At 47.1% G+C, this 72,089-nt stretch overlaps 2 protein-coding genes across 3 annotated transcripts; both read left to right on the plus strand.

Moving 5' to 3' along the window:
- Window positions 1–18,013: 18,013 nt before the first annotated feature.
- On the plus strand, window positions 18,014–23,001 carry LOC125510204 (uncharacterized). The gene is made up of 5 exons (XM_087521423.1): window positions 18,014–18,291; window positions 18,472–18,641; window positions 21,747–21,828; window positions 22,427–22,497; window positions 22,591–23,001. Exons 1-5 carry the CDS (start codon window positions 18,123–18,125, stop codon window positions 22,717–22,719), a joined length of 621 nt encoding a protein of 206 aa, XP_087377549.1. The 5' UTR covers window positions 18,014–18,122; the 3' UTR covers window positions 22,720–23,001.
- Window positions 23,002–29,618: 6,617 nt separating this feature from the next.
- Window positions 29,619–35,439, plus strand: LOC147972365 (uncharacterized). 2 transcript variants are annotated; one of them, XM_087523044.1, is made up of 6 exons: window positions 29,619–30,363; window positions 32,860–33,218; window positions 33,303–33,376; window positions 33,469–33,851; window positions 34,296–34,419; window positions 34,491–35,439. In XM_087523044.1, exons 3-6 carry the CDS (start codon window positions 33,349–33,351, stop codon window positions 34,697–34,699), a joined length of 744 nt encoding a protein of 247 aa, XP_087379170.1. In that variant the 5' UTR covers window positions 29,619–30,363; window positions 32,860–33,218; window positions 33,303–33,348; the 3' UTR covers window positions 34,700–35,439. The 2 variants fall into 2 exon arrangements, with proteins under 2 accessions (XP_087379170.1, XP_087379169.1); XM_087523043.1 differs by lacking the exons at window positions 32,860–33,218; window positions 33,303–33,376; window positions 33,469–33,851 and having other exon boundaries at window positions 29,625–30,363; window positions 34,491–35,435.
- Window positions 35,440–72,089: the final 36,650 nt, after the last annotated feature.

A 72,089-nucleotide genomic window follows, 5' to 3' on the forward strand; every position in this document is an offset into this window, starting at 1 on the left:
CATAGACGAGTCAGTGGAAGCAACAATATTTGAGTACAGACATAAGTTAAACAAGTTTGCCTTAAGAAGGCTAGCACAAACTGGGATACAGATTGAAAGAGGCGCAGGCCTCCTGCCTGGGATCCTCCTAAACTACTCCTGGTCGTTGTCGGCGGCCTGCACGTAGTAGTAGGCACCTCCAGTGTAGTAGGAGTCATCGTCGACGGTGGCATCTGGCTCCTGGACTCCATCGTTTGGTCGTAACAATCGGGTATAGAAAGGGGGAAAAGGGGGAGCAAAGCAACCGTGAGTACTCATCCAAAGTACTCTCAAGCAAGGAGCTACACTACATATGTATGCATTGGTATCAAATGGAAAAGGGGGTAGCATATGTGGACTGAACTGCAGAATGCCGGAATAAGAGGGGGATAGCTAGTCCTATCGAAGACTACGCTTCTGGCCATCTCCATCTTGTAGCATGTAGAAGAGAGTAGATGGTAAGTTCACCAATGTATCATCGCATAGCATAATCCTACCCGGTGATCCTCCCCTCGTCACCCTGTGAGAGAGCGATCACCGGTTGTATCTGGCACTTGGAAGGGTGTGTTTTATTAAGTATCCGGTTCTAGTTGTCATAAGGTCAAGGTAAAACTCCAAGTCGTCCTGTTACCGAAGATCACGGCTATTCGAATAGATTAACTTCCCTTCAGGGGTGCACCACATTTCCCAACACGCTCAATCCCCTTCGGCCGGACACACTTTCCTGGGTCATGCCCGGCCTCGGAAGATCAACACATCGCAACCCTACCTAGGCACAACAGAGAGGTCAGCACGCTGGTCTAAATCCTATGGCGCAGGGGTCTGGGCCCATCGCCCATTGCACACCTGCATGTTGCGTACGCGGCCGGCGAGCAGACCTGGCCTCCCTTATACAAGAGCAGGCGTTCCAGTCCAACCCGGCGCGCGCCGCTCAGTCGCTGACGTCAGGAAGGCTTCGGCTGATACCACGACGTCGAGTGCCCATAACTGTTCCTACGTAGTTGGTTAGTGCGTATAGGCCAGTGGCCAGACTCAGATCAAATACCCAGATCTCGTTAAAGCTTGTTATTTTGAAATAACCGCGGACGCCGACCAGGGCCAGGCCCACCTCTCTCCTAGGTGGTCTCAACCTGCCCTGTCGCTCCGCCACAAAGGTTCACTCAGAGGGTCGTCCGGACAAACGTCCTTTCGGACCCAATCCGTGAATCACTCACGGGTACTCTATGAGCCGACCCGTCTTTAGTCATCACAAGTATAATATATGTATAAGTATATACCCGTGATCACCTCCCGAGTGATCATGGCCCGATAGTATAGCATGGCAGACAGACAAGAATGTAGGGTCACTGACAAGTAGGGGGTGTGGGCTGGTTTTAGCCAGATGGTCCAAGTGGCCCGGTGGGATAGGTTTTATTTTTCTATTTTTAATCTAACTTTCATACTTTGTATTTTATTTGAGCTACTAAAAGAGTTTTATTTAATACAAAACTTGGCACAAAAGTAAAGCGCAATATTCTGGGTTGCTACAAAAAGTTTCAAAGCATTTGGGAGTGTTCAACTATTTTTAAAAATTAAAAAGGTCAAATAATTAGCTATTGGACCAGTGTTTAATTTTCATGGGTATTTCAAACATTCCATAATGTTTGTTTAATGCATGAAAATTATATAGCGAAAGTTTTCAACCTAAGGAACATTTTTAAATTACTATTTTATAAAAATTATTATTTGACTTGGCATCTGAATCTGGATTTGAGTTTGGTTTGAACCAAATTGAGGATTAGCAAATGATTATGATTTCATGGCGTCATTAGGCATGGGATTACTGTAGCAAGATTCTCGGGGTATTACAAGGGGGCATCGATCACGGAGGGCTTCTACATCAGCACCATAGCCCTTCCGATGAAGTGTGAGTAATTTACCTCAGACCTACGGGTCCATAGTTATTAGCTAGATGGCTTCTTCTCTCTTTTCGGATCTTAATACAAAGTTCTCCCCCTCTCTTGTGGAGATCTATTCGATGTAATCTTCTTTTACGGTGTGTTTGTTGAGACCGATGAATTGTGGGTTTATGATCAAGTTTATCTATGAACAATATTTGAATCTTCTCTGAATTATTTTATGTATTATTGGTTATCTTTGCAAGTCTCTTCGAATTATCAGTTTGGTTTGGCCTACTAGATTGATCTTTCTTGCAATGGGAGAAGTGCTTAGCTTTGGGTTCAATCTTGCGGTGTCCTTTCCCGGTGACAGTAGGGGCAGCAAGGCACGTATTGTATTGTTGCCATCGAGGATAACAAGATGGGGTTTATTTCACATTGCTTGAGTTTATCCCTCTACATCATGTCATCTTGCTTAAAGCGTTACTCTGTTCTCTTGAACTTAATACTCTAGATGCATGCTGGATAGCGGTCGATGTGTAGAGTAATAGTAGTAGATGCAGGCAGGAGTCGGTCTACTTGTCTCGGACGTGATGCCTATATACATGATCATACCTAGATATTCTCATAATTATGCTCAATTCTGTCAATTGCTCAACAGTAATTTGTTTACCTGCCGTGAATACTTATGCTCTCGAGAGAAGCCACTAGTGAAACCTATGGTCCCCGGGTCTATCTTCCATCATATTAATCTTCCAATACTTAGTTATTTTTATTGCCTTTTATTTTACTTTGCATCTTTATCATAAAAATAGCAAAAATATTATCTTATCATATCTATCAGATCTCACTCTCGTAAGTGACCGTGTATGGATTGACAACCCCTTATCGCGTTGGTTGCGAGGATTTATTTGTTTGTGTAGGTACGAGGGACTCGTGCGTGGCCTCCTACTGGATTGATACCTTGGTTCTCAAAAACCGAGGGAAATACTTACGCTACTCTGTTGCATCACCCTTTCCTCTTCAAGGGAAAATCAACGCAAGTGCTCAAGAGGTAGCAAAGTGCCACTTTATGGTTAATGAAGGTATTGTCTTGGGGCATAAAATTTCTGAAAGAGGTATTGAAGTTGACAAAGCTAAAGTTGATGCTATTGAAAAGATGTCGTGCCCCAAGGACATCAAAGGTATAAGAAGTTTCCTTGGTCATGCCGGTTTTTATAGGAGGTTCATTAAGGACTTCTCAAAAATTTCCCGGCCTCTGACTAACCTATTAAAAAAAGATATTCCTTGTGTCTTTGATGATGATTGTGTAGAAGCATTTGAAATACTTGAGAAAGCCTTGATTTATGCACCTATTGTTCAGCCACCTGATTGGAATTTACCCTTTGAAATCATGTGTGATGCTAGTGACTATGCTGTAGGTGTTGTTCTAGGACAAAGAGTTGATAAAAAATTAAATGTTATTCAATATGCTAGTAAAACTCTAGACAATGCCCAGAGAAATTATGCTACTACTGAAAAGTAATTCTTAGCAGTTGTATTTTCTTGTGATAAGTTTAGACCTTATATTGTTGATTCTAAAGTAACTATTCACACCGATCATGCTGCTATTAAATATTTTATGGAAAAGAAAGATGCTAAACCTAGACTTATTAGATGGGTTCTCTTGCTTCAAGAATTTGATTTGCATATTATTTGATTTGCATATTATCCTTTTAACATGATAAAAGATGCTCAATTATGATTTCAAACTTGCCAGTGAGAAGAGTCTTTTTGACATTATATCACTTGATGAATGGAGAACCCAGGCCTATGAGAATGCCAAGTTGTTTAAGGAAAAAGTTAAAAGATGGCAAGACAAAAGGATACAAAAACATGAGTTTAATGTAGGTGCTTATGTATTGTTATACAACTCTCATTTAAGATTTTTTGCAGGCAAACTCCTCTCTAAATGGGAAGGTCCTTACATTATCGAGGAGGTCTATTGTTCCGGTGCCATAAAAATCAACAACTTTGAAGGCACAAATCTGAAGGTGGTGAACAGTCAAAGAATCAAACATTATATCTCAGGTAATCCCATAAATGTTGAAACTAATATTGTTGAAACCGTAACCCCGGAGGAATACATAAGAGAAACTTTCCAGGACGTTTCAGACTCCGAAAAGGAATAGGTATGTGGTACGGTAAGTAAACCGACTCCAAAACAGTTCTAATGGCAATTTTTCTCTGTTTTGGAATATTTAAGAAAATAGGAAAATAAGCAGTCCGAAAAGGACACGAGGCTTCCACGAGAGTGGAGGGCGCGCCCTACCCCCCTGGGCGCGCCCCTTTGCCTCGTGGGCACCTCGTGTGCTCCCCGAACTCCGTTTTCTTGCATGATACTTCTTATGGTCGGTAAAAATTCATTATATAATCTCCCGAAGGTTTTGACCACTGTATCACGCAAAAATCCTCTGTCTTTGTTTCGAGTTGTTTCTGCTGCAGATTAGAGCAATATGTCATCCCAAGATTCGGAGGGAGAAAGCTATGTGGTTGATTACCTTGTAGATCATAAAGTCTACGGGGACTTGGAGCATTGTGGTTGGACCACGGAGGAAGAAGAAGACTATGAGCCTAGGGGAAAGGAGGAGACGAGCTCAGGTGAAGATGAAGTCCCATTACCTCAACCTGGGGACATGCATGTGGAGTTCAAAAAGTCATGCCTCCCCGATAGAGCAAAGAAACCTAAGATCGAGTTTATCCCTTTTCGTCTCTTGCAGGAGAACAAACAAGAACTATGCAAAAAGGTATTAATCCCTGAGCGGGAGATCGAGGACCTAAGGGAGCAAAATTTTATCCTCAAGCGCAAATTAAGGAAGAAGCATACATCATCAACAACTCCATCTCCTTCACCGGCAAAAAGAGATATAATCACATGGGTATGGGCACTCCCCTTGGCAACTGCCAAGCTTGGGGGAGTGCCCCGGTATCGTATCACCATCACTTTTATCTTTACCGTTTTTCTTAGTTTGATCCTTTTGATAATATCTTGATCTAGTAGAATAAAGTTTTAGTATGATCTAGTTGTGAGTTTTGCTTTATGATCTTCCTATGTAATCGAGTCCATGAGCTATATATAAAAAAAAAAGATTAGTGTTGAGTCAAGGGCTTGATTATTTTCCTATGATCTTGAGAGAATAGAATAAAAGAGAAGAAATAAAAAGAAATAAAGAGATCATATGGATCTTATGGAGAGTAATGAGTTCACATATAAAATAGTATTATGAATAAAAGTTGTTGAGAGTTGAAAAACATAGTTTTGGTCATCGTTGCAATTAATAGGAAGTAATAAAGAAAGATAGGTTTTCACATATAAATATACTATCTTGGACATCTTTTATAATTGTGAGCACTCATTAAAGTATGATATGCTAAAGAGTTGACGTTGGACAAGGAAGACAACGTAATGGGTTATGCTTTCTTACATCTGAGATAAATTATATTGGCATGGATCATCCAACATGTTGAGCTTGCCTTTCCCTCTCTTGCTAGCCAATTTCTTTGCACCAAGTAGAGATACTACTTGTGCTTCCAAATATCCCTAAACCCAGTTTTGCCATGAGAGTCCACCATATCTACCTATGGATTGAGTAAGATCCATCAAGTAAGTTGTCATTGTTGCAAGCAATAAGAATTGCTCTCTAAATATGTATGACTTATTAGTCTGGAGAAAATAAGCTTTATACGATCTTGTGATGTGGAAGAAATAAAAGCGACGGACTGCATAATAAAGGTCCATATCACAAGTGGCAATATAAAGTGACATTCCTTCGCATTAAGATTTCGTGCATCCAACCATAAAGCACATGACAACCTCTGCTTCCCTCTGCGAAGAGCCTATCTTTTATTCTTGTCTTATACTTAATGCAAAGAGTCATGGTGATATTCACCTTTCCTTTTTACATTTTATCCTTTGGCAAGCACAACGTGTTGGAAAGATCCTGATATATATGGCTAATTGGATGTGGGTTTTCATGAACTATTATTGTTGACATTACCCTTGAGGTAAAACGTTGGGAGGCAAAACTATAAGCCCCTATCTTTCTCTGTGTCCGATTAAAACTTCATAACCATAAATATCGCGTGAGTGTTAGAAATTGTGAAAGACTAAAAGATGGGTGAGTATATGGACTTGCTGAGAAGCTCTTATATTGACTCGTTCCTATGTTATGATAAATTGCAATTGCTTCAGCGACTGAGATTATAGTTTGTTAGTTTTCAGTGAAGTTTTTGATTCATACTTGAGTATGTAATTGAATTGTTACTTTAGCATAAGAGATCATATGTCAATATATATTTATGTTGTTGTTCTAAGAATGATCATGATGCCCTCATGTCCGTATTTTATTTTTATCGACACCTCTATCTCTAAACATGTGGACATATTTTTCGATATCGGCTTTCGCTTGAGGACAAGCGAGGTCTAAGCTTGGGCGAGTTGATACGTCCATTTTGCATCATGCTTTTATATCGATATTTATTGCATTATGGGCTATTACTACACATTATGTCACAATACTTATACCTATTCTCTCTTATTTTACAAGGTTTACATGAAGAGGGGGAATGTCGGTAGCTAGAATTCTGGGCTGGAAAAGGAGCAAATATTAGAGGCATATTCTTCACAGCTCCAAAAGTCATGAAACTTCACGGAAGTTATTTTTGGAATAAATAAAAATATTGGCAAAAGAATCCACCAGAGGGGGCCCACACCCTGTCCATGAGGGTGGGGGCACGCCCTACCCCCCTGGGTGCGCCCCCTGCCTTGTGGGCCCCCTGGCAGGCCTCCGGTGCCCATCTTCTGCTATATGAAGTCTTTCGTCGAGGAAAAAATCATAAGCAAGCTTTCGGAAAGAAACTCCACCACCACGAGGCGGAACCAATCTAGGGCTCCGGCGGAGCTGTTCTGCCGGGGAAACTTCCCTCCGGGAGGGGGAAATCATCACCGTCATCACCAACGATCCTCTCATCGGGAGGGGGTCAATCTCCATCAACATCTTCACCAGCATCATCTCATCTCAAACCCTAGTTCATCTCTTGTATCCAATCTTTGTATCCAAACCTCAGATTGGTACCTGTGGGTTGCTAGTAGTGTTGATTACTCCTTGTAGTTGATGCTAGTTAGTTTACTTGGTGGAAGATCATATGTTCAGATCCATTATGCATATTAATGCCCCTCTGATTATGAACATGAATATGCTTTGTGAGTAGTTACATTTGTTCCCGAGGACATGAGAGAAGTCTTGCTATAAGTAGTCATGTGAATTTGGTATTCATTCATATTTTGATAAGATGTATGTTGTCATCCCTCTAGTGGTGTCATGTGAACGTCAACTACATGACACTTCACCATTGTTTGGGCCTAGAGGGAGGCATTGGGAAGTAATAAGTAGATGATGGGTTGCTATAGTGACAGAAGTTTAACCCTAGTTTATGTGTTGCTTCGTAAGGGGCTGATTTGGATCCATATGTTTCATGCTATGGTTAGGTTTACCTTAATACTTCTGTTGTAGTTGTGGATGCTTGCAATGGGGGTTAATCATAAGTGGGATGCTTGTCCAAGTAAGGACATTACCCAAGCACCGGTCCACCCACATATCAAATTATCAAAGTACCGAACGCGAATCATATGAACGTGATGAAAACTAGCTTGACGATAATTCCCATGTGTCCTCGGGAGTGCTTTCCTTCATATAAGAGTTTGTCCAGGCTTGTCCTTTGCTACAAAAAGGACTGGGCCATTTGGCTGCACCTTATTTAGTTTTATTACTTGCTACTCGTTACAAATTACCTTATCACAAAACTATCTGTTACCGATAATTTCAGTGCTTGCAGAGAATACCTTACTGAAAACTGCTTATCATTTCCTTCTGCACCTCGTTGGGTTCGCACTCTTACTTATAGAAAAGGCTACGATAGATCCCCTACACTTGTGGGTCATCACTCCTCTCCTCCACCACTTGGCCCATGAGGCCCAATACTTCTGCCCCGTATTTCCGTAACTCCCGGTAGTCCAAAAAATACCTGAATCACTCGGAACCTTTCCGATGTCCGAATATAGTCGTCCAATATAGCGATCTTTACATCTCGAACATTTTGAGACTCCTCGTCATGTCCCTGATCTCATCCGGGACTCCGAACTACCTTCGGTACATCAAATCACATAAACTCATAATATCGATCGTCACTGAACGTTAAGCGTGCGGACCCTACGGGTTTGAGAACTATGTAGACATGACCGAGACACGTCTCCGGTCAATAACCAATAGCGGAACCTGGATGCTCATATTGGCTCCTACATATTCTACGAAGATCTTTATCGGTCAAACCGCATAACAACATACGTTGTTCCCTTTGTCATCGGTATGTTACTTTCCCGAGATTCGATCGTCGGTATCTCAATACCTAGTTCAATCTTGTTACCGGCAAGTCTCTTTACTCGTTCCGTAATGCATCATCCCGCAACTAACTCAGTAGTCACATTGCTTGCAAGGCTTATAGTGATGTGCATTACCGAGAGGGCCCAGAGATACCTCTCCGACAATCGGACTGACAAATCCTAATCTTGATCTATGCCAACTCAACAAACACCATCGGAGACACCTGTAGAGCATCTTTATAATCACCCAGTTATGTTGTGACGTTTGATAGCACACTAAGTGTTCCTCCAGTATTCGGGAGTTGCATAATCTCATAGTCATAGGAACATGTATAAGTCATGAAGAAAGCAATAGCAATAAACTAAACGATCATAGTGCTAAGCTAACGGATGGGTCTAGTCCATCACATCATTCTCTAATGATGTGATCCCGTTAATCAAATGACAACTCATGTCTATGGTTAGGAAACATGACCATCATTGATTCAACGAGCTAGTCAAGTAGAGGCAAACTAGTGACACTTTGTTTGTCTATGTATTCACACATGTACTAAGTTTCCGGTTAATACAATTCTAGCATGAATAATAAACATTTATCATGATATAAGGAAATATAAATAACAACTTTATTATTGCCTCTAGGGCATATTTCCTTCACATACCACGCCCGAGGGTCCTGCTTGAGGCCATAGAGGGCCTTATTGAGTCTGAAGACTTTGTCGGGATGCTTTGGATCCTCAAAACCTGGGGGTGAGCAATATATACTTCTTCCTCAAGCTTACCATTGAGGAATGCACTTTTCACATCCATTTGATATAAGATGATATTATGATGGTTAGCATAAGCAAGTAATATGTGAATAGCTTCAAGTCTAGCAACAGGTGCAAAAGTTTCATCAAAATCAATTCCTTCAACCTGTGTGTAGCCTTGAGCTACAAGTCATGCCTTATTCCTCACCACAAGGCGATTTTCATCTTGCTTGTTGCGGTAGATCCATTTTGTGCCGATGATATTGTGCTTGCAAGGGTCTGGTCGCTTGACAAGTTCCCAGACGTTGTTGAGCTCGAACTGATGTAATTCCTCTTGCATAGCTTGAATCCACTCGGGCTCCAAAAATGCTTCATCTACCTTAGTGGTCTCTGTGATAGAGACGAAAGCAAAGTGCCCACAAAAGTTAGATAAATGTGAAGCTTTTGAGCGTGTGAGAGGACCTGGTGCGTTGATGTCGCTGATGATTTTCTCAATCTATACTTCATTAGCGACGCGAGGATGAGCTGGTTGACGATGAGGAATTTGCTCAGCATTTTCTTCAGAGCCATTCTCTTCAGGTGCACCAACATGATGTTCTTCATGTTCTGGAATGATTTCTTCAGGAGATTCTTCGGTAGGAATGACATCCTCAGTAGCCTTGAACTTAATAGATTCCTCAGGAGGTATTTCATGTGTCACAGGAGGTAGGTGCTCTCTTTGCGAGCCATTAGTCTCATCGAACCGCACATCTACAGTTTTAACAACCTTGTGGTGATAGGTGTTGAAGACTATGTAGGTGTGCGAGTCCTTACCATAACCAAGCATAAAACCTTCATGTGCTTTTGGTGCAAATTTAGAACTGCGATGAGGATCTCTAATCCAGCATTTAGCACCGAAGACTTTGAAATAACTCACATTGGGTTTCTTGTCAGTGAGGAGTTCATATGAGGTCTTCCTGAAAAATTTGTGAAGATATACCCTGTTGATGATGTGGCACGCAGTATCAATTGCCTCGGGCCAGAAGCGAGGAGGCGTCTTGTATTCATCAAGCATAGTGCGGGCCATCTCAACAAGAGTCATGTTCTTGCGCTCCACGACGCCATTCCGCTGAGGAGTATAAGGAGCAAATAACTCATGAGTAATACCAAGTTCATCAAGATAGTCATCAAGACCAGTGTTCTTGAACTCAGATCCATTGTCACATCTGATGTGCTTGATCTTCACACCAAAGTTGGTTGAAGCCCTCGAGGAAAATCGTTTGAAGACTTCCTGCACTTCAGTTTTGTAAGTGATGATATGCACCCATGTATAACGAGAATAGTCATCAACAATGACAAAGCCATAGAGAGATGCAGCATTGGTAAATGTGGCATAATGAGTAGGGCCAAAGAGATCCATGTGAAGCAATTCAAATGGATGAGTGGTAGTCATGATGGTCTTTGAGGGATGCTTGGCCTTGGTCATCTTTCCAGCTTCACAAGCTCCACACAAATGGTCCTTGAGGAATTTGACACCCTCGATGCCAATGACATGCTTTTTATTCGCGAGCGTGTGCAAGTTCCTCATCCCAACATGACCAAGTCATTGATGCCATAGCCAGCCTTCTGAAGCTTTTGCAAGTAGACATGTAGCAGGTTGCGGTCCTGTAGAGAAATCAACAATATACAAATCTCCTCTCCTAAAGCCTTCGAAGACTTTGGAATTGTCAGCTTCCATGATCACAACACAACGATACTTGCCAAAGACGGCAACCATATCAAGATCACAAAGCATTGAGACAGACATGAGGTTGAACCCTAAGGAATCGACAAGCATGACTTTGTTCATGTGTCGATCCTTTGAGATTGCAACCTTACCTAGACCCAATACCTTGCTTTTGCCTTTGTCAGCGTAGGTGATATGCTTCAGATGCGATGGAGATAAGGGAGCGTCCATCAATAGATTCTTGACACCAGTCATGTGATTTGTACATCCACTATTGAGGGCCCACTCAGTGGCTTTGGGCTGATCATCCTGCAGATGAATTAGTGCAACTTACGAACTCATATACTTCATTAGTGAAGAATATGACATCAACTCATCAGATCAATTTCATCAAGCCATAGAATAGATATAGGAATGTGAGGACGTGAGAAATGAAAATTCATTTCTTCATGATTAGCTTGTGTCCTTCCAAGCATTTTCAGGTCTCCAGCAAATTCTTCAAACGTTTAGGTTCGTCTGGAGACCTGACCCTGCATAAAAGATTAGTTCTTCTTCTTCACCACCCACATCTGAAGGGGTGGCAAAGAGTTCATCATTCTGCGAGCTGCATAAGAGAACGATGGCAAAGATGCCAATCCACTTCGTTTCTCATAAGAGGGGTTAGGGTAAGCATATGAGTAAGCAGAGAAATTCTTCGAGGATTTATGAACATAATGATTTGAAGAATGGTGCACATATCCATAATCCTTAGCCTTTCCCTGTGAAACGGAGGTGTTAGCACGATGATGTTCATGTGAGGACTTTGATCCTTTTGAGGAATTTGATCCGTATGAGGACTTGGATCCATATGAAGACTTTGGTCCATATGAAGAATTTGATCTGGGGTTCCTATTCTTCACAGGTGGTGTCATGATGACATTCACCTGAAGACTTTCAAGGCACCTTTTGGGAACCCAGATTTTCTTCATAGGGGACCGCTTCTACAGTTAGTGCCAACATATCTAGCAAATACTTCACCATTCTGATTTTTGAACAGTTTGTAATTGGAGTCAAATGACTCATCAGAAGAATATGAAGATTGACATGTAAAGCCAGATAAGGTAGATGGATCCACTGAAGGTACCTTTGCAGCACCCCATGAGTTTTTGGGATACTGCTCAGGTTTCCAGTAGGTCCCATCAGCATTAAGTTTCCTCTCAAAGGTAATACCCTCTTTCCTAGGGTTCCTGTTGAGGATATGCTTTTTAAGCATATCACAAAGAGCCTGATGCCCTTTGAGGCTTTTGTACATGCCTGTCATATACAATTCCTTCAGCCCTACATGGTCAGTGATACTAGTAGCATCCTTAGATGAGGAATTAGTGATAGCAGAGACATGTGAAGAATTTGCAGCAATAGAAGCATTTGAACATTCAGGTGAAGAATTAGCAGATTCACGTTCAATGCATTTCAAACATGGAGGAATAAGTTCTTCCCGAGTAGCGCTGATTTGTTGAGCAAGTAATGAATCACGCTCCTTTTGAAGATCTTCATAGCTCACTCTTAACTGCTCAAGATCTTGCTTTCTTTGAAGAAATTCATAAGAAAGCTTCTCATGGTCAGATAAGAGAGTGTTATGATGACTTTGAAGATTGTCAAACTTGGACTGAAGTCTCTGAAGATTTTCAGTCAAAATTTTCGGGCGATCCATTTCTTCACCCAACATATCATCGCTTTTGTCTAGCATGTTTTGAACTTTTTCAAGAGCCTTTTGAAGTTTCACAGCAATCTTAGCAAGTTTAGAATAGCTAGGTTTGAGATCTTCATCAGATTCATCCTCACTTGATTCAGAGGAGGGATATTTGAGTACCTTTGCACCTTTTGCCATGAAGCAATAGGTGGGAGCGTAGTCATCATCGCCGTCGTCAGTAGTGTTGGGGAGGTCCTTTTCCTCAGAGTTGAAGATGGACTTGCTGACGAACGTGGTAGCGAGGGCTAGACTCGCCACACTAGAGTCTGACTCCTCAGTTTCCTCCTCTTCCTCATTTTCCTTAGATTCAGCCTCAGAGTCCATTTCCTTGCCAATGAATGCCCGAGCCTTCTTGGAGCTGCTCTTCTTGTGAGTTGAAGACCTTGAAGGTTTTGATGAAGAGGACTTTGAAGATTTTTTCTTCTTCTTTGAATCATTAGAAATGTAGTCCTTGTACTTCTTCTTCTTTGATTCATTTTCCCACTGAGGACAATCTTGAATGTAGTGACCGGGTTTCTTGCATTTGTAGCAAAGTCTCTTCTTGTAATCACGGGATGAGGAATCTGATCTTAAGTCATCACTTCTTAAGGATTTTCCAAAATGACCACGTCTTGAGAACTTCTGGAATTTCCTCACGAGCATTGCTAGCTCCTGGCTCAGTTCTTCAGGATCACCAAGGCTGCTACCAGAATCTTCACCTTCAGATTCAGACACTGCCTTGGCCTTCAGAGCTCTTGATCTGCCATAGCTTGGTCCATAGAGATCTCTCTTCTCAGCAAGCTGGAACTCATGAGTGTTTAGCCTTTCGAGGATATCAGCGGGATCAAGTGACTTGTAGTCTCCTCGTTCTTGTATCATCAGTGCAAGGGTGTCAAATGAGGAATCGAGCGATCGAAGAAATTTCTTCACCACCTCGTGGTCGGTGATGTCAGAGTCACCAAGTGCTTGAAGCTCATTTGAAATGTCAATGAGGCGATTGAAGGTTTGCTGAACATTTTCATTGTCAAGTCTTTTGAAGCGGTTGAAGAGATTGCGAAGAATGTCAACTCGAGAGTCACGCTGTGTTGAGACTCCTTCATTGACCTTGGATAGCATGTCCCAGATAAGCTTTACTGTCTCCAAAGCACTCACTCTGCCATACTGCCCTTTGCTCAGATGGCCATGTATGATGTTCTTCGGTTGAGAGTCGAGTTGCTTGAATCTCTTCACATCAATAGTGTTGATGGTAGGAGTAACAGAGGGAACGCCATTTTACACAACGTACCAGAGATCGTTGTCAATTGCCTCAAGATGCATGCGCATCTTATTCTTCCAGTAGGGGTAGTCCCTCCCATCGAAGGTAGGACACCCAGCAGAAACCTTGATCATACGTGCGGTCGACATAACTAAAACTCTAGGCGGTTAAACCAAAATCACACAAAACAAGGGAGTACCTTGCTCTGATACCAATTGAAAGTGCGTTAAGTCGACTAGAGGGGGGGTGAATAGGCGATTTTTATAAATTCTTCACTGAGGAATTTCAGGGTGAGGAAATTCCTGAGCGAAGAACTACTTGTAGCGGAATAAGTACTCAGATGCATACATGGCATAACATAAGCATGGACATCATGATGAATTGAAAACAAAACACGGAGTACAGAAAGCGTAAGCACATGATAAAACAGGATGAAGACAAACAGATTGAAGAAATTGAGAAAGTCTTCAGTCAAAGCCTTCAAACAGATATGAACAAGCACACAACACAGTAATGAGGAAATGAAGGGGTTGAGGAAATAGAACCGGTAAGCTTGGTGAAGACAATGATTTGGTAGACCAGTTCCAACTGTTGTGACAATTGTACGTCTGGTTAGGGCGGCTAGGTATTCAAACCTGAGGACACACAGTCCCGGACACCCAGTCCTGAACACCCAGTTCAGGCACTTAGTCCTCACCGTATTCCCCTTGAGCTAAGGTCACACACACCTCGCCCAATCACTCGTGGTAAGTCTTCAGGTGACTTCCAAACCTTCACAAACTTGGTCACCCGATGATCCACAATTTCCTCTTGGATGCTCTAGACCATGACGCCTAACCGTCTGGAGGATGCACAGTCCTCAAAGGTAACAAGCGTTGGTTCCGCGCAGGAACAATCTCTTCAGTGATGCTCAATCACTTTGGTTTGTAGGTATTTGGTTTGGGGTTTTGGGTTTTTCCTCACTTGATGATTTCCGCTCAAAGTCCTTGGAGGATGGGATGCTCTCAATGACAAGTGTCAGTTTCTCGCGGAGCAGCCAACCAGCTAGTGGCTATAGGGGGCGGCTATTTATAGCCTAGGGAGCAGCCCGACATGATAAGACATAAATGCCCTTCAATGATATGACCGTTAGGTGGGTAGATATTTTGGGACAGCTGGCGCGTAGCACAACAACGGTCAGAAATTTGACTATCAAATTCCTCAGGGCTATCATGTTCCTCACCTGTAGGTCCTAACTCCTCAGTCAGAACAAATTCCTCAGAGACCAGAAGAACTTCGTCTTTGTCACTGAAGAAATTGACTGAGCTGTATGAGATTTTCAATGGCTTCACTCAAAGGGATTGGTAGGTGTAGGATTTTGAGATGAGCATCACTTGGAAACTTTTTCTTAGTTTTACCTCGACCCCCTTTAACAGTACAGTGTTTCCTATGACTCAAGGAAGAGAAAATGAAACTACGAAAACAAAAGTCTTCACGCTTCATGTTCCTTATATGAATAACAAGTCTTCACGGTCACATCAATTTCTTCACTTTCAAAGTCTTCAGAAAGTCTTCAGAAATCCAAAGTCTTCAGTCGAAGACATTCATTTTTTAAGGGTCGACTTTCTCTGTAAATATCAAACTCCTCATAGACTTATAGACCTGTGTACACTCACAAACGCATTAGTCCCTTAACTATAAGTCTTCAATACACCAAAATCACAAAGGGGCACTAGATGCACTTACAGCCTTGAACTTCTCCTCCCTGTTGATGACCCTCCAACAATGGGATAGGTTAAAGGACTTGCCATCATGTTTGACCTTGAAAGCCTCCAAAGCTTGGGATGCCTACAAATGGATAGCATGCAAGCATATGGGCAAATGGGTCAGTATGCAAATGGACATGCAAAACGAAATGAAGAAGAGGGCCGCATGCATACCATGTCTTGTATGCCGATGTCGCTCACGAAGCGTGCCTTGATGCTCTCAAGAGTGGCACAAAACTTGTCGCACTCTTATTGGATCACCCTTCACCGCTTTGAAATGGACATCCACTCGCGCGTGCTTTGCATTTGGTACGACGCAAACTTCTTGCGCTCATGGTACTCACAGTGGACACAAATCCAAAAGGTTGATGCCTTTTGTTCGGCGCCGACCTTGGGGTATTGCCCAATGTCCCTCCAACACTCACAAAGGAGCTTGTCCTCGGCCGCCATGTATGCCATTGTCCGCTTGCTCTTGCGCTTCGGCTTCACCCCAACGGCTTCGTTGGCGAGCTTGTCCTCGAACAAAGGCTCCTTGTTGATGTCCAACTCATCCTCTTCCTTGGGACTGTAGTCCTCCGGAAACTCATGGTCCAGCGGGAAGCCGTCCAGGTCCAGGCCGACCTGATCTTGCATGAAGGCGTCGTGCATGCCAGCTTGATCAAAGCCAGGACGGCCAAGGGCCATTCACGCCGGCTGCCTCTGCACATCGCCTTCATGCCTCTTATAAAAAACGACACCATGGTGCCCCTGCACATCTAGCAATTTCCCGTCTTTCGTGCCTCTTATAAAAAAAAGGAAAATGAGACACAACGATATTCGATTTTTTTTGAAACTATGATGATTTTTATAGCAAACTCGGAAACTATACACCCTAATGGAGAAAAATCAAAAGTATCACCCCGTCGGCCTCCTGTTGGCCGAAAAGGGACATTTCGGCCTCCTGTTGGCCGAAGAGGGACTTTTTGGCCAACCGTTGGCCAAAAAGCACTTTTCGGCCAACAGTTGGCCAAAGAGTCCCTCTTCAGCCAACACCTGCTCTACTGTTTAAAAAAATTATATCAAATAGGATTTTTAGTATTTTAATTTGATTCTTTTTGCATTAGATTAGAAATTTTATGAAGTTTCTGTAGATATCAAGTTTGACTAGATTTGAAAGTTTGAATTTAATTTTTTCATGAATTTGCTCAAATAACTAGATTGCCTATAGTTTGAGTTAGGAGTATTTTTTAAGATGATTCTTTTTGCTACTGGTTCTTTGTGAATTTGTTTATCAGTAGTAATTAATTGGCGAATTTTATAATTACTTAAAATTAGGTTTTTATGAAAACAGTTCTGTTTTAGTGTTTGTTAGGTTTTATGCTATTTCTTTTAATTTTAATTGCTTTAAATTTTTTCTTTAGTTTTTTGACATATTCTTTTTGTTTCATTTTAGTTATCAATAGCTATTTTATTTTTAGTATTTTTTAGTATTTTATTTCTTTTATCCTACTAGAAAACTTGTTTTGAGCTTCATAGGAGTTTATATTTAAAAGTGCCTTGTAAATCCTGTACAACCATTGCCGTTTTATACATGAAAAAAATACTTTCCCGCAATCTTTTTCCCTCCATTTTCTTTGGCGCCATTTTATTTCCCGCCATTCTCTCCCGCCACACTAAGGAGTGCTGCATCGACGGAGGATGACGATGATGCCTTCATGTGGAGTGTGAAACACTGTGTGAGAGAAGTCATAAGTGTGAAACACTCTCCGATGATGATGACGAAGCTGCAAACACTTATGACTTCTCTCAGACAGTGTTTCACACTCCACCAGCAGCACCGACGCAGGAGACACAGACCGTGTCAGACGATGTTATCTACGATCGTGGACACCATGAGGCTCGTTTTATAAGTTGAGAAGTGAAGATGGCGAGAAAGAAGATGGCGGGAAAGAAGATGGCGGGAGAGAATGGCGGGAAAGAAAATGGAGAGAGAGAATGACGTAAAAACCTAATTTTAAATAATCCTAAAATTCATCAATTAATTACTACTGATAAACAAAGTCACAAAGAACCAGTAGCAAAAAGAATAATCTAAAACGAATACTCCTAGCTCAAATTATAGGCAATCTAGTGATTTGAGAAAATTCATGAAAATTCAAATTCAAACTTCCAAATCTAGTCAAACTTGATATCTACAGAAACTTCATAAAATTTCTAATCTAATGCAAAAAGAATCAAATTAAAATACTAAAAATCCTATTTGATATGAATTTTTTAAAAGTAGAGCAGGTGTTGGCCGAAGAGGAACTCTTTGACCAACTGTTGGCCGAAAAGTACTTTCCTTTTTGGCCAACTGTTGGGAGGCCGAAAAGTCCCCTTTCGGCCAACAAGAGGCCAACGGGGTGATACTTTTGATTTTTCTCCATTAGGGTGTATAGTTTCCGAATTTGCTATAAAAATCACCATAGTTTTAAAAAAAATCACGATATTCGAGGTTAGATTATTTGCCTCGTGGGCCCGACAAGCCAGCGACCACGGTTTACCACGGCGCGACGCAAGGAGCCGAGCGGGCCCACGTTGCAGCCAAGACGGGGGCGATCGGTCGGTCCCCCCTTTGACAAGGAAATTTCTCCGTCGGAGAGGGAGCACGGGGAAGAGACGGATAGAGATGGGAGAGGCATCGCCGGAGTCCAGCGGCGCGGCGGCCGGAGGGCCGTCTATGCCGGGGCCGCCGAGGAAGGGGAAGTCGTGCAAGGGCTGCCTCTACTACTCGTCGGTGCTCAAATCCCGGGGATACAACCCCATCTGCGTGGGGATCCCTCGCTCCATCCCCCAAGGTCCGGAACCCTAATCCCTCATAGCACCCCGCGAATTCATCATGTGTTCGTGCGATATGCGTTTTTAGTCGGGAGCAAATTATCGCAGTCAAATTTGTTTGCTTTTTTTCTGGGTGGCGTAGTACGCTGGATCGGAAGATCTCACGGAACCGTTGATTGATTGTTTGTTTGATGTGGCAGTCCCGGGCTTCGTGGTGGAAGAGCCTAGGGAGGAGGCCGCGGCGCAGGGCCATGATCTGAGACAGTTCAAATACGCCTGCGCCGGTTACTCCATGTTCGTCGACGACAGAGACGCCAAAAGCGGCGAGAATGACGCCAAGGCGCTGTTGCCGTATTGCCAGGGCCTCGAGGTTGGTTCTCATCTCATCGTTGCTGTTGCAGACTATGAAATTTTCAGTTGATGTTATTTGGCACCGTGGCTGGCCGCTTGCTTATGGATTATATATGTTTCTGTTATTGCTCATAACCTCATATGTAGGCAATGAATGTGAATCGCAACACATGGTCACAGAAATTTCCAAAATTGTCAATTTAGCAGATGCTGGTCATATTGTCCTGCAATTCTAGTCAATTATATGATCTTTGTATTTTGCGCTCATACAATTCTCAATAGAGTTTTGACCTTACCTAAAAAAAAGATTAGTTTTTTTAAAGGAAAATCTCAGATTACCGGAAAAAGAAGACATATGATTGCAGTAATGGCCTGCAGTCGCAAGCAAGCTATGCTTGCCATTTTTCACGATTGTAAATTTTGGCAAGTATCCAAATCCTTGAGTCTGATAGGTAACCGAACACTTATACGATCTGCTGGAGCCAAAGGAATAATAAAGGAGAAAATAAAACCTAGATAACTCGATATGAAAATCGAGCAGGGGGTGTAGTAGTGATGAGAACTGACCAGAGTATAGCAATATTCGTGTTAGATTGTGAGCACTTTGGTTGGCATAAAAGATTGGGTCTGAAATCTGACTGGCGCTTCAGTGTGTTGGTATCGTCTTCTCAGCACCTAGAATCCTACTTGGATGCAAACAAAACCAAAATGAATTGTAAGCTTGCCAAATTTGGCAACTGGGTTGGCCTTGATCAGTTCGAGAGGAAGGCAGAATCAGTTATGGTTTTATATTAACGATGAGATTCTGAAAGACCAGAAAGACAAGTATATGAACTGGTTTTGTACCCACCTAGTTTTGCTGCTCTTTTTCTTTTGATTCTTTCTGTTTCTTTTTTACTTGAGCTAATTCTTTACTTGCTTTCGAGTTAACTTGGTGATTGTTAAACAAGAAGGAAAATGGAAAAGTAGAAGTATGACAGTATTTATTGTTTATAGGAGATAATAATATTTTGGCTGTTAATGATGTAGAAAAGGTATGCCTTTATTAATGCTTCTGTTGCTTGATGGACTTCCTATTAGTTAGATCAAAGTGAATGATGAAAATAAGTGACATCTTCATCAAATTGCGCATGCTCACATGTAGACCTTGTCTAGTTCCTTACAAATTAGTCATCCATACCTCCTTAAGGGAATGTGGTTTCTAGTTCTGAAAAGATTAGCAAGCACCAATTCACTCATTGCCTGCATGTATGTTGCATGCCCACAAGTGCTGAATTCATTGGACTGTTGCCATCTGTTATTTTTTGTGCATACGATTTGTTTTGATTTGAACACTCAAAGCATGCATGAGTTGAAAAAATAAATGAAAATCAGTTAACCTTGCTGCCTAGTTTCCCCCTTTACTCTCTGTTGCAGCTAGCCTTTTATCTGGCAATTATCCTCATTTTTAACATTGATTATTGTGGGCTAGTTTTCTCTGCCTCTCACCACTCACCTGTAACCATTGCCAGCCCACTAGCAGAAAGTCATCCCTGTACCGAAGCATTGAATCCTGATTGTGACTACCCAAGATCTGCTATTGTGGCCATGACCTCCTCCACCAACCCGTTTGGTTCATTCTGGGCTCTGAAACAAATGCTATACATGTCGGCTTCCATCAGAATAGCTCCACTGGACGACACGTCATTCTTGTTCTATAGGCCGGCAGTAGTTGTGATGGTTTCCCAGGATCCAATAAATCCACTTAGGTTTACGTTGGCGTGATATTGTTCTATGGAAGTGGCTGGGCTGCTTTTTAGAAGTTCAGGCTGATTTTCCATTAAAAAATAAAATGGGAGAGGGGGGGGGGGGGGGGGATTGACCTTTCTAACACATATTCAAGCAGCGCAACCTGGTTCTACTTGACTAGGCCCTTTGCTCGTCAGAACTAACCGCTACTTGTGAATTATGAATAGAGTGCATAATCGTAGCAGACAGTGGAACTCTGTGGGTTAGTTCTGCGTAGACCAGACCATTAGACTATTGAGAGGTTCTGATGTAGATGGCAGACTATCCAGAGGTCTGATGTACTCCCTCCGTTTCTAAATATGAGCCCTTTTAGAGATTCCAATATAGACTACATATGGAGCAAATTGAGTGAATCTACACTCTAAAATGCGTCTATATACATCCGTATATAGTTCTTAACGAAATCTCCAAAAGGTCTTATATTTAGAAACTGAGGGAGTAGATGTCACTGCCTAGTCGGTTAAGGGTATCAGAGTGGAGTCCATCCTGATTTTAATGTGATTGTTCCGGCTGAATACATAGTCACAGAAATATGTTCACCTCATAGCATGACCTGTTAGGTTCAGGGATGCACAATTGCACATAACTTATGTTCTAGCATGCTGTGTTTGCAGATACTGAAGTAGCTTTGGATTATTTTTCTTTTAACCGTTCAATTCTTCCATGTCAACATCATCATCAGACAAGGAGATTCCTATCTTGCACCAGACCTTAAATTTGATTGTGCTGTCAACTGTCATGCACTGAATAATTCATCAGTTCCATTACACACACAAAAGATACTTGTACAATTTTCGTAGGTGATATTGGTTTGCAGCATTAACCAAAATGTTGTGAACCTAGTTCATAGTGGGGGTAAACATCCATCTAAGGGTGGCCTGACATTGACTTGAACTAGAACGGCACCAACTGGTGGAGGAAGGGCAAGACCACAACAGGATTTTTCCGTCAGTAAAGAGGATACAGTTTAGCCCATATTGTAGTGACGGCCTAACTTTACTCCTAAGGAATAACCTCTAACCTATGGAAAGAGAATAACATAATGTAAGCATCCACACTAACCAAATCAGTCTGATCCGTATCTCAGGACCAACCACACATGAAAAGGACCACATATTAACAGTAATTACGGCGAGTAGTGCCACCTTTGCTTGATGGTTGGATTTTATTGACCGATTCTGGATCAGTGAAGTGTTCGAGTGAATGCCATGGACGGAACATTTATCGGCAATGATGCATGTGATATTTAAGATGCACACCATGCAATTATTCATTTATGTACTGTACCCTTTTGGATTTGCTTATTGCCAAAGGAAAGTGAGAAATGTTCCTGCAGCTACTGGTCGACAGCAGAATGGTAGAGAGGAAATCACAAGCCGTAGAGCATGCTTCAGCACGTAATCCGAAGCCGAAGGAAGGTATGTAAAGCTTCTTCTACTTTGATGTTGCAACTACTTCGTACTATGTCACTGTTCAGTGGAACACTATAAAACCGGAATCCATGTAATACTGATGGATTATGAGTTTGCAGTTAACGTTTACTAGTTGATAACCTAGTCTCTGGTTAACTGTAAAAGTACCAAGTCTGTGCGCTGGTCAGAATCAATTTATGTTGTGCTGGTGGCAGTTGCCCATTCCTGCAGTTAAACTCTGGATATCTCCATGTATCAATTCCTGTAACATGTTTTGGTCAGAATCAAGCACACGCCTGATTTTTCATTTATGCTAGTCATGGACCGAGTGGCAAACTTGGCCGTGCCTCCTGAAAGAAAGACACAGTACCATTCTGACTATGGTGAACAGGATAGTGGTTGTCCCTTTTGTTAGTTCTGAGACAACTGAACTGTGTCCAAATTAGGTTTATTTGTTGCACCCAATGTTTTGCCATGATGATTAGTCTTTTGCTAGTCGGAGTATCGGTTTTCTTGACTAGTATTCCTCAGAGTCCACCAGTGTGCCACCTTTTGCGCAGAGTGGACTTGAAAACTGTTGATGATGTTATGTCTCTTGTCACAGCTGCTGCTGCTGCCACCCAGCCTCAGGAGCAAGGACAGCGACCACAGCTGGCGAGACAGGAATTCATGGCGAGGAAAGTTACCGTTCCAGCCCTCCCCTACCCTATCTTCACGCAATGATGGTCTCCTCTGACTTTGTGAGAGAGTGGCTGTTTGTGGTGGTGCAGGTTCAGGAGGAGCGCCGGGCTGGTGGCCTCAGGGGTCGCCAAGAACCTCAACAAAACGGGCACCTACATCAAGCAAAACGTCGAGGACATATTTTCCCCTGACCGACGGCCACCACCCAAGCAGTAGCCGGCTGCCACTCAAGGAGGTCGTCCATTTCCGAGCTGGGAAACTGGCATGCACCGGACGCTTTCCTGGGGCGTGGTACTGAATGAATTCCTTTTGCTGTATACTTGTTTGATTTTTGCTATTTATATGGAAACAACTGGGGCCTGGTTATGTACATGAGAAACGGGATAGGGTGTTTCTGCTCCGTTGGGTGGTTGCTGAATAATAATATGTCCAAGGTGTTTGTTTCAACTCAGAAGGTCCTTCTGAGAAGGAGGAATTCATGCTACTACTGTTCATCTATCAAGCACCCTACATACTCCCTCCGATCCATATTACTTTTGCGGGAATATTATCTTTTCTGCAAACACAACCTACTTGCCGTTTTTCTTTACAAAACGTTTCTGTATTAAGTACATTTCTGCGTGGCACTGTATTCTTGTCTGCCCTCGTTGAACGCATTCAAAGTTTGACCTGACGACGTTACGTTACTGTTTCCTGGGGTGCGCCTGGTCCTCTGCTGCAGCAGCAGCAGCACAGTGAAAACGAGCCAATGGGGGTCCTCTACAGCAGCCAAGGCGAGAGAAATCTTGTGCTGTCCGTGGCACGTATCGTGCAATCAAGGTCAAGGCTTGCCTGCATCTGCACTGAAAGTGTACTTGTGTACAAGCTGATACACACTCAGCATCGCTATATTAAGGTCAACTTCAAAGCACGACCCAAACAGACGTCTGTTTTGGCTGGATTCGATTCGTTTGGGTAGGGCAATGAGATCGTGTCCGGGCCTTTCCGGAGATCCGGTGGCCGTGCGTCCAAGACGCGGATGCATGCTTTAGCCGCATCCTGTCCGCCACGGCCAATATGTTCATATATTCATATTTCAATGTTTAAAACAAATTTACACGTTCAAATATTAATTGTCTTAAATAAAAATAGTTTTACAGCCCAATTAAAATTGTCTCGAATAAAATAATTTTACAACCAAATTGAAATTGTCTTGAATAAACATGATGAAACAATACAATCTATTGGTTGCCAATGTGATTCTGCATGTGTTCAATCAAGTCATTTTGAAGCTCCAAATGAGTGTGCCAATCACGCATTTCACGATGGAATTGGATAAACTGTTCAAACGTGGCCGGTTCTTGGTGCAGGGGCTCAACATTTTCACTTTGAAAATCAAATCCTTGGTCAAAGATGCTGTTATCACGCGCGTCCTCGATGATTATATTATACATGATCACACAAGCAGTCATCACCTCCCAAAGCTTCCCTTCATCCCATATCAGTGTAGGGTTTCGAACGATACCTCAGCGGGATTGAAGCATACCAAAAGCATGTTCCACATCCTTTCTAGCACTCTTGCATTTGGGCAAATCTTTGTCTCTTCTCACATTGGGGGTTTGAGATTGTCTTCACAAAAGTTGACCACTGAGAATATATACCATCAGCTAGGTAGTATCCATTGTTGTGGTGGTGGCCATTGATCTCAAAGTTGACAGGTGGGGAGTGGCTTTCTGCAAGCCTTGCGAAGACCGGAGAACGCTGCAGCACGTTGATATCATTATGAGAACATGCCATGCCGAAGAAAGAATGTCATATCCAAAGATCTTGCGAAGCCACCGCTTCTAATATGATAGTGCACGTTTTAACATGCTCCTTGTATTGGCCCTGCCAAGCAAATGGACAGTTCTTCCACTCCCAGTGCATACAATTTATGCTGCCATGCATGCCTGGAAAGCTTCTATCGGCATTGATCGCCAACAGCCTTTCTGTATCAACGACATTTGGCTGCCTCAAGTACTTAGGGCCAAACACTGCCACCACGGCATTACAGAAGTTGTACATTGACAACAGACATGTGGACTCACTCATGCGCACGTACTCATCCACCAGATCGCCTGGAATTCCATATGCAAGCATGCGGATGGCCGCAGTGTATTTCTGATAAGAGGAGAATCCAAGCTTGCCAAGGGCATCCGTTTTGCACTCGAAAAATGGGTCATGAGCAACCACTCCCTCTTGGATACGATTGAACACATGCCTTTCCATACGAAAATAGCGACATAATTTCTCCAGTTTGAAGAGCGGTATATTCTCAAAGTAACCGGCATAGAGCATGGCGTGGCCTCTCTCTCTGTTGCGCTTCAGGTTGGGAGCACGGCCAGGGACTGACCCCCCTGTACCGAGGCCGCTGCCTTTCAATGTGGTCGTGAACGACCAGTACAGCCATCACAAGATCTTCGTCATCCGAGGACGAATCATCCGATGAATAAATGAAGTGGTTGAAGAAAAAATCATCTCCACTATCCGTACCTTTGTGGGCAAAGTATCAAACACCTTGCGGTTGTGGTGGCAAAGAGGCCGCGAAGATCACCTCGATGCAGCAGGGGCTTTGGCGGCCGACTACAGGTCGCTCTGGAGCACCCGACGGAAGCTGCCGTGGTCCATAGGCGTCACCGGCGGTCGTATTCCTTCTGGCACCGTATACGATGGCGAGAGCCAAAACTCCTCCAAACGACGGCCAAAACTCGTACGAAAGTGCGGGCATGGTGACGGTCATGGCGAGACGTGATTTGGTATGGACGTCTGGGGGTGAGCAGTGAGGAGGCGGCCGAAAAATAGTGGCGGTGCCGGCGGCGGGGTGGGGCAGGAGGGCGGGTGAAGGCGTTGGAGGTGAATGGAGCGCTAGTGTCCCCGACAGATGGGCCACGGGGAGGACAAGGGCGTGCGTCCCGCCCGTCCGTGCGATGTCCGTTTTACCCCAAACGCGACGCATGTTTAGATCGGAAACGGACGAAAACCGGACATTTGTCCGTTTGGGGCCGCGTGTTGGGCTGATCTATTTGTCAGTTCTATCTCAAACAGACTATGACTGGAGTTGGCCTAAGTACTCCCACACAAAGTCCCATTCTGCTGTGCTGGCGGATGATGTAGAGGATCCGAGATTCCGATCGATGTTCAGATGAAGCACACCGCACACGTGGTGGTGGCGGTGGTGGTGGCGAATGATTCAAACCTGTGTGCGAGCATAGCAGAGGAGCACGGGATTGTTGATTTGAACGGACGGTGAGGTGGACGATCACATCACCCGCGTGTAGTGAGTGCATCAGTCTGCGCCAAGTAAATGTTCCACCTACCTGGCTAGCTAGCGCACCATGGCCCCGCTCCTTCTCTGCCCCGCCCGCAGCTCAGCTCAGCTCAAACGGTGTGCTCCAAGACCCAGACAGTCAGGTGCCATTCATACCGGAACTGTGCACTTCTTAGTGGTACTGGTATTTGCACACAAATTATTGTGTCATAATATTGCGAGAGCGATTTTTATCCAGCCAGGACATTGCCCAGTTTTAAGCCATGCCATATTCTTTTAGGGGGCTGCAGCCCACGCGGCGCATCATCTCTCAATAGAAAAACACCAACAACCATGGCTAGCAATCCTGTCCATGCACAGCACGTTTGGCCAAAATGATTATGCTGAGACGCATGAGTCGGAGACTTGGATTAGTATATTTCGCCGTTCCGATCGAGCACCCCAAAGAAGAAGAAAGAAAAAAAGAACTGCCGGCCAGTCTCCAGTCTTCCTCCAAAGTCCAAACCGTGAGGCCGGCCGTGCGTGCATGATCTCCAGTCTCTAGCTGCCATGCATAATGCATTGCAGTGGCACTGGCAGCTGCTCTGCTCCACCGCCGACCCACGCACCCCCGGCCGGCCTCCTCAGGAAGGAAAGCATCGTAAAGGCCAGACGCCAGCAAAAGCGGGTACGCGAGGGAGGCGTCAACGGAGTGCTAAAGCGGAAAAAGAAAAAGGAAATCTACCACCAACGCAGTGGGCAGTAATGGTGGTGCTCGTACGTGAACGTACCAAAGTGAGAAACGCACGGCACCGTAGACCAGAGAACTCGAGAGTAGAGCGCCCACTGATCGTATGTCCACTATGCAGTCAACGCAGTGCTTTGGGCAGTACGTACCACTGTACTACGTAGTACTACGCAAGTACAGTACTGGTAGTACTAGTACACGTGGAGTGCAAGTACTAATGCCGTGCTGCTCTTACTCCAATAGTTGCCGTCATGGGATGGGATAAGGGCATCTTTCTTCCGCATTCGTTCACGAAACAGGATCACTAATCTCACGTCACGTCGTCACATCTACGATGGTTCATCCAATCTCACATATATTTCTCTCATCTGCTCGTCAGATCAAATCCTAGTCACTTCACTCCACTCCTTTCTGCTACCCAAACTCACCTTCGAGGATTTCCAACATGGCGAGCAGCGGACGAGTCCTTCATCTTCAGATTCGTTGACTCCGAGCTCATCCCACGCGGACCTGAGGAGGAGATGGCCGTCCGGCTTGTGCTCCGTGGCTCTCGGGAGGAGGCTCGTGCACGACAGCGCTCGGACTCCTTCCATCGGGAATCCATTGCGTCTGCCCAAATGACGCATGGATCTGATGCTAAGTGTGTCGTCGCTGCCTCACCAGAGGCGGTGTGGTCCGTCTGGCGTCCGAACGCGGTAGCGAACGCGCAACCCCTTGTTGGTGCCAGGGACGGAGCTGCTTGGTAAGCATGGGTCAATTGACCCCAATGAAATTAGGCAATCCTTTATTAGGTTAGTACTAATGACTATTCAGTTATGAAAGATGACCCCACTGTCATAGACATGATCCTAATAGATTTTTTTCTAGCTTCGTCCTTGGTTGGTGCACCAAGCAGCGGGATGCACCATGGACGTCGTTCGACGAAAACATGGACAACGTACCCGCTGTGTGAGACAACGGGCATGGGAGGCGGCAGCAGCCCTCGCGGCGGTGGACGTCGGCGAGCCAGAGTCGCATTCTCCGACACCTCGTATTGTGCGCAGTCCGGGCGTCGCAACCGCATCATGATGGATGTCGCTCATCCCAGGACGGATCCATCATTGATCTTACGTCCACCGGCATCGTTCGGGTTTCGGGCCCCGACGAGAAAGAGTGTGGCATAGGAGACGGCGGTGCCTTGAGTCCCTGAGCCGGCTCGTGTCCCATACTCTACTTTACCTGGCCGGCGACCGGACCAACATTCTGAGAAGCGCAGCCGACCGCCGGACATGGCGAGGTCAGATGAGCTCCGCTTAAAAAATCGTTTATGTTGCATGTAATAATATGGATTTAAGATTTCTAATTTAAAATATCCGGATATAAAACGCATTATTTGAGACGTGATCAGTCAATGTTTTGCGAAAGTTTAAGGATCGGATTTGCGAAGTCCGGCCGCAGATGCTTTGAGACCGTCGTATGATCTCATCGCCCGTGCGCACGTCCGGCCCCCTCGTTCCTGACATGGCAGCATGCTCCACCGACGACCCACGCAGACGTGCCTCACCAGGAAAAGAAAGCGTAAAAGACCAGACGTCACCAGTGAGTGAGACCCGGGTGATGGAGCGTCGGCGTAGAAAAGGCACAAGTAGTGGTAAAAGGAAATCCGCCACCAACGGTCAGTAAAAGCTGTACGTACTCCTACGTACCAAAGCATCAAGGAAAGCAGCTCTATCTGATTGGAACCCGAGAGCAAAGCTCCCATTCAAATCATGATAAGCCCACTATGCACACAACGCAGTGCCTCAAGCAGAATAACCCCCTAGTACTGGCAGTACATGTCAAAGTACTCGTACCATGCCGCCATCACGGGGTCAATCAAAATAGGATTTGGTACTCACTCCAATAGCAACGCTTGTAGTTGTCGCTAGGTGGTCTACATGTTTAAATGTAATTTTTATTATTTCTGATATTTATTGTACTGTTATGATTGAATATAAATAGATTGGATGTTTTCATGCAAAAAAAAGTAGCAAATTCTCAAGGGCAAAGGACAGAAGATCCCAAAGGCAACATTTGAGGTTTTTTTTTGGTTTGAGAGATTAAGGCCTGTCTAGCAAATTCTCAAACCAATAGTTCAAAAAGTATAGCATTTTTATCCTCAAAACTTACCCCCTCCATCCTGAAACGCACCTTCTCAGCAAATTCTCAAACCAACAATTCAAAAAGTATAGCATTTTTCGTAAGGATTCTAATCCAACGAATCAAACATCTTGAGTAGATTTTTTTTTCGAAGGATACAAATCGTTCAAATTCCTATGAACTTTCGTTAATTCAAAGGAGCACTGAACCAAATTTCTACGGTTTCCTATTTCTGCAAGATTCAAGATAACACACTATTCGAATTCTATTTTTTTTTATATCCCAGCATTTTGAGAATCTTGTGAACCAAAGATGCACCCGAATTTTGTCGAAGATCTAATGGCTAATAATTTTATTATCCAGTATAGTAATAGCTAATAAGGATATTACCTCTTACCTTATATGCCTAGATATATAGTACATATTTGTGTAGTTAAGACAAAACTTGGACCAATAACAACCGGGACAATATTGGATTTATGTGATGTGAATTCATAATTACAAATAAGTATGTTTTTGGTACCATTGACCCTAATTTGCCTCGGAAAGTGATAACAGGCTCTTAGTAACTTCAACTATATATTGTCAACCAGAGTTGCTTCCACCTTTGGAATTAACCAATTTGCTTCATAGCAGTAAATTCAAATTTGATTAATTATCTTCGATATTTTATATTGGGTAGTCTCACGAAGAAAATTGGCTAGAAATCAGGTGGCGCTGCAAAAAAAGGGCAAGAAATAAAACAAGTGAGCTGAGTGCCAATGGGCATGGCGCCAACACCACCGACACAAGCACACAACAAACGGATCGCCGAGGAACTTTTTTGGTTTCCTAATTCTATAGTATTCAAGAGGCACACCATTTCAATTGTACATTTTCATAGCCATTCTTGCATTTTGAGAATCATGTGAATCAAAGATGCACCCTAATTTTGTCAACAATATAATGGATAATAATGTAATTATCCAATATAATAGCTAATAAGGTTATTATCTCTTGCCTCAAATGCCTGGAAATGTAGGAGGACAGAGAGGGCAATGGGGTGGCGACTCTGCCGCCCCTTCCGGTACCGCCGCCCTCGCTGCCTCCTTCATTGGAAGAGCGACGGTCGGCGCCATCGGTGACACCTGCGGCGGCGCAGGAGACGGCGCCTTGTCCGGTTCATCGAGGATCCTCCTTGGCGGCGTATCAAGATCGGGTTTTTTTGAATCCAACAAAGTGGCGGATTCGTTTCGAAGACGTTCGGGATGCCGGACATTGGAATGATGGATCTCTCTACTCGCATTCTCCGTCTAGATGGATGAAGATAAGAGATCATGAAGGGGAGATCTTGGGCGGACGACATCTGGAGGTCGATGAGAAGATCACCGTAGGTACGCGTTTATTGATTGATTTATATCAGATTTGTGTTCTTGAGTGTGTGCAGGAGCCTTTGGACAAGGAAGATCAGATAGAGGTCGTGGATCTTACGACGGAGACGGAAGCATCGAAGTCCAGGCCGCGGTTTGGGGGACGTTTTTGGATTCTTGCCGACGAGGATGACGCAAATCAACCGCCAGACTCTTCGGTTTTCCCGTCTCCACGGCTGGATTCGGTGGTGCCCGAATCTTTGCCGCACCAACATGGCGAGGGAGTTCGTTCTGAGGACAAGGTGGAGGTGGTTCGCCGGATAGTTCACCGAAGGACGACGGCATCCGCGATCCGGCCATGGAAAGGCCCTTTACCCAAGGTATGTCTTCAGCCAATTAAGTTGTCAGATTTCTTATTGCTAGATTCGTGGACTAGAGTGACCAGAAAGAAGAAGAGAAAGGCTAGGCCAGCGACTCGGACGCCGGCGCCGGTGGCCATCGCGGCGGATGAGATCCGGGCGGCCAGGGCAACGCGTTTGATCCTGCTTTTGGGCCAGGTTGGGCCTGAAGCTAAGCGGGCCGAAGCGTTACTGTGCACTTTTGGGCATGCGTTGGGGCGGTCTGGCTAGGGAGAGCTGGCTGCGTTAAGGCTGGGATTAGCGGGGCTGGTGGCCCAGGCAAAACCAGGCCCAGGTGTCGTGGTTCTAAGTGTGATAGTAATGTAGGGGGTAGGTATGGAGAGGCAAGATCTTATCTATGGAGTAGTTGTAAGCACACGAGGTTTACGAGTTCAGGCCCTTCTCGGAGGAAGTAATAGCCTTACGTCTCAGAGCCCGGAGGCGGTCGACTGGATTATGTGTGTATGAATCACAGGGGTGCGAACCTTCTACACTGAGGAGGGGGGTGGCTTATATAGAGTTCGCCAGACCCCTCCGGCCCTCAGTTATGCAGGGTTTTAAGTACATTAAGGTCGGGCGTTACTGGTAACGCCCCTAATAAAGTGCTATGATGACCATAAAAGCTACTTAATGACCGACCGTTAGCGTGCGGAGTGACTTTAGGTCTCCCGGCCGTCAAGTGGTTGGATCTTGGTCGAGTGATTGCTTCTTGGTCGAGTGTCTTCGAGTCTGTCGAGTGGAACACCCCCAAGTCGATTGAAGGGTGATTTCTTCTAGAGATGTCCTTGGGTAGGGCAGTTAAGACAGGTCCATGACCCTACCCTAGGTACATAGCTTCATCATTAGCCCCCGAATGGATCGAGGTTTGAGTGGGGAAGGAGTTGAGAACTTCTCCGACTCATTTTTCATGCCATGAGCATATCTTGTTTCAGATCAATGAACCCGAGTGACGACAGCAACTTCCTTTTCAGTCGCCTTGATCCATTCTTAGTTTTTTGTCGACTGAGTTTCTTTACTTGAAAAGCTCCGAGTGACGGTGTGGAGGAGATCTTTCGTCTGACAAGTTGTTCTGTTGTCCGCGGATTTCGCGGGATTCGAATTTTGGGAAGCGCATGGGGCGGGGGAGGCCGCAGCAATCGGCTGGGATAGGAAGGAGCCGCCTCGATCTCTGCGCCACCTTTTTCTCCACGTATCACACGCGCGACTGTTGCGGGATTTGATAGGATCATCCGGGCCTACCAGTCAGCCACTCGGAAGTAACCTCATATAAGGCGTCGGACCGGGGTTTCTTGAACAATGCGTTCTCATTTCCTCTTCTCCTCTTCAGGCTTCTTCGTCGCGCTCGCTCTCGCCCCAGCGCCGCCGCTCCGAACGCGTCTCGCCGGCGACGATGGGGAAGGAGAAGACGGTGGCTCTGGAGCGGGTGAAGAAGGCGACGGCAAAGGCGAAGGGGAAGGCGACCAGTCGGGGTGGATCTTCCTCATGAGCCGGCCTGCCGAAGGGCTGGATCCAGGGCGACTGGATCCGCTCGACGGTCCGCCAAGAAGACCTCGACGACCTAGCTGACGGAGGACTGATCCCCCATGGATCGGCGCGGCTTCCGGGGAAGGAATCCGAGCCGCAACCTCGGGAGGGTGAGCGCGTTCTCCTTGCCACTCACGCCGACCATGGGTTTTCCTTGCCTCCTCACCCTTTATTTCGGGGATTTCTGAATTTCTTTGGGGCACAACTCCACCACTTCACTCCCAACACAATCGTATATCTCGCTGCTTTCGTGTCTTTGTGTGAGAATTTCTTGGGTTGTCGGCCTCACTGGGGTCTTTTCAAGCACATTTTCACCTGTCGTTCTCAGACGGTGAAAAAGGCCAATCCGAGTGATGAGAGAACACAAGTGATTCAGATGTGTGGGGATCTTGGTGTTCAGATGAGAGGGAAAAGTTCCTTTCCGGCCATGATTCTTCCTGACTCGGTCCGCGGATGGCAGTCGACCTGGTTTTACTTCAAAGACCAGCCGACGCCAGGGCAGTTGACTGGCCTCCCTCCTTTTACCATGGACCGAGTGAGGAAACCCTCTTCTTTGAAGGTGATCCCGGAGGAGAAGGCGCAAGTTAGGGTGCTGGTCGAACGAGTGGTCCAGCTTATCTGTGACGGGGTCACTGGTATGGATCTCTTGGAGGTTTTCCTTCGGTGGCGCATCCAGCCTCTTCAAGCTCGAGACCATCCGATGTGGATGTATTCGGGTCTTGACGACACCACTCGGATTCACCCGGAGGAGGTCGATGACGACACACTGGAGGGGTGGCTGTCGGGCATCACCGGAAACAAGGACAACCCCAGGGGAGCCAGGAGAGTTCCTCCATTCAACCAGTCCCATGAACCAGAAAAGGTCCGATCCTGAGCTTTTGATTATAATCTGAATTCACTCGCGCAGCTGTCTATACTGCGTTGACTGACTTTATTCTTCCTGCTTTCTTTCAGGCCCTTATCAAAATGTACTCAGTGCCCAACGGAGAGCAAGAGCAAGACCCGGAAGGAGAGGCGAGCGACGGCGACAGTGGCGAATGGCATTCTGACGGAGAAGGGTAGGAAGAAAGCGACGACTTAAGTGACGAAGAAGAAGTTGAGTCGCCTCCTCGCAGGGAGAGGCGATCCAAGCTTAACCAAGAACGACCGAGCGCCCGTGAAAAGGCGATTGCTCAGACTGGTCAGTCTTCAAAGCGTCCTCGGACATCTTCACCAACCCCAACTGAAAAAGCGTCAAAGCATCCCAAAGTTGTAGAGCAGAAGCCTCGGAAGGCGCTGCCGAAGATTAAGATTGACATCCCCGTCGCTTCTGCGTGAGTGTCTCCCTTTGTATTCACTCGACGCTTCGTGCTGTTTATTTTTTCTTGATTTAACCAGACGAACTTTGGAACTGGCAGCGTTGCTACTTCCAGGACCTCAGATTACAGGGATGAGGATGAGGTAATGGAGGATGTAGTCACTTCCAATCTGGGTATGATTTCTGTCATTCTGTCTTTACTTGGTCGACTCAACTGCAATGTGTACCATTGGGTGATGTGATTTTGGCGATTGATCTTTGAACAGCTCCTAACATTATTGACCTCCCCGATGATGATGATGAAGAGCCTGAGAGGCCTTTGACGAGGAAAAATAGGAAAGCTCCTGCAGGCAAGGTGCCACAGTCGACGCCGATGGCGGAACCAGTCGTTCAGGACGCTGGTGATGCCAATCGGGGTTCTGTTACCTTCGTCGTACCATTGTCGAGTGCCCTGCCTTCTTCGTCGACTGCTCAAGCTCCTGCCGACCCACCTTCAGTTTTTGCGATCCATCATGTCCCAGAGGACGAAGTGAATGCTGCCAAGGAAGCCATACGCCAGGTGGGCATTATGATGGAGAAGATGAAGGCAGTGCGGGACGCCAGTCAGGCCGCCTATGACGCCAGCTCAGCTCTCCAAAGCAATGTTCAGGTTAGTTGGTCACCGCTTGTTCTGTTAGGATATGATATCTGAAGACTATCTTTCCGAAAATCTTTGCATCTGTACACCCACTGGGTGCGTCGATTGAATTTTTGGACTAGTGGGGGCACGCTGAGTGCACCCACTGGGTGTAGTCCCTGAGACTACGGTGGACTGCTGGCAGTCGACTGTAGTCTTTGTATTTTGATTCTTTCACTCGATCTGGTCTGGCCGTGTCGAGTTCTGTGGTCTGAGTTCTTCTTTCTTTTTTTTACTCCCTGCACTCGACTCCGGCGGGCCGGTCGAGTGGGATCAGAACCGGTGGGGGCACGCAAAGTGCACCCACTGGGTGTAGTCCCCGAGACTATGGTGGGCTGCGGGCAGTCGACCGTAGTCTTAGTATTTATTGTCTTTGTCGTTTTTCGCTGTAAAATAACTTCCCCTCCCTGATTGCAGAAATCTTGTGATCTCGGAGCTCGCTTTGCTGACTTGGAGAAACAGCAGATCCAGCTAAACCTTGACTTGGAATTGGCTCAGCAAAATCTGAAAAAAGCTCAAGACGAGGCCGCTGGTATGGAAGGTAACTGATTGCCGACTGAACTTCAATATATCTCTTTGGTCTCTTTTTTGATTCGATTATTTCTTTTGCAGAGAAAATGAAGTTGGCTCTGGACAAGGACTCGGACCTCGCCGCCGCACAAAAATCAGCCCAAGACAAAACCGTTCTCGCAGACGAGAAGCTTGCTTCAGTCGGAACGCTTGAAGGAGAGGTGACTAGACTGACATCTTGTCTTAATGAAGCTAACCGCGAAGTGACCAGCCTGAAGAAGGATAAGGTCGCTGAGGGAGTCCTGGATTAGGGGGTGTTCGGGTAGCCGGACTATACCTTCAGTCGGACTCCAGGACTATGAAGATACAAGATTGAAGACTATGTCCCGTGTCCGGATGGGACTTTCCTTGGCGTGGAAGGCAAGCTTGGCGATGCGGATATTCAAGATCTCCTACCATTGTAACCGACTCTATGTAACCCTAACCCTATCCGGTGTCTATATAAACCGGAGGGTTGTAGTCCGTAGGACATCAACACAATCAACTCCATATACAAGAATCATACCATAGGCTAGCTTCTAGGGTTTAGCCTCCTTGATCTCGTGGTAGATCTACTCTTGTACTACCCATATCATCAATATTAATCAAGCAGGACGTAGGGTTTTACCTCCATCAAGAGGGCCCGAACCTGGGTAAAACATCGTGTTCCCTGCCTCCTGTTACCATCCGGCTTAGACGCATAGTTCGGGACCCACTACCCAAGATCCGCCGGTTTTGACACCGACATTGGTGCTTTCATTGAGAGTTCCTCTGTGTCGTCGCCTTTAGGCCCGATGGCTCCTTTGATCATCAACAACGATGCGGTCCAGGGTGAGACTTTTCTCCCCAGACAGATCTTCATCTTCGGCGGCTTCGCTCTGCGGGCCAATTCGCTTGGCCACCTGGAGCAGATCGAAAGCTACGCCCCTGGCCATCAAGTCAGGTTTGGAAGCCTAAATTACATGGCAGACATCCGCAGAGATTTGATCTTTGATGGATTCGAGCCACAACCAAGCGCGCCGCACTACCTCGAGGGGCATGATCTAGCTCTGCCCCCGGACAGTGTCCTGGAGTCCGCACACGCATCGGTTCCGACCCCTAACTTGGAGCCTATTGCGCCAATTGAGGATGAGCGGTTGGACGTCACCTCGGGGGCTGCGATCCCGAAAGAGATCGAGCCGAACGCTAGCCCCGCACTCTGCATGATCCGTGACTCCGAGGATCCGGACTCCTCTTCGGACTCCGAACCCCCCGTGCCCCTGCCGATCGAATCCGATTGGGCGCCAATAATGGAGTTCACCGCCACGGACATCTTTTAGCACTCGCCTTCTGGCGATATCCTGAATTCTCTCAAGTCTCTCTCTTTATCAGGAGAGCCCTGGCCGAACTGTGGTCAGCGAGGATGGGATACAGACGATGAGGAAATTCAAAGCGCACCCACCACCCACTTGGTAGCCACTGTCGACAATTTAAACGACGTGCTCAACTTCGACTCCGGAGACATCGACATCATGGATGACGATGCAGGAGATACCGATGAACCAACGCCCATAGGGCATTGGACAGCCACCTCATCTCACGATGTGTACATGGTGGATACCCCTAAAGGAAGCGACAACGAGGAAAAAGGGGATGGAACAGGAGATCGACCCCCCGAAAAGCAATCAAAGCGTCGGCGTAAACACCGACCCAAGCCCCGCCTCGACAAAAACCCAGCCATAGAGCAGGACGAGCCGGTAGACGACGAGCAGGCCTTAGAGCAACCGTCCGAACAGGGCAACACGGATAGAGAAACCGAACATCCCTCCTCCGGCGAAAACGGCATTCCGGACGACCTCACGCCGGATAAACCTATGGAGCAGAAGAATCTCCACGAGAGGCTCGTTGCAACTGCACGCAGCCTAAAAAAGCAGAAGCGGAAGCTAAAAACAGCGGAAGATGCACTCCGGATTAGATGGAGCAAAGTAATCAATACCGCAGATAAATACGGCGACGGTCGCCGTACTAAAAGCTATCCGAAAAGAAAGCTACTACCTGAATTCGACGAAGAGGCCCTAGAGCCCTCGCATTCAAAAAATGAGAAAGCCACACGGTCGGATAGACGAACCCATAAAGCGGCAAGCGGCGCCGCACTTAAATCGGCATGCGACCCACTTAAGGATTCGCACCATGGCCCAGTCAGGTCCATTTATGGGCCAAGAAAGCAAGCTCTCGTAAGCAATGCTACGAAGCCATCATCAGAATCCAGCACACCCAAATACAGGGGCGCCGCACACCCCCTATGTTTCACCGATGAGGTCCTGGACTATGAATTTCCAGAGGGATTCAAACCCGTAAACATAGAGACATATGATGGAACAACCGACCCTGGAGTCTGGATCGAGGATTATATCCTCCACATACACATGGCTAGAGGAGATGATCTCCACGCCATAAAATATTTACCCCTTAAGCTTAAAGGGCCAGCCCGACATTGGCTTAAAAGCCTTCCTGAAAACACAATTGGAAGTTGGGAAGAGCTCGAGGATGCTTTCCGAGCAAATTTTCAAGGGACCTATGTCCGCCCTCCGGATGCAGACGATCTTAGTCACATAACTCAACAGCCCGGAGAATCAGCTCGGCAGTTCTGGAATAGATTCCTCACTAAAAAGAATCAGATAGTCGACTGTCCGGACGCCGAAGCCTTAGCAGCTTTCAGGCATAACGTCCGAGATGAATGGCTCGCCAGACACCTCGACCAAGAAAAGCCAAGAACAATGGCCGCACTAACAAGCCTCATGACCCGCTTTTGTGCAGGAGAGGACAGCTGGTTGGCAAGGTGCAGCCCCAGCGACCCAAGTACATCCGAAACTAGGGATGGAAACGGAAAACCGCGACGCAACAAGGACCGTCGCCGGACTAAGGAAAAAAGTCCGAAGAGCACGACAGTCAATGCCGGATTCAAAGGTTCACGACAAATCAGACAAAACCACCCCTCCAGGATAACAGGGACGATCCATCCAACTTAAATAAAATCCTGGACAGGATATGTCAGATACACAGTACTCCCGGGAAGCCTTCTAACCATACCCACAGAGATTGTTGGGTTTTCAAACAATCCGGCAGACTCAATGCCGAACACAAGGGGCTCGACACACCAAGCGAAGACGAGGACGAACCCCAAAAGCAGAACACCAGGAAACAAAAGAACTTCCCACAAGAAGTAAAAACAGTGAACTTACTTCACATAACAAAACGTGCGGCGCCCATAAAGGTACGCACCACACGGCCTATCCCCAAAGGGTCCCGCCACTGGTTGTCAAAATCAATCATCTTCGATCAGCTAGATTATTCTAGAAATATCAAGAATGCAGGCTGGACTGCCTTGATACTCGATCCAATAATTGGCGGACTCCGGTTTTCAAATGTCCTTATGGACGGCGGCAGTGGACTAAACCTGATATATCAGGATACAATCCATCACATGGGGATAAACCCAGCAAGAATCCGCCGCAGCAAAACCTCCTTTCAAGGGGTTACACCTGGTCCGGACACCCATTGTATGGGTTTTCTCCGGCTCGAAGTTATATTCGGCTCTGCCGATAACTTCCGCCGCGAAAAGCTGACCTTCCATATCGTCCCGTTCTCAAGTCGCTATCAAGCACTACTGGGACGCGAAGCTTTCGCCCGCTTTAATGCAATACTGCATTATGCATCTCTCACGCTTAAGATGCCCGGTCCACGAGGCATCATCTCTTTGAATGGGAAGCACTAAAGTGCGCCTCCCCAAGCGGAGGACTGTGCGGCCGCTTTGACAGCCCCACAGTAAAATGGCCTCACCGGCCAAAAAACTTCGAAATAGGTCATTAAAGACCACGAACGCGGATAGACGAGTTCGGGACAAAATCATCATTGATGCAGGCTTAGTGGCCATATACCCCCACTAGGGGATCCATGCATATACAATAAGAGACAATGAAGCTCAATTTTATATATTTTACTTTATACTTTGTTTATTTTAAACTTTTGTTCGGCACGACCCGTTTTCAACTCAGTTCCTCTCTTTTACAGATGAACGTCGTGCGGCGCCCGTCCAGGATACGGCACAACGGAGACACAGGCGCAGACGTGCAGTAGGGACCCGTCCTAAAGGATTCTTTTTAGATTAAGACCCTGCGTAAACCTTTTGTACTGTCTCTTGTTGCTACACATCCCCTGGTTTTTCTGATATAACCAAGGAGGAGGCTGGCGTCTTGGCATGTGGCCATGTCAGAATTTTTGCACGTACCTAGACACTAGGGTTTTTTTTAATAAAGAGTGTTGTTTCGCCCACACTCATAAAGACCGAACACCTTAGGGAGTGTTCGGCGTCGCGTGTTTTGGCATTATATGCATCAGCTCCGAATCATGTCTTTGGTCAAATGTTGGGTTGCCTGGCTCCTGAGTTCGGCTACCTTACGTTCCGCTCTATCGGCTAAGGTAGCACCAGGAGAACTACTGCGATTGTGCCCCGGTTCGGCCGGGCGAGCACCTCAGTAGAGAAAGCCAAAAACTGACTGTCATGATGTAGCGTGAGACTGGTCAGCCACTCAATGACCTATCGGAATCTATCGGATTCCTCCGCTTTAATGAAGGGCCGCTTCCCGGTCAGGCACATACGCGCCCCGAACTCGGATGAGCGCAGTCGCCACCAAGGAGCTACTTAAATAGTCTCACTGTCAAGCTCCTATGGCTAAGTGAAAGTGTTAAAGCATTATAGTCCGGTTGCCTGGCCCGCTGCGCTATCACCTCCTTTGTAGGACCAAGACGTTGGGTTAAGTGTGAAAATGCGTCTTCTGCGAGCACCCCCGCACTATGTGCGTGGGGGCTGAAGCCAACGACTGCCATCTTTCAGATTTTATATTAAAACGGCCGCACAGGAGGTGTTCCCAATACTTGAAGGCACAAGTATAAAAAGGCCACTACAGTTTATCAAAATATTACTTTATAATTACATATGCTATCATAACATAGCATCTTTCGAGCACTGCGTCTCTATTACACGAGCGCCTTCAAGGACTTCCTGAAAATAGTGCTCGGAGGGTACTCGGCTTTTGTCCAAATCTCGGGACGCAACAAAGGTGGCCTCCATCTCTGCCCAGTATGTCTTAACACGGGCAAGAGCCATCCTTGCGCCCTCTATGCATGCTGACCTCTTCATTGCATTTATACGCGGCACCGCGTTAAGGAATTGCTGCACCAAGCTGAAATAACTCTTCGGCTCCGATCTCCTCGGCCACAGATGACCCATAACGTACTTCATGGCGAGTCCGGACAACCTATTCAGTTCGGCCCATTGAGCCAAACGATCGTCCACTGCTAGTGGACGCTCTGGATTGTGAAACAGTGACCAGAAAAGCTTTTCCACTTTGCGATCTTTCTGATCTCGAAAGTGTTCGGTCGCATCAGCAGCACTCGCTGCCAAATCCAGATAGGTATCCTCCACACTCCACATCCGGTCCAACGGAGCAAACTTCGGATCGCAAAATTTCCTTCGTAGCATAAAGGGCTTTCCAGCTGCAATTTGTTCGGCCCGACGCAGCTCCTCCTTCGCAGCTCTCATCGCAGAGCGCGCGTGCTTGGCATTGGCAACGGCCTTCTCTAAGTCCGTCTGTTTCGCCTGGTCTTCTTTCTCAAGAAGTCTGCAACGGTCTGCAGCACTCTTTAACTTTTCGGCCATCTCGGCCATCTCTTCCTTGCTTCGGCAATGAGTAGCCTGTTCGGCTCTCAGCTCTTCAAGGGCTTTCTTGGCAGCCGCATCACTTTCTTTGGCTTGTTCTTTAGCTCGGGCAAGTTCTGCCCTAAGACTCTCCACGGCGACCGCACCATCTGCGTCAAGCACACACATCGTAAGACACAGGCATAAAACTATTCCTACCTGATGCAGCGCGAGGAATTACATACCTTGACCCTCATCAAGCCGCTTGTTGACAAGCGTGATGTCGGCATCTTCCACGTCCAGTTGCCGCTTTAGTTCGGCAAAATCGTCAGTTCGGCTCGATTCCGGACACCCTGCCGCCTACATTCAAAGGCGACATCTTAGACCTGGGATTATGATCCTCCGCGTGCCATCATTTCTTGACGACGCGCAGAGTCTCAGGGGCTATTATCTACACATGGCGCATCTTATTCATGCGCAACGGACAAAAGTATACATTATCTAATGTACCTCGAAACTCGTCAGTAAACTTTTGACGGCCTCATGCAATCCGCTCTCTGCGGATGAAATCCTTTCAATCACCGTGCCCATCAATGCGCGGTGCTCCTCTGAGATAGAAGCTCGCCCCAGCAGAATCTTTAGCTCCTCCGGTCGAGTACCAGACGGTGCCGGGCTCGTCCCATGACCTCTTTCGAAGGCCGGACGCGGAGAACCTCGGGGGGGGGGGGGGGGGGGGGCGCATATCTACCTTCCGCCCCTGCCGGATTCGGAGAAACCCTCCGCGACGACACCTCAGGGTCGCCCGCCTCGCTAGGCGGCACAACAAGGGGAGGCGTCCCGCTCTCCATCATCTCCGAAAGAAGATCCCCCGAAGACGAGCTCTGCTGAGAAGGGCTGAGGTCCGAGCTACAAGGTAAAGGTTCGGTTAATCTTCTCAGATATAAATTAAGGATTTCCCTCATCCCTCAAAAGGAAAATCTTTCTCTACTTACGGCTCGCTGGAGGGCTGATCCCCTTGAGGGCGTAGTCCGGCCGAGGAACTCCCCGGTGTCGGACCCTCTGACGAGGATTTTCTCCCCCGCTTCAAGGCCATGGTTTCCGGGTCGTCAGAGGCGGCTCTCTTCTTCCCCCTAGGAGAGGAATTGTCGGTTCCTCCCTTCGGAGCAGCCTCCTTCGAGGAGGCCATAGCTTCCTTGTCCTCCCCCTCCAAAGGCATTATCTCCAGCATCCTGACCAGCACAGGATCCGGCCTGGTTTCAGGAAGGGGAGCCAGACACCTGATCAGCTTTGCCTTCGCTATCCACTCCTGTTTAAAAGGACGACTCTTTTAGGGGCAAGTTTATGACAATTATACGGATAGAAGGTCCTGGCACAAGGTTGCTTACTTGAGTATCCGGGCGATTGCAGCTTAGGCCTGCGTCCTCGGTTAAATCCGGACACATCTCTTGTGATCCGAAGAACAGTTTATACATCTCCGTGGGCGTTGCGCCCATAAAATTCTGGAGAGCTCGCGGTCCCTCTGGATTAAACTCCCACAGGCGAAGGGAGCGACGTTTGCCGGGCAATATTCAGCGAATCAGCATGACCTGCGTCACCTTGACCAGGCTGAGGTCTCCTTCCAAAAGATCCTTAATGCGGCCCTGTAACAAGGGCACGTCTTTGGGCAAACCCCAATCTAACCCTCTGTTAACCCATGACGCTAGCCGTGGTGGGGGACCCGAGCGAAAGGCAGGAAGCGCCACCCACTTGGTGCTCTGGGGAGTGGTGATATAAAACCACTCTTGTTGCCACAAGCCTAGCTCCTCTTGAAAAGAGCCCTCGGGCCATGGAGCATCAACATTTTTTCTTATAACAGCGCCTCTACACTCTGCGTGCCATCCCTTGATCATCTTCGGCTCCACTTTGAAAGTCTTGAGCCATAATCCGAAGTGAGGGGTAACACGGAGGAACGCTTCGCATACAACTATAAACGAGGAGATATGGAGGATGGACTCCGGAGCTAATTCGTGAAATTCCAGCCCGTAATAAAACAGCAGTCCCCTCACAAAGGGATCCATCGGGAAGCCTAACCCCCGAAGGAAGTGAGACACGAACACTACGCTCTCACCGGGCTGGGGACTAGGGATAGCCTGCCTTTGAGCAGGAAACCTATGTGAAATTTCGGCGGTCAAGAACTTAGTCTCTCTCAACTTTAGTACGTCCTCCTCCGTGACGGAGGAGGGCATCCATCGGCCTTGAAGGTCAAAACCGGACATTGTCGAAGGTCTGAGGCGCCCGGAATCTGGAGCCTAGGGTGTTGGAACTCGAGGCGACGGGCGAAATCGTTTTGGGATTGGAGAAAAGGAGTAAGGCCCTGGTCTCTTTATAAGAGGTTGAATACCAGGAGCCCTCCCCGTAACTGTTTGGGACTCGCCTTTAATCGAGAAAACATGCTAACAGGCACGATTGGGTTACCCACGTCCGTATTGATGAGAATCCCGTAAAAGGGGAGTACACGATCTCTGCTTTGACAAGACGTGCCAAGGAAACCGCCTCGCAAAACACGCTGAGGTGGAAAAGTGAAAATGATTCGAGTAAAGGACTTGGCCATAGTACGATGACGCACTACGGAATACGTCGGCAGATTTGATTTGTGTTAATATTATTCTCTCTATGGCAATATATGGAAGCTTATTTTGCAGAGCCGGACACTACTCTTGGTGTTTACGATCTTCTATGAAGGACTTGGAGGAGGAACCTGCCTTGCAATGCCGAAGACAATTTGCGCGCCGGACTCGTCGTCATTGAAGCTTGGTTCAGGGGCTACTGAGGGAGTCCTGGATTAGGGGGTGTTCGGGTAGCCGGACTATACCTTCAGCCGGACTCCAGGACTATGAAGATACAAGATTGAAGACTACGTCCCGTGTCCGAATGGGACTTTCCTTGGCGTGGAAGGCAAGCTTGGCGATGCGGATATTCAAGATCTCCTACCATTGTAACCGACTCTATGTAACCCTAACCCTATCCGGTGTCTATATAAACCGGAGGGTTGTAGTCCGTAGGACATCAACACAATCAACTCCATATACAACAATCATACCATAGGCTAGCTTCTAGGGTTTAGCCTCCTTGATCTCGTGGTAGATCTACTCTTGTACTACCCATATCATCAATATTAATCAAGCAGGACGTAGGATTTTACCTCCATCAAGAGGGCCCGAACCTGGGTAAAACATCGTGTTCCCTGCCTCCTATTACCATCCGACCTAGACGCATAGTTCGGGACCCACTACCCGAGATCCGCCGGTTTTGACACCGACAGTCGCCCTAAACGAAAATTCGGAGTCTGCGATCTGCAAGAGGAACGACACAGAAGCTTATCTGAGGACCCTTGCCAAGAAGGTTTATCTCGTGCCGGGAGGTATTTCTTTTAATCCGACTGTGTTGATGCTTGCCATCGGATTTTTCTCGGTTGATTGAACTGACTTTTGGCTGCAGAACTTTGTCAAGACTTTGATGAAGAAACTGGAAGGGTCGAGATGGGTCTGGACCCTATCGCTTCCCCGGTCTGCGACGAAACTGCGATGAACGTGCTCCGACTAGAGTCCCGTATCGCCAGCGCCACAAGCTACCTCGCGCGCCTGAAGGAGGTTGTCTCTCGAATCGACTCGATGCTTTGGCTGGGGGCGACGCTTCAGAATGGTCTGGAATCTCTGATGACTCGACTGAACGAGATCCTTGGCCGAGTGCAAGAATGGAAGAAATCCTCCGCCCGGTGTGGTGCTGATGTGGCGCTGTCCCTGGTGCGAGTCCATTGCAAGGAGGCTCATGAAGACAAGCTGGCTGCGATCAAAGTCGCTAACACCAAAAGCACGACTTCCAGTCCTTCATGGAGACTTTCATTGCTGCCTCTACTCGGATCACTGATGGGATCGATCTGGACTCGTTCATGGAGCCTGCCAGCCCTCCTCCGGCCGAGTGAACAATCTTATGAAACTTGGATACGCTTTAAATTTGCCTCGGAATGCCGAGTGGTTTCTGTAACTGTTAAACTCCTTCGGGCATGGTGCCCGAGTACCTTTGATTCGCTGCTTGGAACCTTTTAGTATTTATCTGAACTTGGTTTATCGTTGAATATCTTCATGAATTCTCCGTCGAGTGGAACTCGTTCTTCACTCGAGACAACTTTTGTATTTGTGGCACAGCTCCGAAGGAGAAGGTAGCAGTCGACCTGCACCTCGTCGTCCTTGTGGGTCGGGATGGAGCGCACATTGTATTTGTGGCGAAGCTTCGAAGGAGAAGGTGGCAGTCGACCTGCACCTCGTCGTCCTTGTGGATTGGGATGTGTTTCGTACTTAGGCGAGTACTGGACTGCAGCTAAGCCTCCGAGTGGGAGGGTCGCTCTCCACTCGGTAGGATTTTTCAAACTTAGGCGAGTATTGGACTGCAGCTAAGCCCCCGAGTGGGAGGGTCGCTCTCCACTCGGTAGGATTTTCAAACTTAGGCGAGTACTGGACTGCAGCTAAGTCCCCGAGTGGGAGGGTCGCTCTCCACTCGGTAGGATTTTTCAAACTTAGGCGAGTACTGGACTGCAGCTAAGCCCCCGAGTGGGAGGGTCGCTCACCACTCGGTAGGATTTTCAAATACTTAGGCGAGTAATGGACTGCAGCTAAGCCCCCGAGTGGGAGGGTCGCTCTCCACTCGGTAGGATTTTTCAAACTTAGGTGAGTACTGGACTGCAGCTAAGCCCCCGAGTGGGAGGATCGCTCACCACTTAGTAGGATTTTCAAATACTTAGGCGAGTACTGGACTACAGCTAAGCCCCCGAGTGGGAGGCTGGCTCACCACTCGATAGGATTTTCAAATACTTAGGCGAGTACTGGACTGCAGCTAAGCCCCCGAGTGGGAGGCTGGCTCACCACTCAGTAGGATTTTCAAATACTTAGGCGAGTACTGGACTGTAGCTAAGCCCCCGAGTGGGAGGCTGGCTCACCACTCGGTAGGATTTTCAAATACTTAGGCGAGTACTGGACTGCAGCTAAGCCCCCGAGTGGGAGGCTGGCTCACCACTCGGTAGGATTTTCAAATACTTAGGAGAGTACTGGACTGCAGCTAAGCCCCCGAGTGGGAGGCTGGCTCACCACTCGGTAGGATTTTCAAATACTTAGGCGAGTACTGGACTGCAGCTAAGCCCCCGAGTGGGAGGCTGGCTCACCACTCGGTAGGAATTTCAAACACTTAGGCGAAACGGGTTCGCAGCTAAGCCCCCGAGTGGGAGGCTGGCTCACCACTCGGTAGGATTTTCAAACACTTAGGCGAAACAGGTTCGCAGCTAAGCCTCCGAGTGAGAGGCTGGCTCACCACTCGGTAGGAAATTATTTTTACAAACTTAGGCGAAACGGATTCGCAGCTAAGCCACCCACTGCGGGATTTGTCACGCAAACAAAAACAATAACAATCACTGGGAAAATTATAACGCTCTTGTCTTTGATAAATAAACTACAGAAGTTTTTCTTATTACATCTCATCCGAGTGAAAATTCAAGTATAAAAGGGGCGGAGCAGCTCCGCATTCCAGGCTCGTGGCTCATCAATCTGGCGATCGACATTATAAAGGTGGTACGCTCCATTGTGGAGGACTCTGGTGACTATGAAGGGACCTTCCCAAGTAGGAGCGAGTTTGTGCGGTTTCTGTTGATCCACTCGGAGGACCAAGTCTCCTTCTTGGAAGGCTCGACTCTTCACATTTCTGGCATGGAATCGACGCAACTCTTGCTGATAGATGGTCGATCGGATCATGGCCATTTCTCTTTCTTCTTCCAGGAGGTCGACTGCGTCCTGCCGGGCTTGTTCTGCTTCATCTTCAGAGTAGAGCTCGACTCGGGGTGCGTTGTGAAGCATGTCACTCGGCAAAACTGCTTCGACTCCGTAGACCAGAAAGAATGGGGTTCTTCTAGTCGATCGGTTCGGGGTTGTCCTCAATCCCCAAAGAACTGATGGAAGCTCGTCGACCCATGCACCTGCTGCGTGCTTGAGATTGCGCATAAGTCGGGGTTTCAGTCATTTGAGAATTAAGCCGTTTGCTCTTTCCGCTTGTCCATTCGACTGGGGGTGAGCGACTGAAGCATAGTCGACTCATGTGCCTTGAGAGGCGCAAAAGGCTCTGAATTTGTCAGAATCGAAGTTTGACCCATTGTCAGTGATGATGCTGTGCGGAACTCCATATCTGAATATCAACTCTCTGATGAAACTGATAGCAGTGCAAGCATCAAGATTCTTGATAGGCTTAGCTTCAATCCATTTGGTGAACTTGTCGACTGCTACTAGCACATGAGTGAAGCCGCTCCTGCCTGTTCTCAGTGGTCCAACCATGTCCAGTCCCCAAACAGCGAAGGGCCAGACGAGTGGAATGGTTTTCAGGGCTGACGCGGGTTTGTGCGACATATTGGAGTAAAACTGACATCCTTCACATTTGTCGACTATCTCTTTCGCCATTTCATTCGCCCTTGGCCAGTAGAATCCCGCTCGGTATGCTTTAGCCACAATGGTCCGAGAGGATGCATGATGACCATAGGTCCCTGAGTGGATATCATCAAGGATTATCTGACCTTCTTCTGGTGTTATACACTTCTGACTGACTCCAGTCGCGCTTTCTCTATACAACTGTCCCTTTATGACTGTAAAGTCCTTGGATCGACGGTCGATCTGTCGAGCCTCTTCTTCGTCCTCTGGGAGTTCTTTCCTTAGGATGTACGCGATGTATGGTACCGTCCAGTCAGGAGTGATGATCAAAACTTCCATGACCAGGTCGACCACAGCTGGAACTTCAAATTCAATCGGATCCGTGGCACTTTTTGGCTGCGGGGCTTCTTCAGTGAAAGGATCCTCCTGAACTGATGGTGTGTGGATGTGTTCCAAAAACACATTGTTGGGAATGGCTTCTCTTTTGGAACCTATTTTCACCAAATCATCAGCTGCTTGATTTTTCAGTCGGGGTATGTGATGAAGTTCTAACCCCTCGAATTTCTTCTCCAGCTTTCTCACTGCATTGAAATAACCAGTCATGGCCGTACTTCTGACGTCCCACTCCTTCATCACTTGATTAACCACCAAATCTGAGTCGCCATAGACCATGAGGCGACGGACGCCGAGTGAAATGGCCATGCGCAACCCATATAAAAGTGCTTCATATTCTGCTTCGTTATTGGAGGAATCAAAGTGGATTTGAAGAACATATCTGAGCTTATCTCCTCGGGGGGAGACCAATACTACCCCGGCACCGGAAGCATTCAGCATTTTGGAACCGTCGAAGAACATGGTCCAATGCTCCGAGTGAACCTGAGTCGGCAGTTGTTGTTCAATCCACTCGGCGACGAAATCTGCTATTGCTTGGGACTTGATATCTTTCTTTGCCTCAAACTTGATATCTAGAGGAAGGAGTTCAATCGCCCATTTTGCCACTCGACCAGTTGCATCTCTGTTGTGCAGGATCTCTGACAATGGAGCATCGCTGACGACTGTAATGGAATGATCAGAGAAGTAGTGAGCAACCTTCTTTGTGGTCATATAAATCCCATATACAAGCTTCTGATAATGAGGATATCTTTGCTTCGACGGGGTCAAAACTTCAGAAATATAATATACTGGGCGCTGAACTTTGAAGGCTTTTCCTTCTTCTTCCCGCTCGACCGTAAGTACCGTACTAACGACTTGTCCCGTGGCTGCGATGTAAAGCAGCAAAGGCTCTTTGCTAATTGGGGCAACAAGCACCGGCTGGGTGGAGAGCAGAGCTTTGAGCTCTGCAAATGCTGCATCAGCTTCAGGAGTCCACTCGAACTTGTCTGACTTCTTCATCAATCGGTAAAGAGGCAATGCCTTTTCACCGAGACGAGAGATGAATCGACTTAAAGCGGCCAAGCAACCAGTAAGCTTCTGGATGTCGTGCACTCGCACAGGACGTTTCATTCGGAGTATAGTAACGACTTTTTCTGGATTGGCGTCGATTCCCCGTTCGGAAATGAGAAAACCGAGTAACTTTCCGCTAGGAACTCCGAATGTGCACTTTGATGGATTAAGCTTGATATCATACCTCCTGAGGTTGGCAAAGGTTTCAGCAAGGTCAGTCAGCAGGTCGGAACCGTTCCGTGACTTGACCACAATATCATCCATGTATGCTTCCGCATTCCGACTGATTTGAGTGAGCAAACACTTCTGAATCATCCTCATGAATGTGGCTCCGGCATTCTTGAGGCCGAATGGCATGGTAACATAACAGAAGCACCCGAATGGAGTGATGAAAGCTGTTTTGATCTCGTCAGGTCCATACAGACAGATCTGATGGTACCCGGAATAGGCGTCTAATAAAGACAGTCGCTCACATCCCGCAGTCGAGTCGACTATCTGGTCGATGTGGGGGAGAGGAAAATGATCTTTCGGGCAGGCCCGATTGATATGTTTAAAGTCAATGCACATGCGAAGTGACTTGTCCTTCTTGGGGACCATGACTACGTTGGCGAGCCACTCAGAGTGGTAAATCTCTCGGATGAACTCCGCTTCTAAGAGCCGAGCCACCTCCTCACCAATAGCCTTTCTCTTCTGGACGGCAAACCGTCGGAGATGTTCTTTGACAGGTTTCACTTTTGAGTTGACTCGTAGGCGGTGCTCAGCCAGCCCCTGGGAACACCCGGCATGTCAGAAGGCTTCCATGCGAAGATGTCCCAATTCTCACGGAGGAACTAGATGAGCGCTTCTTCCTATTTGGAGTCGAGTGTTGTTGAGATATGAGTCGGAGCAGCACTGGGATTGGTCGGGTGAATGTGAACCGACTTCGTTTCACCAGACGACTGAAAAGCTGATTCTGTAGCGGGCTTCTTGGCTCGCAACAAATCACTCGGGTCTGCAGTCTTCTGGTACTCCTGCAGCTCCACCACTACCATCTGAGCATCAGCGATCTTTGAGCCTTTCTGAAAACACTCTTCTGCTTTCTTCCGATTGCCCGTAACAGTGATCACACCTTTGGGGCCAGGCATCTTCAATTTGAGATACACATAACATGGTCGAGCCATGAAGCGTGCATAAGCTAGCCTGCCCAAAATAACGTTATAAGCACTCTGGAAATCCACAACTTCGAACGTCAACTTTTCTTTGCGGTAATTCTTGGAATCACCGAAAACCACATCAAGAGCAATTTGGCCGAGTGACTCAGCCTTCTTCCCAGGAATGACTCCATGGAAACTCATGTTGCTGGTACTGAGTCTGGACATCGGAATGCCCGTCCCTTTCAATGTCTCAGCATACAGTATGTTCAAACCACTGCCACCATCCATCAAGACTTTGGTCAGTCGAGTGCCTTCAACAACTAGGTCGACCACCAAAGCTTGCCTCCCAAGGGTGGCAATGTGCATTGGGTGATCGGACTGGTCGAATGTGATGGCAGTCTGAGACCACTTCAGATAACTGGGTGTCGCTGGAGCAACCATATTCACCTCACGGTTGATAACTTTCAGTTGACTTTTGCTTTCAACATCAGCAAAAATCATCAAGGTGGAATTGACCTGGGGGTATCCATCATCACTGTCTTCCTTGTCCTCAACTTTGTCCGACTCCTTTTCCTTATCTTTGGGCTGTTTGCCCTGGAACTGCTGGATCAAGAGCCGACACTGTCGAGTGGTATGTTTCGGGTAAATGAGCTTACCCTCTTCATCTTTCTTGGTGTGGATGTGGCATGGAAAATCCAACACATCATTTCCGTCTTGGTCTTTAACTTTCTTGGTGTTCCAAGGCCCTTTGGGTTTCCCCTTAAACTTTCCTTGAGTTACAGCCAAGGCTTCCCCAGGAGCAGCTGGCTCGGCTTTCTGCTTCTGTTTCCGATTGGAATTTCCTCCCCCGGTTTCTTGGGCGACTGACTTGTGCTTGCCACTCCGGAGTCGATCCTCATCTTCACCATTAGCGTACTTGGTGGCGATCTCCATCATCCGATTCAGAGACATGTCTCCGATTCGACCGAATTTCAGATTCAGTTCTCTGTACTTGACGCCTTCTTTGAAGGCACAGACTGCTTGGTGATCAGGCACATTCTCTATCGTGTTATGTAACGTGATCCATCTCTGGATGTAATCCCTCAAAGTTTCATTCGACTTCTGCACGCAAGACCGTAGTTCCATCAGCCCTGCCGGTCGCTTGCATGTTCCTTCAAATGTGGTGACAAACACTCGGGCGAGATCTTCCCAAGTGTAAATGCTGCTGGGTGCTAACTGATTCAGCCATGCTCTGGCCGAGCCCTCTAACATGAGAGGCAGGTGCTTCATGGCCACTTCATCATTGCCGTCGCCAATCTGGACAGCCACTCGGTAGTCTTCAAGCCAAGTATCGGGCTTGGACTCACCGGTGAACTTACTGACTCCAGTCGCCAACCTGAAGTTGGGAGGGATCACAGCGGCCCTGATGGCTCTACTAAAGCACTCTGGCCCCGAAACATGTACTCTGCTGCTGGTAGGTGCGTCTCTGTCGTGACCTTCTCGGTGAGCTCTGTTCCTGTCAACCAAACCTTGAATGAGAATGGATCTCGCATCAAAGCCTGGTTCCCTGGGGTCGACTGGAATCCTTCGCCCAACACTATGAGGGCGTCTGTCATCCTGCTATCGAGGCACATACGATCCACTCCTCAGGGGAGGGGTAGGCACTCGACGTCGATCGTCACGATCGAATCGGTGATCATACTGCTCATGGTTCCCGTACTGATCACGCCAGTCCCCACGTCCCTCACGCCTCGGGGGCGATCTTGGGCTATGAGCCGACTGGACTATGTTTGCAACAATGGATCTGCTATGAATCCTGTTCCGCGACTAAGAAACAGCGGAATTCTGGTCTCCTGCTGCTCGGAGTAACGCTCTGATCTGCAGCAAGCCTCTGCCAGCCTCTGACTGGGAAGGATGAATCGACTCTGCTATACGGGCTGCAGCTGCTAAATTCTGAATCGGAGTTCGATATACCTGTAGGGGCGGAAAGAGCCGACGTCGACTGGATTCTGGAACCCGTTGTCGCGCACGCTCGTCGAGTGCTCGCTGGAGGTTCTCCAGTCGAGTGCGCTCAGCCAAGTTTGCCAGGCGCGCGTCCTCCAAGGCACGAGCCTCGGGGGTTTCTCCAACGATAGGAGTGTGCAGTGCATCCATGTTCCGGCGACGAAGTTCTTCTCTCTGCAGCGATGTGAGAGGCTCGGGGAGATATTCCTCATGGGGATGCGATGGGTCGTCTCCACCTGCGCCTCCGTCGATGCAGGGAAAACCAGGAGGACTGCGCGGTCCATCGACCATCAGAACCTCCGCCACCGGATCACTGCTGTCACACTCGGATGCGGTCTCTGCGGAGCCGGTCGACAGGTCGAACAGGCCGTAGAGGGATTCGTCGGGCTCGATCGCCGCGACTTGAGGGGTGGCCGACTGGCGTGCCACCGCGTGTCTCACCCACCGCTGAAGTCTCGACCGACCGGAGCGCTTGCGCCGGCGGGAAACAGGGAGGGAGGACAACACAGGGGCCGACTGATAATGGGTCGACGGTTGCCGCAAGAGGACACCGCGGATGCACGCGCGAAAGTGCGTTGCCCCGCGGACAGGGAGTGTGTCCACGTCGAGTGGAGCCTCCTGAAGCCAAGCGGAGTCGTCGGCGATGAACGTGAGCGTGCCGAGACGGATCTCGCGGCCCTCCACCAAAACTCCGCCAGAAACCATGATGATTTGGATCGAAAAAGATCACAACTCCTCCAACAAATCGCTAAGACACCCGGCCCCATGGTGGGCGCCAACTGTCGTGGTTCTAAGTCTGACAGTAATGTAGGGGGGTAGGTATGGAGAGGCAAGATCTCAGCTATGGAGTAGTTGTAAGCACACGAGGTTTACGAGTTCAGGCCCTTCTCGGAGGAAGTAATAGCCTTATGTCTCGGAGCCCGGAGGCGGTCGACTGGATTATGTGTGTATGAATCACAGGGGTGCGAACCTTTTACACTAAGGAGGGGGTGGCTTATATAGAGTTCGCCAGACCCCTCTGGCCCTCAGTTATGCAGGGTTTTAAGTACATTAAGGTCGGGTGTTACTAGTAACGCCCCTAATAAAGTGCTATGATGACCATAAAAGCTACTTAATGACCAACCGTTAGTGTGCGGAGTGACTTTAGGTCTCCTGGCCGTCGAGTGGTTGGATCTTGGTCAAGTGATTGCTTCTTGGTCGAGTGTCTTCGAGTCTGTCGAGTGGAACACCTCCAAGTCGATTGAAGGGTGATTTCTTCTAGAGATGTCCTTGGGCAGGGCAGTTAAGACAGGTCCATGACCCTTGTTGGGGAACGTAGTAATTTCAAAAAAATTCCTACGCACACACAAGATCATGGTGATGCATAGCAACGAGAGGGGAGAGTGTGATCTACGTACCCTTGTAGACCGACAGTGGAAGCGTTAGCACAACGCGGTTGATGTAGTCATACGTCTTCACGGCCCGACCGATCAAGCACCGAAACTACGGCACCTCCGAGTTTTAGCACACGTTCAGCTCGATGACGATCCCCGGACTCCGATCCAGCAAAGTGTCGGGGAAGAGTTCCGTCAGCACGACGATGTGATGACGATCTTGATGTACTACCGTCGCAGGGCTTCGCCTAAGCACCGCTACAATATTATCAAGGATTATGGTGGAAGGGGGCACCGCACACGGCTAAGAATATGATCACGTGGATCAACTTGTGTGTCTAGGGGTGCCCCCTGCCCCCGTATATAAAGGAGCAAGGGGAGGAGGCCGGCCGGCCCCTATTGGCGCGCCAGGAGGAGTCCTCCTCCTAGTAGGAGTAGGACTCCTACTAGGAGGGGGAAGGAAGTGGGGAGGGAGAAGGAAAGGGGGGCGTCGCCCCCCCTCTCCTAGTCCAATTCGGACCAGGGGGGAGGAGGCGCGCGGCCCACCCTGGCTGCCCCTCTCTCTCTCCACTAAGGCCCATATGGCCCATTACTTCTCCCGGTAGGGTTCCGGTAACCCTCCGGCTCTCCGGTTTTCTCCGAAATCACCCGGAACACTTCCGGTGTCTGAATATAGCCGTCCAATATATCAATATTTATGTCTCGACCATTTCGAGACTCCTCGTTATGTCCGTGATCACATCTGGGACTCCGAACTAACTTCGTTACATCAATACTCATAAACTCATAATATAACTTTCATCGAAACCTTAAGCGTGCGGACCCTACGGGTTCGAGAACAATGTAGACATGACCGAGACACGTCTCCGGTCAATAACCAATAGCGGAACCTGGATGCTCATATTGGCTCCTACATATTCTACGAAGATCTTTATTGGTCAGACCGCATAACAACATACATTGTTCCCTTTGTCATCGGTATTTTACTTGCCCGAGATTCGATCGTCGGTATCTCAATACCTAGTTCAATCTCGTTACCAGCAAGTCTCTTTACTCGTTTCGTAATACATCATCTCGCAACTAACTCATTAGTTGCAATGCTTGCAAGGCTTATGTGATGTGCATTACCGAGAGGGCCCAGAGATACCTCTCCGACAATCGGAGTGACAAATCCTAATCTCGAAATACGCCAACCCAACATGTACCTTTGGAGACACTTGTAGAGCTCCTTTATAATCACACAGTTACGTTGTGACGTTTGGTAGCACACAAAGTGTTCCTCCGGTAAACGGGAGTTGCATAATCTCATAGTCATAGGAACATGTATAAGTCATGAAGAAAGCAATAGCAACATACTAAACGATCGGGTGCTAAGCTAATGGAATGGGTCATGTCAATCACATCATTCTCCTAATAATGTGACCCCGTTAATCAAATGACTACACATGTATATGGTTAGGAAACATAACCATCTTTGATTAATGAGCTAGTCAAGTAGAGGCATACTAGTGACGTTTGGTTCGTCTATGTATTCACACAAGTATTATGTTTCCGGATAATACAATTCTAGCATGAATAATAAACATTTATCATGATATAAGGAAATAAAATAATAACATTATTATTGCCTCAAGGGCATATTTCCTTCAGTCTCCCACTTGCACTAGAGTCAATAATCTAGATTACACAGTAATGATTCTAACACCCATGGAGCTTTGGTGTTGATCATGTTTTGCTCGTGGAAGAGGCTTAGTCAATGGGTCTGCTACATTCAGATCCGTATGTATCTTGCAAATCTCTATGTCTCCCACCTGGACTAGATCCCGGATGGAATTGAAGCGTCTCTTGATGTGCTTGGTTCTCCTGTGAAATCTGGATTCCTTTGCCAAGGCAATTGCACCAGTATTGTCACAAAAGATTTTCATTGGAGCCGATGCACTAGGTATGACACCTACATCGGATATGAACTCCTTCATCCAGACTCCTTCGTTTGCTGCTTCCGAAGCAGCTATGTACTCCGCTTCACATGTAGATCCCGCCACAACGCTTTGTTTAGAACTGCACCAACTGACAGCTCCACCGTTTAATGTAAACACGTATCCGATTTGCGATTTAGAATCGTCCGGATCAATGTCAAAGCTTGCATCAACGTAACCATTTAAGATGAGCTCTTTGTCACCTCCATATATGAGAAACATATCCTTAGTCCTTTTCAGGTATTTCAGGATGTTCTTGACCGTTGTCCAGTGATCTACTCCTGGATTACTTTGGTGCCTGCCTGCTAGACTTATAGCAAGACACACATCAGGTGTGGTACACAGCATTGCATACATGATAGAGCCTATGGCTGAAGCATAGGGAACATCTTTCATTTTCTCTCTATCTTCTGCATTGGTCGGGCATTGAGTCTTACTCAATTTCACACCTTGTAACACAGGCAAGAATCCTTTCTTTGCTTGATCCATTTTGAACTTTTTCAAAACTTTGTCAAGGTATGTGCTTTGTGAAAGTCCAATTAAGCGTCTTGATCTGTCTCTATAGATCTTAATGCCCAATATGTAAGCAGCTTCATCGAGGTCTTTCATTGAAAAACTCTTATTCAAGTATCCCTTTATGCTATCCAGAAATTTTATATCATTTCCGATTAGTAATATGTCATCTACATATAATATCAGAAATGCTACAGAGCTCCCACTCACTTTCTTGTAAATACAGGCTTCTCCAAAAGTCTGTACAAAACCAAATGCTTTGATCACACTATCAAAGCGTTTATTCCAACTCCGAGAGGCTTGCACCAGTCCATAAATGGATCGCTGGAGCTTGCACACTTTGTTAGCTCCCTTTGGATCGACAAAACCTTCCGGTTGCATCATATACAACTCTTCTTGCAGAAATCCATTCAGGAATGCAGTTTTGACATCCATCTGCCAAATTTCATAATCATAAAATGCGGCAATTGCTAACATGATTCGGACAGACTTAAGCATCGCTACGGGTGAGAAGGTCTCATCGTAGTCAATCCCTTGAACTTGTCGAAAACCTTTTGCGACAAGTCGAGCTTTGTAGACAGTAACATTACCGTCAGCGTCAGTCTTCTTTTTAAAGATCCATTTATTCTCAATTGCTTGCCGATCATTGGGCAAGTCAACCAAAGTCCATACTTTGTTCTCATACATGGATCCCATCTCAGATTTCATGGCTTCAAGCCATTTTGCGGAATCTGGGCTCACCATCGCTTCTCCATAGTTCGTAGGTTCATCATGATCTAGTAGCATGACTTCCAGAACAGGATTACCGTACCACTCTGGTGCGGATCTTACTCTGGTTGATCTACGAGGTTCAATAGTATCTTGTTCTGAAGCTTCATGATCATCATCATTAGCTTCCTCACTAATTGGTGTAGGTGTCACAGAAACTGGTTTCTGTGATGTACTACTTTCCAATAAGGGAGCAGGTACAGTTACCTCATCAAGTTCTACTTTCCTCCCACTCACTTCTTTCGAGAGAAACTCCTTCTCTAGAAAGTTTCCGAATTTAGCAACAAAAGTTTTGCCTTCAGATCTGTGATAGAAGGTGTATCCAATAGTTTCCTTTAGATATCCTATGAAGACACATTTCTCCGATTTGGGTTCGAGATTATCAGGTTGAAGCCTCTTCACATAAGCATCGCAACCCCAAACTTTCAGAAACGACAACTTTGGTTTCTTGCCAAACCATAGTTCATAAGGCGTCGTCTCAACGGATTTTGATGGTGCCCTATTTAACGTGAATGCGGCCGTCTCTAGAGCATAACCCCAAAACGATAGCGGTAAATCAGTAAGAGACATCATAGATCGCACCATATCTAGTAAAGTACGATTACGACGTTCGGACACACCATTACGCTGTGGTGTTCCGGGTGGCGTGAGTTGCGAAACTATTCCGCATTGTTTCAAATGTACACCAAACTCGTAACTCAAATATTCTCCTCCACGATCAGATCGCAGGAATTTTATTTTCTTGTTACGATGATTTTCAACTTCACTCTAAAATTCTTTAAACTTTTCAAATGTTTCAGACTTATGTTTCATTAAGTAGATATACCCATATCTGCTTAAGTCATCTGTGAAGGTGAGAAAATAACGATATCCGCCACGAGCCTCAACATTCATCGGACCACATACATCTGTATGTATGATTTCCAACAGATCTGTTGCTCTCTCCATAGTACCGGAGAACGGTGTTTTTGTCATCTTACCCATAAGGCACGGTTCGCAAGTACCAAGTGATTCATAATCAAGTGGTTCCAAAAGCCCACCAGTATGGAGTTTCTTCATGCGCTTTACACCGATATGACCCAAACAGCAGTGCCACAAATAAGTTGCACTATCATTATCAACTCTGCATCTTTTGGCTTCAACATTATGAATATGTGTGTCACTACTATCGAGATTTAATAAGAATAGACCACTCTTTAAGGGTGCATGACCATAAAAGATATTACTCATATAAATAGGACAACCATTATTCTCTGATTTAAATGAATAACCGTCTCGCATCAAACAAGATCCAGATATAATGTTCATGCTTAATGCTGGCACCAAATAACAATTATTTAGGTCTAATACTAATCCCGAAGGTAGATGTAGAGGTAGCGTGCCGACCGCGATCACATCGACTTTGGAACTATTTCCCACGCGCATCGTCACCTCGTCCTTAGCCAATCTTCGCTTAATCCGTAGTCCCTGTTTCGAGTTGCAAATGTTAGAACCAGAACCAGTATCAAATACCCAGGTGCTACTGCGAGCATTAGTAAGGTACACATCAATAACATGTATATCACATATACCTTGTTCACCTTGCCATCCTTCTTATCCGCCAAATACTTGGGGCAGTTCCGCTTCCAGTGACCAGTCTGCTTGCAGTAGAAGCACTCAGTTTCAGGCTTAGGTCCAGGTTTGGGTTTCTTCTCTTGAGTAGCAACTTGCTTGCTGTTCTTTTTGAAGTTCCCCTTCTTCTTCCCTTTGCCCTTTTTCTTGAAACTAGTGGTCTTATTGACCATCAACACTTGATGCTCCTTCTTGATTTCTACCTCCGCAGCTTTCAGCATTGCGAAGAGCTCGGGAATAGTCTTATTCATCCCTTGCATATTATAGTTCATCACGAAGCTCTTGTAGCTTGGTGGCAGTGATTGGAGAATTCTGTCAATGACACAATCATCTAGAAGATTAACTCCCAATTGAATCAAGTGATTATTATACCCAGACATTTCGAGTATATGCTCACTGACAGAACTGTTCTCCTCCATCTTGCAGCTATAGAACTTATTGGAGACTTCATATCTCTCAACCCGGGCATTTGCTTGAAATATTAACTTCAACTCCTGGAACATCTCATATGCTCCATGACGTTCAAAACGTCGTTGAAGTCCCGATTCTAAGCCGTAAAGCATGGCACACTGAACTATCGAGTAGTCATCAGCTTTGCTCTGCCAGACGTTCATAACATCTGGTGTTGCTCCAGCAGCAGGCCTGGCACCCAGCGGTGCTTCCAGGACGTAATTCTTTTGTGCAGCAATGAGGATAATCCTCAAGTTACGAACCCAGTCCGTGTAATTGCTACCATCATCTTTCAACTTTGCTTTCTCAAGGAACGCATTAAAATTCAACGGAACAACAACACGGGCCATCTATCTACAATCAAACATAAACAAGCAAGATACTATCAGGTACTAAGTTCATGATAAATTTAGGTTCAATTTGTTGGAAATATGCCCTAGAGGCAATAATAAAAGCACTATTATTATATTTCCTTGTTCATGATAATTGTCTTTTATTCATGCTATAATTGTGTTATCCGGAAATCGTAATACATGTGTGAATAATAGACACCAACATGTCCCTAGTAAGCCTCTAGTTGACTAGCTCGTTGATCAATAGATAGTCATGGTTTCCTGACTATGGGCATTGGATGTCATTGATAACGAGATCACATCATTAGGAGAATGATGTGATGGACAAGACCCAATCCTAAACATAGCACAATATCGTATAGTTTGTTTGCTAGAGTTTTCCAATGTCAAGTATCTTTTCCTTAGACCATGAGATCGTGTAACTCCCGGATACTGTCGGAGTGCTTTGGGTGTACCAAACGTCACAACGTAACTGGGTGACTATAAAGGTATACTACGGGTATCTCCGAAAGTGTCTGTTGGGTTGACACGGATCAAGACTGGGATTTGTCACTTCGTATGACGGAGAGGTATCTCTGGGCCCACTCGGTAATGCATCATCACAATGAGCTCAAAGTGACCAAGTGTCTGGTCACGGGATCATGCATTACGGTACGAGTAAAGTGACTTGCCGGTAACGAGATTGAACGAGGTATTGGGATACCGACGATCGAATCTCGGGCAAGTAACATACCAATTGACAAAGGGAATTGTATACGGGGTTGCTTGAATCCTCGACATCGTGGTTCATCCGATGAGATCATCGAGGAGCATGTGGGAGCCAACATGGGTATCCAGATCCCGCTGTTGGTTATTGATATGAATATGCAGTAACCCGAAAGTTGTTCGGAGTCCCGGATGAGATCCCGGACGTCACGAGGAGTTCCAGAATGGTCTGGAGGTAAAGAATTATATATAGGAAGTGCTATTTCGGCCATTGGGACAAGTTTCAGGGTCACCGGTATTGTACCGGGTCCACCGGAAGGGTCCCGGGGGTCCACCGGGTGGGGCCACCCATCCCGGAGGGGCCCATGGGCTGAAGTGGGAGGGGGAACCAGCCCTTAGTGGGATGGTGCACCCCCCTTGGCCCAACCCCTTGCGCCTAGGGTTGAAACCCTAGGGTGGGGGGGGGCGCCCACTTGCCTTGGAGGGCACTCCAACCCTCCTGACCGCCGCCCCCTTGGGAGATGGATCTCCAGGGCCGGCGCCCCCCTGGGGGCCTATATAAAGGGAGGGGAGGGAGGGGCTGCCGCACCCTTGAGTCTTGGCGCCCTCCCTCTCCCATGCTACACCTCTCCTCCTCCGTAGAGCTCGGCGAAGCCCTGCCGGAGTGCTGCTTCTCCATCATCACCACGCCGTCGTGCTGCTGCTGGAGTGATCTTCCTCAACCTCTCCTTCCCCTTGCTGGATCAACAAGGAGGAGACGTTACGCTGACCGTACGTGTGTTGAACGCGGAGGTGCCGTCCGTTCGGCGCTAGGATCTCCGGTGATTTGGATCACGTCGAGTACGACTACCTCATCCCTGTTCTTTGAACGCTTCCGGTCGCGATCTACAAGGTACGTAGATGCATCCAACCACTCGTTGCTAGATGAACTCATAGATGGATCTTGGTGAAACCGTAGGAATTTTTGTTTTGTTTTTTGCAACGTTCCCCAACAGTGGCATCATGAGCTAGGTCTATGCGTAGTTCTCTATGCACGAGTAGAACATATTTTGTTGTGGGCGTTGATGTTGTCAACTTTCTTGCCGCTACTAGTCTTATCTTGCTTCAACGGTATTGTGGGATGAAGCGTCCCGGACCAACCTTACACGTACGCTTACGTGAGACCGGTTCCACCGACTAACATGCACTAGTTGCATAAGGTGGCTGGCGGGTGTCTGTCTCTCCCACTTTAGTTGGAGCGGATTCGATGAAAAGGGTCCTTATGAAGGGTAAATAGAAGTTGACAAATCACGTTGTGGCTTTCACGTAGGTAAGAAAACGTTCTTGCTAGAACCCTATTGCAGCCACGTAAAATTTGCAACAACAATTAGAGGACGTCTAACTTGTTTTTGCAGCAAGTGTTTTGTGATGTGATATGGCCAAAGTTGTGATGAATGATGAATGATATATATGTGATGTATGAGATGTTCATGCTATTGTAATAGGAATCACGACTTGCATGTCGATGAGTATGACAACCGGCAGGAGCCATAGGAGTTGTCTTTATTTTTTGTATGACCTGCGTGTCATTGAGAAACGCCATGTAAATTACTTTACTTTATTGCTAAGCGCGTTAGCCGTAGTAGTAGAAGTAATAGTTGGCGAGCAACTTCATGGAGACACGATGATGGAGATCATGATGATGGAGATCATGGTGTCATGCCGGTGACAAGATGATCATGGAGCCCCAAGATGGAGATCAAAGGAGCTATGTGATATTGGCCATATCATGTCACTTTTATTATTTGATTGCATGTGATGTTTATCATGTTTTTGCATCTTGTTTACTTAGAACAACAGTAGTAAATAAGATGATCCCTCATATTAATTTCAAGAAAGTGTTCCCCCTAACTGTGCACCGTTGCGACAGTTCGTTGTTTCGAAGCACCACGTGATGATCGGGTGTGATAGATTCTAACGTTCACATACAACGGGTGTAAGACAGATTTACACATGCAAACACTTAGGTTGACTTGACGAGCCTAGCATGTACAGACATGGCCTCGGAACATAGAAGACCGAAAGGTCGAGCATGAGTCGTATAGAAGATACGATCAACATGAAGATGTTCACCGATGTTGACTAGTCCGTCTCACGTGATGATCGGACACGGCCTAGTTAACTCGGATCATGTTATACTTAGATGACTGGAGGGATGTCTATCTAAGTGGGAGTTCATTGAATAATTTGATTATATGAACTTAATTATCATGAACTTAGTCTAAATATTTACAATATGTCTTGTAGATCAAATGGCCAACGTAGTCCTCAACTTCAACACGTTCCTAGAGAAAACCAAGCTGAAAGACGATGGCAGCAACTACACGGACTGGGTCCGGAACCTAAGGATCATCCTCATAGCTGCCAAGAAAGATTATGTCCTACAAGCACCACTGGGTGACGCACCTGTTCTCCCTGCAGAACAAGACGTTATGAACGCTTGGCAGGCACGTACCGATGACTACTCCCTCGTTCAGTGCGGCATGCTGTACAGCTTAGAGCCGGGGCTCCAAAAACGTTTTGAGACACGGAGCATATGAGATGTTCGAAGAGCTGAAAATGGTTTTCCAAGCTCATGCCCGGGTCGAGAGATATCAAGTCTCCGACAAGTTCTTCAGCTGTAAGATGGAGGAAAACAGTTCTGTCAGTGAGCACATACTCACTATGTCTGGGTTGCATAACCGCTTTACTCAGCTGGGAGTTAATCTCCCGGATGACGCGGTCATTGACAGAATCCTTCAGTCGCTTCCACCGAGCTACAAGAGCTTTGTGATGAACTTCAGTATGCAGGGGATGGAAAAGACAATTCCTGAAGTATTTGCTATGCTGAAATCAGCAGAGGTAGAAGTCAAAAAGGAACATCAAGTGTTGATGGTGAATAAAACCACTAAGTTCAAAAAGGGCAAGGGTAAGAAGAACTTCAAGAAGGACGGCAAGGGAGTTGCCGCGCCCGGCAAGCAAGCTGCCGGGAAGAAGCCAAAGAATGGACCCAAGCCCGAGACTGAGTGTTTTTATTGCAAGGAAAGTGGTCACTGGAAGCGGAACTGCCCCAAATACTTAGCGGACAAGAAGGCCGGCATCACAAAAGGTATATGTGATATACATGTAATTGATGTGTACCTTACCAGTACTCGTAGTAGCTCTTGGGTATTTGATACCGGTGCAGTTGCTCACATTTGTAACTCAAAGCAGGAGCTTCGGAAATAAGCGGAGACTGACGAAGGACGAGGTGACGATGCGCGTCGGGAATGGTTCCAAGGTCGATGTGATCGCCGTCGGCACGCTACCTCTACATTTACCTACGAGATTAATTTTAAACCTGAATAATTGTTATTTAGTGCCAGCTTTGAGCATGAACATTGTATCAGGATCTCGTTTAATTCGAGATGGCTACTCATTTAAATCCGAGAATAATGGTTGTTCTATTTATATGAGAGATATGTTTTATAGTCATGCTCCGATGGTGAATGGTTTATTCTTAATGAATCTCGAGCGTAATGCTACACATATTCATAGTGTGAGTACCAAAAGATGTAAGGTTGATAATGATAGTCCCACATACTTGTGGCACTGCCGCCTTGGTCACATAGGTGTCAAACGCATGAAGAAGCTCCATGCAGATGGACTTTTAGAGTCTCTTGATTACGAATCATTTGACACGTGCGAACCATGCCTCATGGGTAAGATGACCAAGACTCCGTTCTCAGGAACAATGGAGCGAGCAACCAACTTATTGGAAATCATATATACTGATGTGTGCGGTCCAATGAGTGTTGTGGCTCGCGGTGGCTATCGTTATGTTCTCACCCTCACTGATGACTTGAGTAGATATGGGTATATCTATTTGATGAAACACAAGTCTGAGACCTTTGAAAAGTTCAAGGAATTTCAGAGTGAGGTTGAAAATCAACGTGACAGGAAAATCAAGTTCCTACGATCAGATCGTGGGGGAGAATACTTGAGTCACGAATTTGGCACACACTTAAGACAATGTGGAATAGTTTCACAACTCACGCCGCCTGGAACACCTCAGCGTAATGGTGTGTCCGAACGTCATAATCGCACTCTATTAGATATGGTGCGATCTATGATGTCTCTTACCGATTTACCGCTATCTTTTTGGGGCTATGCTTTAGAGACTGCCGCATTCACTTTAAATAGGGCTCCGTCGAAATCCGTTGAGACGACACCGTATGAATTATGGTTTGGGAAGAAACCTAAGCTGTCGTTTCTAAAAGTTTGGGGATGCGATGCTTATGTCAAGAAACTTCAACCTGAAAAGCTCGAACCCAAGTCAGAAAAATGCGTCTTCATAGGATACCCTAAAGAAACTATTGGGTATACCTTCTACCTCGGATCCGAAGGCAAGATCTTTGTTGCCAAGAATGGATCCTTTCTAGAGAAAGAGTTTCTCTCGAAAGAAGTAAGTGGGAGGAAAGTAGAACTTGATGAAGTATTACCTCTTGAACCGGAAAAAGGCGCAACTCAAGAAAATGTTCCTGAGGTGCCTGCACCGACTAGAGAGGAAGTTGATGATGATACTTCTGATCAAGCTCCTACTGAAATTCATAGGTCTACAAGGACACGTTCCGCACCGGAGTGGTACGGCAACCCTGTCTTGGAAATCATGTTGTTAGACAACGATGAACCTTCGAACTATGAAGAAGTGATGGCGGGCCCGGATTCTGACAAATGGCTAGAAGCCATGAAATCCGAGATAGGATCCATGTATGAAAACGAAGTATGGACTTTGACTGACTTGCCCGTTGAGCGGCAAGCCATAGAAAATAAATGGATCTTTAAGAAGAAGACAGACGCGGATGGTAATGTGACCATCTATAAAGCTCGGCTTGTCGCTAAGGGTTATCGACAAGTTCAAGGGGTTGACTACGATGAGACTTTCTCACCGGTAGCGAAACTAAAGTCCGTCCGAATCATGTTAGCAATTGCCGCATTCTATGATTATGAGATATGGCAAATGGACGTCAAAACGGCATTCCTTAATGGTTTCCTTAAGGAAGAATTGTATATGATGCAACCGAAAGGTTTTGTCGATCCTAAGAATACTGACAAGGTGTGCAAGCTCCAACGCTCGATTTATGGGCTGGTGCAAGCATCTCGGAGTTGGAACATTTGCTTTGATGAGATGATCAAAGCGTTTGGGTTTACACAGACTTATGGAGAAGCCTGCGTTTACAAGAAAGTGAGTGGAAGCTCTGTAGCATTTCTCATATTATATGTAGATGACATACTTTTGATGGGAAATGATATAGAACTCTTGGACAGCATTAAGGCCTACTTGAATAAGAGTTTTTCAATGAAGGACCTTGGAGAAGCTGCTTATATATTAGGCATCAAGATCTATAGAGATAGATCGAGACGCCTCATAGGTCTTTCACAAAGCACATACCTTGATAAGATATTGAAGAAGTTCAATATGGATCAGTCTAAGAAGGGGTTCTTACCTGTGTTACAAGGTGTGAAATTGAGCTCAGCTCAATGTCCGACCACGGCAGAAGATATAGAAGAGATGAGTGTCATCCCCTATGCCTCAGCCATAGGTTCTATTATGTATGCCATGCTGTGTACCAGACCTGATGTAAACCTTGCCGTAAGTTTGGTAGGAAGGTACCAAAGTAATCCCGGCAAGGAACACTGGACAGCGGTTAAGAATATCCTGAAGTACCTGAAAAGGACTAAGGAAATGTTTCTCGTTTATGGAGGTGACGAAGAGCTCGTCGTAAAGGGTTACGTCGACGCTAGCTTCGACACAGATCTGGATGACTCTAAGTCACAAACCGGATACGTGTATATTTTGAATGGTGGGGCAGTAAGCTGGTGCAGTTGCAAGCAGAGCGTCGTGGCGGGATCTACATGTGAAGCGGAGTACATGGCAGCCTCGGAGGCAGCGCATGAAGCAATTTGGGTGAAGGAGTTCATCACCGACCTAGGAGTCATACCCAATGCGTCGGGGCCGATCAAACTCTTCTGTGACAACACTGGAGCTATTGCACTTGCCAAGGAGCCCAGGTTTCACAAGAAGACCAGGCACATCAAGCGTCGCTTCAACTCCATTCGTGAAAATGTTCAAGATGGAGACATAGATATTTGTAAAGTACATACGGACCTGAATGTAGCAGATCCGTTGACTAAACCTCTCCCTAGAGCAAAACATGATCAACACCAGAATTCCATGGGTGTTCGATTCATCACAATGTAACTAGATTATTGACTCTAGTGCAAGTGGGAGACTGTTGGAAATATGCCCTAGAGGCAATAATAAAAGCATTATTATTATATTTCCTTGTTCATGATAATTGTCTTTTATTCATGCTATAATTGTGTTATCCGGAAATCATAATACATGTGTGAATAATAGACACCAACATGTCCCTAGTAAGCCTCTAGTTGACTAGCTCGTTGATCAATAGATAGTCATGGTTTCCTGACTATGGGCATTGGATGTCATTGATAACGAGATCACATCATTAGGAAAATGATGTGATGGACTAGACCCAATCCTAAACATAGCACAAGATCGTATAGTTCGTTTGCTAGAGTTTTCCAATGTCAAGTATCTTTTCCTTAGACCATGAGATCGTGTAACTCCCGGATACTGTCGGAGTGCTTTGGGTGTACCAAACGTCACAACGTAACTGGGTGACTATAAAGGTATACTACGGGTATCTCCGAAAGTGTCTGTTGGGTTGACACGGATCAAGACTGGGATTTGTCACTCCGTATGACGGAGAGGTATCTCTGGGCCCACTCGGTAATGCATCATCACAATGAGCTCAAAGTGACCAAGTGTCTGGTCACGGGATCATGCATTATGGTACGAGTAAAGTGACTTGCCGGTAACGAGATTGAACGAGGTATTGGGATACCGACGACCGAATCTCGGGCAAGTAACGTACCGATTGACAAAGGGAATTGTATACGGGGTTGCTTGAATCCTCGACATCGTGGTTCATCCGATGAGATCATCGAGGAGCATGTGGGAGCCAACATGGGTATCCAGATCCCGCTGTTGGTTATTGACCGGAGAGCAATCTCGGTCATGTCTACATGTCTCCCGAACCCGTAGGGTCTACACACTTAAGTTTCGGTGACGCTAGGGTTGTAGGGATATGAATATGCAGTAACCCGAAAGTTGTTCGGAGTCCCGGATGAGATCCCGGACGTCACGAGGAGTTCCGGAATGGTCCGGAGGTAAAGAATTATATATAGGAAGTGCTATTTCGGCCATCAGGACAAGTTTCAGGGTCACCGGTATTGTACCGGGTCCACCGGAAGGGTCCCGGGGGTCCACCGGGTGGGGCCACCCATCCTGGAGGGCCCCATGGGCTGAAGTGGGAGGGGGAACCAGCCTTTAGTGGGCTGGTGCGCCCCCTTGGCCCAACCCCTTGCGCCTAGGGTTGAAACCCTAGGGTGGGGGGGCGCCCACTTGCCTTGGGGGGCACTCCAACCCCCCTGGCCGCCGCCCCCTTGGGAGATGGATCTCCAGGGCCGGCCCCCCCCGGGGGCCTATATAAAGGGAGGGGAGGGAGGGGCAGCCGCACCCTTGAGTCTTGGCTCCCTCCCTCTCCCCTGCTACACCTCTCCTCCTCCGTAGAGCTCGGCGAAGCCCTGCCGGAGTGCTGCTTCTCCATCATCACCACGCCGTCGTGCTGCTGCTGGAGCGATCTTCCTCAACCTCTCCTTCCCCTTGCTGGATCAAGAAGGAGGAGACGTTACGCTGACCGTACGTGTGTTGAACGCGGAGGTGCCGTCCGTTCGGCGCTAGGATCTCCGGTGATTTGGATCACGTCGAGTACGACTCCCTCATCCCTGTTCTTTGAACGCTTCCGCTCGCGATCTACAAGGAACATAGATGCATCCAACCACTCATTGCTAGATGAACTCATAGATGGATCTTGGTGAAACCGTAGGAATTTTTTTTTTCTGCAACACTCCCCAACACAATTAATCATATTACTAAAGAACTCCCACTTAGATAGACATCCCTCTAATCCTCTAAGTGATTACGTGATCCAAATCAACTAAACCATGTCCGATCATCACGTGAGATGGAGTAGTTTCATTGGTGAACATCACTATGTTGATCATATCTACTATATGATTCATGCTCGACCTTTCGGTCTCTGTGTTCCGAGGCCATATCTGTATATGCTTGGCTCGTCAAGTATAACCTGAGTATTCTGCGTGTGCAACTGTTTTGCACCCGTTGTATTTGAACGTAGAGCCTATCACACCCGATCATCACGTGGTGTCTCAGCACGAAGAACTTTCACAATGGTGCATACTCAGGGAGAACACTTCTTGATAATTAGTGAGAGATCATCTTAAAATGCTACCGTCAATCAAAGCAAGATAAGATGCATAAAAGATAAACATCACATGCAATCAATATAAGTGATATGATATGGCCATCATCATCTTGTGCTTGTGATCTCCATCTTCGAAGGACCATCGTGATCACCATCGTCACCAGCGCGACACCTTGATCACCATCGTAGCATCGTTGTCGTCTCGCCAATCTTATGCTTCCACGACTATCGCTACCGCTTAGTGATAAAGTAAAGCATTACAACACAATTGCATTGCATACAATAAAGCGACAACCATATGGCTCCTGCCAGTTGCCGATAACTTGGTTACAAAACATGATCATCTCATACAATAAAATTTAGCATCATGTCTTGACCATATCACATCACAACATGCCCTGCAAAAACAAGTTAGACGTCCTCTACTTTGTTGTTGCAAGTTTTACGTGGCTGCTACGGGCTTAAGCAAGAAGCAATCTTACCTACGCATCAAAACCACAATGATAGTTTGTCAAGTTGGTGCTGTTTTAACCTTCGCAAGGACCGGGCGTAGCCACACTCGGTTCAACTAAAGTTGGAGAAACTGTCACCCGCTAGCCACCTTTGTGCAAAGCACGTCGGGAGAACCGGTCTCGCGTAAGCGTACGCGTAATGTCGGTCCGGGCCGCTTCGTCCAACAATACCGCCGAACCAAAGTATGACATGCTGGTAAGCAGTATGACTTATATCGCCCACAACTCACTTGTGTTCTACTCGTGCATATAACATCAACACATAAAACCTAGGCTCGGATGCCACTGTTGGGGAACGTAGTAATTTCAAAAAAATTCCTATGCACACGCAAGATCATGGTGATGCATAGCAACGAGAGGGGAGAGTGTGATCTACGTACCCTTGTAGACCGACAGCGAAAGCGTTAGCACAACACGGTTGATGTAGTCGTACGTCTTCACGGCCCGACCGATCAAGCACCGAAACTACGGCACCTCCGAGTTTTAGCACATGTTCAGCTCGATGACGATCCCCGGACTCCGATCCAGCAAAGTGTCGGGGAAGAGTTCCGTCAGCACGATGGTGTGATGGCGATCTTGATGTACTACCGTCGCAGGGCTTCGCCTAAGCACCGCTACAATATTATCGAGGATTATGGTGGAAGGGGGCACCGCACACGGCTAAGAATATGATCACGTGGATCAACTTGTGTGTCTAGGGGTGCCCCCTGCCCCCGTATATAAAGGAGCAAGGGGAGGAGGCCGTCCGGCCCCTATTGGCGCGCCAGGAGGAGTCCTCCTCCTAGTAGGAGTAGGACTCCTACTAGGAGGGGGAAGGAAGTGGGGAGGGAGAAGGAAAGGGGGGCGCCGCCCCCCTCTCCTAGTCCAATTCGGACTAGGGGGGAGGAGGTGCGCGGCCCACCCTGGCTGCCCCTCTCTCTCTCTCTCCACTAAGGCCCATATGTCCCATTACTTCTCCCGGTAGGGTTCCGGTAACCCTCCGGCTCTCCGGTTTTCTCCGAAATCACCCGGAACACTTCCGGTGTCCAAATATAGCCGTCCAATATATCAATCTTTATGTCTCGACCATTTAGAGACTCCTCGTTATGTCCGTGATCACATCCGGGACTCCAAACTAACTTCGGCACATCAAAACTCATAAACTCATAATATAACTGTCATCGAAACCTTAAGCGTGCGGACCCTACGGGTTCGAGAACAATGTAGACATGACCGAGACACGTCTCCGGTCAATAACCAATAGCGGAACCTGGATGCTCATATTGGCTCCTACATATTCTACGAAGATCTTTACCGGTCAGACCGCATAACAACATACGTTGTTCCCTTTGTCATCGGTATTTTACTTGCCCGAGATTCGATTGTCGGTATCTCAATACCTAGTTCAATCTCGTTACCGGCAAGTCTCTTTACTCGTTTCGTAATACATCATCTCGCAACTAACTCATTAGTTGCAATGCTTGCAAGGCTTATGTGATGTGCATTACCGAGAGGGCCCAGAGATACCTCTCCGACAATCGGAGTGACAAATCCTAATCTCGAAATACGCCAACCCAACATGTACCTTTGGAGACACCTGTAGAGCTCCTTTATAATCACCCAGTTATGTTGTGACGTTTGGTAGCACACAAAGTGTTCCTCCGGTAAACGGGAGTTGCATAATCTCATAGTCATAGGAGCATGTATAAGTCATGAAGAAAGCAATAGCAACATACTAAACGATCGGGTGCTAAGCTAATGGAATGGGTCATGTCAATCACATCATTATCCTAATAATGTGATCCCATTAATCAAATGACAACACATGTCTATGGTTAGGAAACATAACCATCTTTGATTAATGAGCTAGTCAAGTAGAGGCATACTAGTGACGTTTGGTTTGTCTATGTATTCACACAAGTATTATGTTTCTGGATAATACAATTCTAGCATGAATAATAAACATTTATCATGATATAAGGAAATAAAATAATAACATCATTATTGCCTCTAGGGCATATTTCCTTCAACCCTACCCTAGGTACATAGCTTCATCACCAGGCGTTCTACCAGCGAGGGCCGACGTGCATGGCTTTGTATCGATACGCGAGAATCATGCATGTTCGTCTTCATTAGGCTGTTGCGACGCGAAGGTTAGGGTTCGCCGCCGCGGAAAGCAGGGTTTTCCAGCTGCTGTTGGGCGCGAGAGGAGACGATCCGGACTGGTCGCGGCGCCGGTGGTAGGCGGGATCGCGATGCCGCCGAAGGGACACCCACCGCCGAAGCCCGTTCCTGTGGCGACAACGGGGTCGGGGATGGCTGGAGCTACTCCGGCGCAGGGTGTGGTGTCGGCCGCGCCGGTGCCCGCGCGGGTCGTGGCACCGCCGCCGGCTAGGCCTGCACAGCCGCAGCCCAGGGCTGCACCCCCGCCACCGCAGCCGTAGCACAGGGCTGCCCCCCCACTACCGCAGCGCCCTTGGCCTAAGAAGATGGCCGGCGGGCGTGGAGACTCTGTTCAGGGAGCGAGTGGCCGCGGCTCGGGCGGTTTCACGGGAGACGGCCGCTACCCCCAACGTGGTCAGTAGGGTGACGACGGCTTCAATGCCTATGGTGAAGGGCTTCATCGAGGTTCTTCATCGACCGGAGGTGATCGCGGCTATGCTGGAGCTGATCGCGGAGCTGATTATCGAGGTTTTCAAGGGCTGCCCGACAATTTTGTGGAAGGGGCAGTTAGACCCAATAACCGCTCCTTCCGTGGCCATTTCTGTGGTGGTCGTGGTGGCTACCGACGTCCCCCTCCACCTCGCCATGTGCCTGTTGCTACGGGTTCCGCATCGAGCATTGAGGAGGGGATCACAGATGGTACGGTTCTGCCACAGGTTGCCGTGGAGAGTGTTCGAGCCCTCGCTGATGTGACGGTGCCGGAGCCCTCCCAATCTGCTGATGCTTTGTCAGACAAAGGCACAGAGAAGTCTGAGGGAGACAAACCGTCCAAGTGGGCGACTAAGAAGAAGAAGTTGACATGTTTTCGATGCGGAGAACAGGGTCACTTTATGGCTGATTGCTCTGCTGAGTTATGTGATTTATGCCGGAAACCGAAACATACGGCAGCGGAGTGTCCACTTCTTCTGGGGCCCAAACCTACGGTTAGCATTTATGGGGTCTGTTGCGCTGAGTTGATGTTTTTTGAGTCACCAAGTGTGGCTCCGGTGGCTCCCGTGGTTGAAACCTCCTTCCCAGGCGTGGTTAAGGTGGTTCATGGCCCTCTCACTGAAGCTCAGATTATTCAGCAGTTGCGGGAGTTGGCACCGGGTAAGTTCTAGTGGTCTTTGTTGAAGTTATCAGATCAGACTTACAAAGTGGAGTTTTCGTCCAAGGAGGATCAGATGAGAATTCTGAAGTTTGGCATGTGTCGGGTTACTAGTACAAGTTTTGTGTTGCAGTTTGATGAGTGGAAAAAGAAAGAGCCTCAAGGCAAGCCGCTGACTCAGATTTGGGTTCATTTTTCGGGGGCGCCTTCTGAGCCCTTGGATAGCTTCCTGGTCACTTGGAGCCTGGGATCTATGCTCGGCAAGACGGAGCAGGTGGATATGCCTTTCACGCGTGCCCATGGTGTGGCACGTTTGCTGGTTAGTGTGGCTAACATTGAGTTCTTGCCGGATGTGGTAAGATGGACTCATGAGGGAGTCGCGTATATGCCGGATGTTGAGTATGAGGACCCCGATTTGTTCAAGGAGTTTGAGGAGGTGCATCATATGGACACTTCTGAGGGGGGAGGTGCTTCTGGGAACTAGGATGGCAGTACTCACAATGATGGGGACAAGGGTACAGGGCCTACGGATTCTACTCAGGCAGGAGAGATTGCTAAGGAGAAGGCACCGGGGTCTGTTCCAACTAATATGCTGCAGCTTGGATCTTTAGGAGCTTTCTCAGCGCCTCCTCATCTTTGGAGCGACCGAGTGGATCTGGACGATCCGCCGGAGCACTCCTCGCCGGTGTTTGTGGGGTCTGACTCATTGCTAGGGATGGACAGACTGGGAGGAGCCGGTGGGCAGGAGGTCTCCGTTACTCCCCCTTCATCGTCGTTGCTTAGGTTGGAGGTGACAGACGGGGTGGATGGTTCAGCGGTCGGTGGCGAGCAGGTGGCCCGGCCTTCGTTCGCCGAGTCTTCACTTGCTTCGGGGGGGCTCACGGCTGGCTCGGTGGCTTTGGGCATCTTGGAGGCTCGGGCGGACCTTGGAGAGGCATGTGGGCAGGTGGTTCCGTCTATGGTGGAGGTGGCTGCGACGGTGGTCTCGGTTGGAGGTGACGGGCAGCAGGCCTGGCGCTCCGAGTTGCCGTCGCCGTCGGCGCCGAGGGCGAACTCGGCGTTCCCTC

This window comes from Triticum urartu, chromosome 5A, assembly GCF_056163025.1.
Source record: "Triticum urartu cultivar PI428250 chromosome 5A, HENAU_Tu73, whole genome shotgun sequence".
Classification (NCBI taxonomy): domain Eukaryota; kingdom Viridiplantae; phylum Streptophyta; class Magnoliopsida; order Poales; family Poaceae; genus Triticum; species Triticum urartu.

Bases quoted from the DNA above. Each gene is read 5' to 3' on its own strand.
- LOC147972365 (XM_087523043.1), top strand. From the start codon at position 29,935: ATGAAGATAAGAGATCATGAAGGGGAGATCTTGGGCGGACGACATCTG. The intron at 30,364-34,295 runs GTATGTCTTCAG...CCCTGATTGCAG, and splicing joins GGAAAGGCCCTTTACCCAAG to AAATCTTGTGATCTCGGAGC. The intron at 34,420-34,490 runs GTAACTGATTGC...TTTCTTTTGCAG, and splicing joins CGAGGCCGCTGGTATGGAAG to AGAAAATGAAGTTGGCTCTG.
- LOC125510204 (XM_087521423.1), top strand. From the start codon at position 18,123: ATGGGAGAGGCATCGCCGGAGTCCAGCGGCGCGGCGGCCGGAGGGCCG. The intron at 18,292-18,471 runs GTCCGGAACCCT...TTGATGTGGCAG, and splicing joins CCCTCGCTCCATCCCCCAAG to TCCCGGGCTTCGTGGTGGAA. The intron at 21,829-22,426 runs GTATGTAAAGCT...CTCTTGTCACAG, and splicing joins TAATCCGAAGCCGAAGGAAG to CTGCTGCTGCTGCCACCCAG.